Here is a 55,983-nt window from a genome sequence, read left to right on the forward strand (position 1 = left end):
GTGTAGGGTGCGCTCTATTGAGAATACCCGGTTTTTGAGCGAAAAAACCGAGAAAAAAGCGGTTAAAATTGACAAAATCCGTTTTTAGACAATTTTTAAACAAATTTTCACCGAAAAAATTCGTTTTTAGACGATTTTTTCCAGAAAAAATCCATTTTAGACGAATTGTCACTGAAAAAAAATCAATTTTTAGACGAATTTTCTCTGAAAAAATTCATTTTTAGACGAATTTTTAACGAAAAAATCCATTTTAAACGAATTTTCACAGAAGTGAGTGTTGAAAATGCGCTCCATTGAGAATACCCGGGTTTTGAGAGAAAAAAACCATTTTTAAACAAATTTAGACGGGAAAATCCATTTTTAGACGAATTTTCATTGAAAAAATACATTTTCAAACAAATTTTCACTGAAAAATCCTTTTTTAGACGATTTTTAACCGAAAAAATTCGTTTTTACACTAGTTTTCCCGAAAAAAACCCATTTTTAGACGTTTTTTAACCGAAGAAATCAATTTTTAAACACCATTTCACTGAAAAAATCCATTTTTAAATGACTTTTCACAGAAGTGAGTCACAGAAGTGAGTGACAAATGCGCTCTATTGAGAATACCCGGTTTTTTGAGCGAAAAATTGGAAAAAAATCGGTTAAAATTGGGTGAAATTGAGAAAATCCAGTTTTAGACAAATTTTCACCGAAAAAATATATTTTTAGACGATTTTTAACCGAAGAAATCAATTTTAGACCATTTTTCACTGAAAAAATCCATTTTTAGACGGATTTTCACCGAAGGAAACCCATGTTCTCGCAAATGCGCTCTATTGAGAATTCCCGGGTTTTGAGCGAAAAAACCGAAAAAAAAATCGGGTAAAATTGAGAAAATCCAGAAATTTTTACTGAAAAAAACCATTTTAAGACAAATTTTCACAGAAGAAAAAACGGAATTTGGAACTTAAAAATAGCTTCTTTTTTTTTACCCGAACTTAGGTCGATTCCCGGCTCCTTGTGGCAATCACGCTCTACCGAAACTCACAGAAGTTCGGTAGAGCGCGATTACAGGGAATTCTTGGAATTTTTACCCAAAAAATCCGATTTTTATCTTAAAAAGTCCCGGAAAAAACCAAAATTCCACCACATTTCGTTTACAGATCGTACTGTCAAACACTCTGCCTAATCTCTCGAATGTTCCTTGAGAGTAAGACAGTCTTCTACGATACGGAGCCATTTTTCTTCTACGTGGCGACGAAAAACGACGCGCACGGATGCCATTTCACGGGATATTTCAGCAAAGAGAAATACGAACCAGATGTGAATAATCTGTCGTGTATTATGACACTTCCCTGTTATCAAGACATGGGTTACGGTCGTTTTTTGATCGATTTGAGTTATGCGTTGTCGAGAAGAGAGGGATGGAATGGAGGACCGGAGCAGCCACTTTCAGATTTGGGAAAGAAGGCGTACGGTGGATATTGGAAGAATACGATCGCAGTTTCACTTGTCAAAATGAAGGATCGCATCGAATACGGTGGACGCGGGATTTCTATTGGGGGTGAGTTGGATTTGGGAAGTGCGCTCTACCGAAACTTGAAGAATTTTGGAGTTTCCGGTAGAGCGCGGTTGCATTCAATGCAACTTGCATTTCAATTGACACGAAAGTTGGTTGGAATCGATCAGTTTTTAACGGAATTATCGGTAGAGCGCGTTTTGCTGGAGATAACGCAAATGCGCTCTACCGAACTCCTAGAATTTTGAAAATCCGGTAGAGCGCGGTTGCTTCAGAAAGCTTGCTCCGCCGGCATTTGTATTGGGGTGAGAAGGATTTGGGAAGTGCGCTCTATCGAAACTTTAGGAATTTTGGAGTTTCCGGTAGAGCGCGGTTGCATTGACACGAAAGTTGGTTGAAATCGATAAGTTTTTAACGGAATTATCGGTAGAGCGCGTTTTCAGGTGATAATGCAAATGCGCTCTACCGAAATTCCTGCGTTTCGGAATTCCTGTAGAGCGCAATTCGATTTTCACTGGAATTTTTTAATTTTCAGCCCGTTTTCGAGAGGTGAAGCAAACGCGCTCTACCGAAATTTTACGATTTTCAGCCCGTTTTCGAAAAATGAAGCAATCACGCTCTACCGAAATCGTTTTTTTCTGAGAACCCGATTTCGCCCAATGTTCGGTAGAGCGCGCCTACCAAATTCTGAATTTTCATTAGTTTTTTCCAAAAATGATGCAAATGCGCTCCATTGAACTTTCATAGTAAAATCATGAAAAATGGTGGAAGCGCTCTATCGAGATTCTACTTTCGCGGAACTTCACTAGAGCACATTTTCTCGATTTTCTCTCAAAAATTTTACAAAATGCAGCAACCGCGCTCCACCGCTAATCCTTCCCTTTTTTCCAGACATTGCCAACGACACGGGTATCAACAGTCACGACGTTCTATCGGTGGTTTGTTCTCTTGGATGGGCGAAAATAGTGGATCCGAAGAATGGCGGAAAAGTTTGGTAAGTTGAGTGAAAATGCGCTCTATTGAGAATCTCACCGTGTACTCCACGTGGACAAGTCGAGTTAGTTTTTAGCGATTTTTCACGAGGAGTACACGGAATTACACCAGAGTCCAATAGAGCGCATTTACATCCAATTCGAAAATGCGCTCTATTGAGAATCTCACCGTGTACTCCACGTGGACAAGTTGAGGTTTTTCTCGCGAATTTGATCGATTTTGAGCTGAAATTTTCACTTGTCCACACGGAGTACACGGAATTACACAAGAGTCCAATAGAGCGCATTTACATTCAATTTTCAGCACACTCGAATGGGACGTCGACTGGGACGTGTGCCACGCGATCGATGAGCAACGGCGCAAAAGCGGCGGCGGCGGCAAAACACAATTCGACGAGAAGTGTCTCGATGTACGGTTTTGAGATTTTTTATCGCAAACGCGCTCTACCGAAACTCTACGCTAGAGCGTGTTTTCCTTCCCTACCCATCCCGTTGATTTCCATATTTTATAATAAATTATTTTTTGAATGAAATCGGCTCGCTGATTCGTGTACTCCTCGTGGACAAGTTATATTTATCTTGCTTTCAATTTTTTGGTTTTTGCATATTTCACTGATTTCCGGTTTTTCGTTGTGTTATTTTCTAAACGAAAAAAAAAACTGAAAAATCTACGAAAAATTGTCTAAATTGCATAAAAATATAAAATCCCACTTGTCCACGAGGAGTACACGACGCGAATTTAAAAAATGCCGATTTTCAGCCGTTTTTTGTCAAATTTTGAGATTTTTTCGACAAAAAACGATATTTTCAATCAATTTACACAATTTTCCGTATAAAAAATCCCAAAAAATCGGAAAATTTGACGAAAAACGGTTAAAAAATCAATTTTGTGAACATGGGCGTGGTTTACCATAGGCTCCGCCCATTTTCTCAAATGATTCATATTTAGGAAGTGGGCGTGGTTTGGGCATAGACTCCGCCCACTTTCGCAATTTCATAAATTATAGGACCCAGATAAGATCCGCCTACTTTTTAGAATTTTCCCCCTAAAAACTCAAAAATCGACCTTTTTTATTATACAAAAGTGGGCGTGGCCTAATATGCTCCGCCCATTTCTGCACTTTTGGTTTTCTGAAAATGCACTTGGGCAATTTTAAAATTTTTAAGCTCCTCCCATTTTTCACAATAAAAATGTATTTGTGAAAGTGGGCGTGGTCTCATAGGCTCCGCCCACAACTTTTTCGCGGAAAAAATTCGAAAAAATTTCAAATTTCAAACTTTTTGCTCTAAAAATCAGTCAAAAGTCGAATTTTTGGCCCAAAAATGAGTTTTCGCTTTTTTTTTGACTGTGCAGATGCACCATTTCTTAGGCGAAAAAAATTCTGCGGTTTTCAGTGGAAATATTGTTGGGAAACCTTTAAAAAAGTGTTCGGAAACGAGCATATCTTACCAATTTTCGAGTTTTTGGCCAAAAAGAAACTTTTTTTGAGAAAAATTGGCTGAAAATCCAAAAAAAAATCCCAAAAAAATGCGCAAAAACTGTGTTTTTTGCCCGATTTTGACCGGTGGCCTAGAAATCCAAAAATGTAAAAGTTAGGCCACCGCTTAGAAATCGTAGTGAAACCGCGCCGCGGAAATTGCAAAAAGGGGCGGAGCCGCCTAAACTGAATTTTTCCGAAAAACTGCAAAATTCCGCTAAAATTTTTCAAATTTTTTTGTGAAACCGCGCCGCAGAAATTGCGAAAAGGGGTGGGACCTGAAATTGCAAGTTTTTTCGAAATACTACGAAAAACGGCGAAATCGCTGAAAAGTTTTTGCGAAAATTATCGATTTTTGTTTACAGTGGAAACCGCGAAAAATGAAGCCACACATGGACGGATTTCACGAGTTGACGAAAGAGGAGATCGAAGAAGACGAGCAACGACGTCGGAAAAGCCTTCAGAAGACACCGATTCACACGACGGAGGAAATGGAGGCGGCGACGCCGACGAGTTCGAGTTGTCCGATAGGATCCGTGAAAAAAGTTCGTAAGAGAAACGTGCGACCGTTCGGTTATCGACGACGTCATCGATGACGTCACCACTCCACCACCACCTCTGCATGCTTCTTCTGTTCACTCGTTTTTTTCACTTCTTACAACTGCGCTCTACCGAAACCGAGGGAAATATTGTGCGAAACTGAGAGACGCAGAGAAAAAGAGAAATTTTTCAAGGGGATTTCGATGGAGCGCAGTTGTAAGCACAGTGTCGAGCTATTAGCTTAGCAAAGTGCTTACAACTGCGCTCCACCGAAATCCCCTTTGAAAAGTGTCTCTTTTTCTCTGAATCTCTCAATTTCGCACACTATTTTCTTGGGTTTCGATAGAGCGCGGTTGCCGGAAGCGTGTGTTGTGTTGTTTCGTCATTTTCCTTTGTTTTGCACCCGTTTTGCACCCACTTTTGTTTATATTTTGGTAAGCGCGCTCTATGGAGAAAAGTGAGATTTTTGAATGATTTTTGCACTGAAAATAGAGAAAAAAAGTTGAAATTGCGAAAAATGGTGCATTTGGTTGAAAATTAGCAAAAATTCACTGTTTTTCGGTTTTTTTTCGCTCAAAATATCGAAAAAAAAACGCAAAATTATGAATTTGATAGAAAATTTCAGTTTTTGCAAGTGCGCTCTGTGGAAAATTGAAGCATTTTTTTCCAAAAATTGAAAAAAATCGATTTTTAGTCACAAATTTATGGTTTTAGTCAATTTTTGCTATAAAAATAAGCCAAAAATCTAATTCTTGGCCCAAAAATGAGTTTTCCAATGTTCTTGACTTCACAGATGCACCATTTCTTGGCCAAAAAAAATTCTGCGGTTTTCAGTTAATAAAAAACTTGAAAACCTGAAAAAAGTGCTTGGAAACGTATTTTCGTCCTAAAAACCAGAGTTTTCGTGCATTTTTCGACCGATTTTTGACCAGATGCACCATGTGTAACCACTTTTTTGCGAAAATTGCGAAAAAACCGGAAATTTGAAAAAAAAAATCATACCAGATGCACCATTTTTTTCAAAAATCTACACTTTTCTCAAATCACTCAAATTCTACTTTTCTCCGTAGAGCGCACTTGCACACCAATGCTAGCCTCCTCATCAATAGAGCGCACTTGCTCCATTGTATTTTTAAATCCCCCACTAATTTCATAATAATAATAATTCTCTTGGCTCCGCCCATCCATTGCATGTTTTATCCCAACCACCGTGTGTCTTATAAATGGTTTTGAAACCAAGCGAAGAAAAAAAAATAATTGCATGATCAACAAAAAATCGATAATCGATCGGAGAATGGATCGGCGATGGAGACGACTATCGGGAGGTACATATTGTGATTGCTTGCTTTTTTGGTTTTTGCACACTCACTTACACTCACTCACAAATGCAAACGCGCTCCACTGGAATTCGCAAAATTCTGGCGGAAATTTGAATTTTTAGTGATTTTTTTGTTGAATTTCCCGCTCAATCGATAATTATAGGAACTAAGAAGTCGGGGACACAATCGAACGACAGCCGGCCGAAATCTGAAATTAGAATTGACACGAAAAGTGAAAGTGCCGACAGAAGTGAGAGAGATCACAGACGACGATGAGACGCAGAGAGTGGAAGACAAGAAGAGTCATAAGAAGAGGAAGAGTTTCACGCGGTGTGCTGGTAAGTTGATGGAAACGCGCTCTAGTGAGAAAATTCCGGAAAAATCTGTGAAAAAATCGTGAAAAACGGCCTAAAATGAAGCGAATTAGAAAATCGCTCCGTGTACTCCTCGTGGACAAGACGAAAATTGAAAATTGAAATTTTGAGTCGATTTTTTTCCGATTTGGTAGGAAAAACTAGTATCGAACAGTCCGAAATCGATTAAAATGAGATATTTTGAATATTCACGTCGTGTACTACACGTGGACAAGAGGAATTTTCGAATTTGAAATTTTTTGACGTTTTTTTGTGAAAAACTTGTTTCTGAAGTGGTTTTTAGTTTATTTTGAAGTTTTTTTGCTTGTTTTCCTTCAAATTCGACAAAAAACAGAAGAGAATGGGGTATTTTGAAAATTCGCGTCGTGTACTCCTTGAGGACAAGAGGAATTTTTGAATTTAAAATTTTTTGACGATTTTTTTCGATTTGACAGTGTAAACATGTATAGGACAGTCCGAAATCGATTAAAATGAGATATTTTGAAAATGCACGTCGTGTACTCCACGTGGACAAGAGCAATTTTTGAATTTGAAGTTTCGAGTCGGTTTTTTTGTGAAAAACTTGTTTCTGAAGCTGTTTGTGGTCTATTTTTGAGTTTATCCACTTTCTTTCTGAGCGATGGAGCGAAAAACAGATGAGAATGAGCTATTTTGAAAAAATACCTCGTGTACTCCACGTGGACAAGACGAAAATTGCAATTTTAAATTTTGAGTCGATTTTTTCCGGTTTGACGGTAAAAACTAGTGTAAGGCATTCAAAATTCAGTGTAAACAATATATTGTGGAAATTGTCCTCGTGTACTCCACGTGGACAAGAGGAATTTTGGAATTTGAAATTTTGAGTCGATTTTCATCAATTTTCGAGGGTTTTCACGCTCTACCGAAACGTTTCGATGTTGTTTGTTCATTGGAGCGCACTTACTTCTTTATCACTTTCTAAAACTTCATGAATTCTTAATTTCAGACGACGTGCCAGACCCTCAAAAACGCCACGAAGGTACGCCAGATGACGACGATCAACCGGGTCCATCGACGTCGAAATCACTCGGCCGCCGTCCTCGGAGTACACGTGAACAAGTGGAATCCACGGCGTCAGCGTCTTCGGAACAGAAGACACCAAATGGTCGAGGACGATATAGAAGACGTCGTGGCGGGAAAGCGGAGGATTCAGATGATGAGCCGACGGAGGACGAGACGGTGAGCACAGATGAGGAGGCGGAGCTAACGACGCCCCGCCCACATCAAGCACCGGAGAAGGGAAAACCGAGAGGACGGAAACCGGGAAAGAAGAGGAAATCGGTGTCCGGGAAGAAATTTCCACCGAATTTTGGAGTCCGCGAGGACAAGAAGGTGGAGAAGGCGGAAGAATCAGAGGAAGAGAAGGTTGAGAAGAAGCAGGAGGAGGCGGAGCTTGAGAGGACTGCTGGAAGTGAGGCCGAGGAAATTGATCTACTTCATGATGCAATCGATGAGGATATGATGAAGGTTAGTAGTTTGCTTTTTTCCTGAAAAATCTGTGAAAAAATCGGTGAAAAACTGCCTAAAATGAAACAAATTAGAAAATCGCTCCGTGTACTCCTCGTGGACAAGACGAGAATTGCAATTTGAATTTTTCACCATGTTTTTAAAACGTTCAACAAAGAACCTCGTACTGAACAGTCCGAATTCCATTAAAATAATCCATTTTGAAAATCGGCGTCGTGTACTCCTCGTGGACAAGAGGAATTTTCGAATTTGAAATTTCGAATCGATTTTTTTCAAATAACTTGTGTCTGTAGCGATTTTTGGTGTTTTTTGAAAAATTCCACTCTCTTTACAAATAATTTGACGAAAAACAGATGAGAATGAGGTATTTTGAAAATTCACGTCGTGTACTCCTCGTGGACAAGTAGAAATTAGGGATTTGAAAATTTTGTCAATTTTTTGCCGAAAAATGTGTTTTTAGCTATTTAAAGTGTAAAAGACCGAAAAACACATTTGACCAGAAAAAAATTGAAAAAAAAATCAAGAAACCATCTTTTCTAAAAATCGCGTCGTGTACTCCACGAGGACAAGCGGAGATTCGGTTTTTGAATTTTTTTTGTCAATTTTTGAAAAAAAAAGTATTTTCGTGGAAAAAATCTAGAAAAAGTTGAAAAATGAAATCGATTTGTCCACGCGGAGTACAATTTTGAAGTACTTTGAAGTACTTAAGTCTAGGTGATCTGTTTCTGCAACTGCGCTCCACCGAACTATTTCTCAGAAGTCGCTAATTTTCAGTAGAGCGCACTTTCCGAATCTCGGTACCTAGGTAATAAGAAAGCCCCCGTCTCTTAGGTCGGAGGGTGTCAATCCGTAGACCCCGCCCCCTTTTTCCGTTAATTAGTCCGCCCATAAGACACACTCTATTCACCGTGGGATTATAAGGTGTGCGGTGCTAATCCGAAAATGTAAAACGTAATTTCTATAATTCATTGTTTTCACGACTCCCAGGGAGACGGTCGCATGAGAAATGTCATTTTTGTTGGTTATTACTATTCGAGGCACCTCTTACTGTAGTAACGTGTCGATTTACGTGGCGTAAATCGCATCACCTAACAGTTATTTGAAAACTGAACTGTAGAGCGCACTTACACGGACGTAAACTGCGCTTAGCTATAGAGCGCACTTTCTAATCCTTAAATTCTCAATTTTTCCAGAACTACAACATCGGCACTCCCGAATCCTACCACTCCATCTCGCCATCCCCAGCGCCCCCTCCCGAGATGCCACCACCCCAAGAGCCGCCCGTCGAGGAGGATCCGCCCCTTCTCATCTCTGAAGTCAACAATCTTACGGTAGCGGAGCCCGTGGAGCCGATGGATGAAGGACAACCGACGGCGCCACCACCACTGATAGCGGACACTTTTGAGGATGACGACGATGACGACGACGACGACGTACCGCCCAACTTGTCACCGCAATACGAGAAGAATGAGGTGCATGAGGAGGAGGAGGAAATGGCTCAGGTGGCTCCGGCTCCGCCCCCACAACACCAGACACCCAACCAACACTCTCATAACTCCCATAACGGTATCCATCAGGAGGAGCAGTATCACGACCCGATGAGTGTCGCAGGTACCTCATCAATCCACGTCACACCTCAAATGATGCCTGGCGAAATGAGTCACCACTACTCCCAACCCAACTCCCATCAACAAGTCACCACACCCGGCTCCGGCGGTATCCCATCGTGTGGTGGACCGACGACTACAGTACCCCAGAGCACGTACAGTACACCGGAGCAGCAGACGCAGCAGTTCATGAGCCCTCAAATGGCGGGTATGCCGGCGTCGGTGTCGTCGGTACACTCGGTGCATAATAATAATTCGATGGAGATGGTCGGTGGACCGGCGTCGTTGCAACAGCACACACCCCAACAGCAGTATGATATTATGGGACAGGTAAGAGTTGTTTTGACGTATTTTAACTTGTGCGGCATAGGTGCAAAAGGGGCGGAGCCTATAGAAAAGTTAGTGAGAAAATGGTACGAAAAACAGGCAAAAACGCCTAAAACAAAGCAAATTAGAGAATGGCGCCGTGTATTCCTCGTGGACAAGACGAAAATTGCAATCAGAATTTTTCGGCATATTTTTTCTTGATTTGACGGTAAAAACTAGTATCAAACAATCCAAAATCAATAAAAATGAGCCTTTTTTTAATTCGTGTCGTGTAGTCCTCGTGAACAAGACAAATCCACAGATTTTGAAAATTTCGAGGTTTCAAGAGGATTTTTCGTGGTTTTCAATATTTTCTGCATACTTTTGGTTGAAAAAAGCTGCAAAAACTTTAGAAATCGACAAAAATCATCTGAAAGACTAAATTTTTGAGTTTTCAGCGGTTTTTTATCAAATTCTCTAATATGTTGTCATTTTTAACGCGAAAAATTGTATACATTGATAGGAAAATCTTTTTGTTTAACAAAAAAACTCAAAATTTGACAAAAATCGGCATTTTTCAAATTCACGTCGTGTAGTCCTCGTGGACAAGACAAATTCACAGATTTTGAACATTTTTCGAATTTTTAGGCTGATTTTTTGTGGTTCTGATGCATTTTTTTGGTTGAAAATCTGAAACAAAAACACCTTTGACAAAAATCAGCTGAAAAAAGTAGAAAATCCAAATTCATCTTGTCCACGTGGCGCTCTCTTAATGATTATAGTTACGGCTTGAGTGAGAACCTAAATACAAAAAAATCTGGAAAACACGCTACGCGACCGCGCCGCGCCCCAGCACCCCTACACATTTTTCAACTCGAATTTCTTCTAGATGCCACAACAAGACAACAACGGTATGGTCGTCAACAACGTGTCCGCAATGGACCAAATGATGCAGCAACACGGTTTCAACAGTCCACCGATGCCAATGGTGGTTCCCCAACAACCACCTCAACAACCGTCCCAACAACAACTTCCGCCTCAACAACAACAACCACAAGTTCAACAACAACAACAACAACAAGCTCCACAAGTCCCGCCCACAATCCCAGTACCCGCCACAACCAACGGCCGCAGGCGGTCTGAATCTGCGGCGGCTACTGGCGGCGCCCGTAAGCAACGCCAACGCTCGACCGCGACGCCCGCGGTCGCTCCGCCACCGATCGTCCCACAGATGCATTACAACCAGATGATGATGCAACACATGCCGATGGCCGGCTACCCGTTCGGCTATCCCGGCTATCCCACCTACCCGCAGATGACCGCGGAGAACGGCGGGTTCTATCAGTACCCTGGGTATTATGGGTTCAACGCGATGCCACAAATGGACGCGAACAACTATCAGCGGTGGCATCAGATGACGTTCAACCCGCAGCAAATGCAAGATGGAAGTGGAGCGGCGGCCGCCGCGGGTGCGGGCGCGGTCCACTACCCGTTCCCGCCGGGAACTGGACCAACCATGCCATACTTTCAGAATAATACTCGATAATTCTTGAATTCACTTATGTACTGATTCTTCTGATTCTCACTAGTGCCAATCTCTCACACCTCGGTCCCTATTTCCCCGCTTTATGCATATATATATTTTTCCAATTTTTTCGATTCCAAAATTCCAAGATTCCAACCTCACATCAAACATTTCATCTGCTATTATTTTTTTCAATTGTTATATATTAATTGGTCTAATTAAATACAAGGTACTTATAAATTTATTTTACTAACAGGCATCACAGATCGTCCCCTATGAGAGGAGGAGTTGATTACGGTAACTGAGATAACTGAGCCGTCACGATTCTTGAAAACTGGATGGGTTAGGTAGAAGATCCACGGGACGATGACGGTCTCACAATCATTGCCGAATGGCCGGATTATCATCATGTAATAGGTGTAGGCGGGCACTTGTAGGTAGAGGATCTGAAATTAACAAAAGAATCGAATTCTCCACAAAATTTGCGAAATTTTGAGCCCCATATCGACCTATTTTGAAGATTTTTGAGATTTCACCAATGTCGGCGCGCGCGTCGCGGTTATGCGATGCGGTCGAAATTTATGAAGTGGTCGGAATATAGTCAATATAAGACTAGCGTCCCCCGCCTCCCGGCGGGCTCCGCAGTACTCGGCTGCGCCTCGTGCGCGGTGCTTAGCAAGTTTTATATTCAAAAATTAGCTTGCTCGATTTGAAAGAAAATGGAAGAACGTCCAGCTTTTAAATTCAAAACAGCCACACCGACTGATCCTATTTTCCCCGTATTCGATCAGAACATTCGAAATTTTTACAATATTTCCTTTCATATTCATTTAGAAAGTTCATACAAAAAACAAAAAAAGCAAAAACGAATAAGAAGGTTTCGAACCCCTCACCTCACCGATTATCACCCCCGCCCTCTTCCACTGCGCCACTTGTGCACAGAAAAATGCCGTCATGGAGAGAATAGAAAAGAGGGGAGCTCCTCGCAGCTGTACAATGACACATACAATGACAAAATGGTCAGTGTATTCGAAAAAAATGTCAGTGTAGATTCAGGTTTCTCCATAGAATCGTCCGATATCAATATTTTTTGATCGGACTTTTTGGTTCCATTAGATCTCGAAATGTTTAGATCGGTGTCAAAAATTCAGAGCGATTCAGTGAATCCAGTGCTCAGGACAGCGAATGGAAAAAATCCGCCCATGACCGAAAAACCACGAAAATCACAAAATCCGGTTTTCTGAAAGCTTTATCAGCTAAAAGTGTATTGAATTTTACATGGATCGATAGAGATTTTTTTTCTACACATTTCCTTTTTTTCGGATCTTGAAATTTCTCAAAACTGAGCGAGTTACAGCCGGTCAAAGTTTTGGGCAGAAAAAGGGGGATCGATCGATAATTGCTCATTTTTAGACTGTTTTTTGAGTATAACTTGAATGCATCATTTCCAATTTGAAATCTGTTTTTTTAGCCATCTTTCCCATGTCAAGTTACATATCTGTACCAAATTTCAAAGCTCTCGGTTCAATACAACGCAAGATATCGAGAGGAAAGTAAAAAATTCGAGAAAAAAAGTCGTCTCTCTTTTTTTATGGCCATAAATCATAGTTTCACAGATTTCCAGATAATTTTTACATGTCTCGATAGCCTGATGTTCAGAGATTTTAAGTCCAGAATATCCCCCCGAAATGTTCAAAACTGGCGCCGTACGAAGCAGGAAAAGGCAAAAATCGTGAATTTCTCAAGCCATTTTTTTGAGTGAAAAAAGTTGCTCTTACTTTTGTGCTCATAACTCTTCCCCGAATGCTCCAAACCCACCTCCTGGCGGTCGCCACCGGCGCCCCAAGTTTTTGTATCACCACAAAAAAGAATTTTTTGAAAAAGTTGAGAACAAAGAGAGTTATTAAGAAAAATGAGTGCGGACGTTTTTGTGGACATTTTTTTTACCACAAGCTCCGCCCACTCCAAATCGGCACGCCTGTCCATAGGCGATTTAAGAAGAGGGGCCGACTCAAAACTTCGGAAACTATTCGCATAATCCAAAAATTGCGTTTATTTTGAATTTAGAGCTCAATTTCCGAAAAATGAAAAAAAAAAAGACTTAAAGGAGGTACGATTGATTTGCATTTATATTGGTTGTGTAGATCAAAAATAGGTATACATTTTTGTAGTTGACAACTTTCAGATAACTTTGCTAGGTTTCGAGATACAGGCTTCTAAATATTGAAACCTGGCTAAAATTTGAAAAAAAAAGTTACTCAACTTTGACACCCCGTAACTCTCTCACTTTAGATTGGATATTTTTATTATTATATTGGTTGTGTAGATCAAAACTAGTACTACATTTTTGTAGTTGAAAGTTTTTCGATAGCTATCCACCCTACCGAGATACGCGCCGTCTAAGACCAGGGGTGAGGACGAGAGACGCAGAGATAGCAGACGCTCTCGTTTCTCTGCGTCTCCCCTTGTCTTTAAAGACGCATAACTCAAAAGCGTGAATAGCTATCAAAAAACTGTCAACTGCAAAATTAAAGCCCTGGTTTTGATCTACACAACTAATATAATTTCGAAAATTTTAAAGTTTGACAACTCACCGTAAAAATGCAGTAAGTCAAATATGGCATAATCATGGCTACCGTAGTCGCGGTCAGCGAAATTTCCGCTTTTCGACTCCGTGAACTTTTTGATGTTCCCTGAGTGGCGGCGAGGATTGCACTACGTAATTTGAAGAATAAAATGATGTTGACTAGGAGACAAGCCACCATCCAGAATACTGTGTTGATGAGATGAAATATTGAGTTGCGCATCTGAAAAATTATTTTTTTCTGAAAATTGCTCAAAGCCGAAGTCTCGAGGATTCTGAATCCGTTTTCAGAATTTCAATACGTCAAGGTTGGGCCGAGATACGGCTTGTCAAAAGTAAAAAAGGACAAAAAAATTTTTTTGAAATTTTTTCAGATTCCGGATTCAGAATCCCCACGTCTACTTTTTTTTGATTTTCTTTGTTTGGTAGTTTGATCTACAAATATTTCTTAGAATATTTAAGAAAAAACTTAGTCAACCCTACACAACTCATTGAAGCATAACTATGTTCATCAATGTTCAAAAAAACTTTTTTCAGTTTTTTGAAAATTTTGAAAATTTTCAAAAAATTAAAAATTTTCAAAGAACACAACTCACCCCAAAAGCCCCTCCCGAATAATAAATAGAAACGGATCCAAATGGATAAGGACCGCCCAGCTGCCTACAGTAACCCACAGCCGGGATAAGGAAGAATGTGAAGCATATCGGGTAGATCAAAGTGACAGGAACAGAGATAGCGAGGAGGGTGGAGTTTATCTGGAACATCAGGGTAGGTGAAGTGCGCTCTAGTGAGAATGTAGCCGTATAGTCCTCGTGGACAATGTTGGATTGAAACTAAACTTTGCTCGGGTTCTTTATGCTTTTTCCGGAAAAACTAATCAGTAATGAAATTGAGCAATTTATGGCAAATTGAGTTCAAAGTATCAGTCCAGGTGCCCCCTCCCCTTATCAAGAAACGAAAAAAACTCACTTTCGAATGTGTATTCGGAAAAATCATCAGAATCAACCTCAACAAACATAACAAGAAAGGGAATATCATGGCGGAGTAGTTAAAGTAGAAGGTGAAGAAGAATATAAGTTTTAAAGCCTGATTCGGGTATACTGTAGCACAGTAGGCGGTGAAGAGCCCGGTGGCCGGCAGGCGGAGCATCATGTAGTCGGCGATGAAGAACAGGAAGCTCTAAAAACGAAACTTTCTGATAAATTTGCTAGATTTCGAGATATCGGCTTCTCAATATCGACACACAAGTTTGAAAAAATAAAAGTTACTCAACTTTGTCACACCGTAACTTTTTCACTTTTGATTAAATAGCTTTATTTTTATAATGATTGTATAGATCAAAAATAGGGCTACATTTTTGTAGTTGAAAGTTTTTCGATAGCTATTCACCCTACCGAGATACGCGCCTTTAAAAACAGGTGCCTTAGCCGGCGAGAGGGGGAGACGCAGAGAAAGCAGACGCTCTCGTTTCTCTCCGTGTCTCTCTTCCCTCCCTCTCTTTGTCACTGCCGTTAATCTTTAAAGACGCATAACTCAAAATCCTGAATAGCTATCAAAAAACTGTCAACTGCAAAAATGAAGCCCTGGTTTTGATCAACACAACTAATATAATTTAGAAAATTGTCGACAATTCTGAATGACAGTTTTTGGCACTCAAAGAGAGTCAAGTATGGCACAATCATGACTACCGTAGTCTACATGATTCCCGCTAAGATTTTCACCAAAATTTTCAGATTTTTCTCATGACTTGACCCAAAAATGCTCAGTAAGCACTTTTATTGTTCAAAAAATCATTTTCTCACGGTGTGTGGAAGTTGCAAGATCTTGTAGATATCTTGTGATAAATAAAACATCACATTTTTCTATTTTTGTTAAAAGAATCGTGTAAACAAAATTGTAGAGGCATCGAGAACAAATTTCAGAAAAAAAGAAACTTGCAGACCCAATGGCGCAATAAGGAACTAGGAAATAGCAGTATTTTGGATTAAAAAAAGGCTGAAAAATAGAAAATAATATAGAATATGGAAAAGTTAGCGCAAAGATCGCTTTCAAAGATTTTTTCCCTCAAAAAACTTCCTCACTTTGACCGCTTGCCACAGACTCACATCTTAACCCACCGTTTTGAAACAACTATGGTTGTGTAGATCAAATCTAGAACTACATTTTTGTAGTTGAAAGTTTTTTGATAACTATTCACCCGACCGAGATATGAGCGTTCAAAGTTAAGCGCCGAGGAGAGAGCGAGAGAGCGTGTGGAAAGAGGAGTGCGTCGAGCTTCTCTGCGTCTCCTCCTCTCGGCGGCTAAGGTACCTGTCTTTAAACGTGCGTATCTCAAAGGCGTGAATAGCTATCAAAAAGTTGTCAACTGCAAAAATGGAGAGCTAGGTTTGATCTACAAGAAAAATGTAAAAGTGAAGTTTAGAAAAGCTTTTGGAGAGAGTTACACGGCCAGAAAGTTGACACTCGGATTTTGAATTTTTCAGTGATTTTACAGGTTTATTTCACTAGGAAAGGTCAAGGAGTCAGTTTGAAGTTATAGAACGTGGCCTATATCATTGGAAAGCTGAGAAAACGCTGATTTGAAATATATATTAAGTTTTTGCCCTCTAGATCTTATATTCGAGAAAACCAAGGTCAAAGTTTACTTACCAAGATCTGCGCCAATGAGAGCACCAAAAAAATATGCTGATTAATAGGTACATGTTTCGAGGACACCAGCGATTTACAATAGACATAAATAATGCGTATAATAACAAATAACGTCGGGATCATATAAAAAATGGGTACAACTGCAACAATAATTGGCCATGAATTCCAGGAAGGCGAGTATTTTTGATAAGTTTCATTTCCATACACAGCTTGGGGAAATGCGGATGATGAGAGGGATGTGTTGGACATTTTTTGTTACCTAAAGTTGAATTATTTGTGTCACAAACGAAAAAGGGGGGGGGGTGTCAAAATGGGGGCGGGGCTTAGGGTGGAGGGTGTTACGCAAGTGTTTAGTAATTTACACCTAGTTGTTTCCGGGAATTACTCTAACTTCTCGATTAGGCGGTCTCAATGGACTCACTGACACAATAAATAACTTTTTTTTTCTTTTTTCTCAGGTACGACAACATTTTAAAACATTTTTGCAAGGTTTATCAATTTAAAACATTTTTTATTGAAAAAAACACAACTTGTTGAAAAAACGCAACGTGTTGAAAAAAAACACAACTTGTGGTCAAATAACACAACTTGTGGTCAAAAAACACAACTTGTTGAAAAAAACACAACTTGTGGACACGAAAACACAACTTGTTGAAAAAAAAACACAACTTGTTGAAAAAAAACACAACTTGTAGTCAAAAAAACACAACTTGTAGTCAAAAAAACACAACTTGTAGTCAAAAAAACACAACTTGTTAAAAAAAAACACAACTTGTTGAAAAAAAAACACAACTTGTTAAAAAAAAACACAACTTGTTGAAAAAAAAACACAACTTGTTGAAAAAAAACACAACTTGTAGTCAAAAAAACACAACTTGTAGTCAAAAAAACACAACTTGTAGTCAAAAAAACACAACTTGTTGAAAAAAAAACACAACTTGTTGAAAAAAAACACAACTTGTAGTCAAAAAAACACAACTTGTTGAAAAAAAAACACAACTTGTTGAAAAAAACACAACTTGTTAAAAAACACAACTTGTTGAAAAAAAACACAACTTGTTGAAAAAAAACACAACTTGTTGAAAAAAAAACACAACTTGTTGAAAAAAAAACACAACTTGTTGAAAAAAAAACACAACTTGTAGTCAAAAAAACACAACTTGTTGAAAAAAAACACAACTTGTTAAAAAAAAACACAACTTGTTGAAAAAAAAACACAACTTGTTGAAAAAAAAACACAACTTGTTGAAAAAAAAACACAACTTGTAGTCAAAAAAACACAACTTGTAGTCAAAAAAACACAACTTGTTAAAAAAAAACACAACTTGTTGAAAAAAAACACAACTTGTTGAAAAAAAAACACAACTTGTTGAAAAAAAAACACAACTTGTTGAAAAAAAACACAACTTGTAGTCAAAAAAACACAACTTGTAGTCAAAAAAACACAACTTGTAGTCAAAAAAACACAACTTGTTGAAAAAAAACACAACTTGTTAAAAAAAAACACAACTTGTTGAAAAAAACACAACTTGTTGAAAAAAAACACAAATTGTTGAAAAAAAACACAACTTGTAGTCAAAAAAACACAACTTGTAGTCAAAAAAACACAACTTGTTGAAAAAAAACACAACTTGTTAAAAAAAAACACAACTTGTTGAAAAAAACACAACTTGTTGAAAAAAACACAACTTGTTGAAAAAAAACACAACTTGTAGTCAAAAAAACACAACTTGTAGTCAAAAAAACACAACTTGTAGTCAAAAAAACACAACTTGTTGAAAAAAAACACAACTTGTTAAAAAAAAAACAACTTGTTAAAAAAAACCACAACTTGTTGAAAAAAAAAACACAACTTGTGGTCAAAAAACACAACTTGTTGAAAAAAACGCAACTTGTTGAAAAAAAAACACAACTTGTTGAAAAAAAAACAACTTGTGGTCAAAAGCACAACTTGTTGAAAAAAACACAACTTGTTGAAAAGGACACAACTTGTTAAACACACGCACACAAACACACTTGCACACACACACACACATCGAAAATTCCAAAAAACACAACTTGTTGAAAAAAACACAACTTATTGAAAGAAAAAAACACAACTTGTTGAAAAAACTTATTTTTTTTAACTAAAAAGCTGGTCAGACCAATTCCATTTTTTTTTGTCAATGCATTATATTATTTTGGAAATTAGTGGAATTCTCTAGAATAACTTTTTTCTGAGTACCTAGTCTGGGTGGTTTTTTCTTCTTTTTTTTTCAAAAAATTTGTGTTTTTTCGATTCCTGTGAAACTATGAACCGGAAATAGTGAGAAAATTGGTTTTTTTTGTGAAAATCTGAAAAAAAAACGGAAAAATGGCCTAAAACGAAGCAAATTAGAAAATCGCTCCGTGTACTCCTCGTGGACAAGACGAAAACTGCAATTTGAAATGTTCAGCTTATTTAAATAAATTTCACCTACAGAATTGAGAGAAAACGTGTTTTTCAACAAGTTGTGTTTTTGACCACAAGTTGTGTGTTTTTTCTACAAGTTGTGTTTTTTTTTTCAACAAGTTGTGTTTTTTTTCAACAAGTTGTGTATTTTTTCAACAAGTTGTATTTTTTTCAACAAGTTGTGTTTTTTTAGTCATTTCCACAGCTTTTACCCACCTCTTTCACCCCAAAATCGGCGAACTCGTCCCCCTTATCGCTGACACCGCCGATGACTGACTGACAGTCCGTTTTTTCCGGAACATCGGATGAGTGAAATACAGTATCCATGGCATCATAACAGTCTCACAGTCGTTTCCAAACGGGCGGAATATCATCAGATAGTAGACACAGCTAAGTACGGTTAGGTAGACTATCTGAAAAATTTTTTGGCTGAAAAAAATGTTCACAATTTTTTCTTACCGTTAAAATAGTGTTATTAATAAACGGTATGATAAAAGATATCATAGTTATAGATAGTGAAGTTTCAGCTCTTTGGGATTGTTGCTTAGTTCGGGCGGATCTGAAAATTGTAGATCACAAATATTGTAGTCCTCGTGGACAACTAACGAGTTGTTAAATACGGACTGTCTTAGCTTAAAAACCATCAGAACTGAACAAATTATAGTTAATGTGCACATAACCACTGACATTACCAAATGGATGTAGGAATTACGCCACTGTAAAAATTATTTACGTGTGTGTCGATTTACGAGCGTGAACTGTAAACTGTAAACTGTAAACCCACACCAAACCAGCCGCCACTGTAATAGATATACGTGGCGCCGTACTGTAACGGAGGTCCCATTTGTCTACAGTAACCCAGTGCCGGAATCATGAAGGCGGTGCAGAGGAATGGGATGAGGAAGAGGATCGGCAGAGAGATGATCATGATTTTGGAGCAGATCTGGAAAAATTGTCAGTGGAGCGCACCGACATCCTGGTAGAGATAAGACTTACCATCGGATGGTCCCGTGGATAAAACAGGATCACTAGTCTTATTAAACATAGAAGAAATGGAAGGATAAGAATACAGTAGTTGAAATAGAAGGTGCAGAAAAAGATGAGTTTGAAGAAGTGATTTGGTTGGATATTGGCACACCAGGCTGTGAGGAGACCGGTGGCTGGAAGGGAGAAGCGGAGGAAGTCGGAGATGAAGAAAAGGGTGTTCTGGAAAGTATGTTTAGTTATAGTAAACACAATCAGGTCCAAAATTTGACATGTATCAAGGTTTTTAAGACATTGAAACTCGTTTTTTTTTAAATTTAGTTTTATCTTGGCACTAGGGAAGGTCATGGAGTCCGTTTGGAGTTATGGCACGTGACCTACCACTGGAAAGCTGAGAAAACGCCGAATCCAAATATATATTCAGTTTTCGCCCGGTCAAAGTTTCTACACACTAACACGTCATTACTCTCTTACCGTGCAAAACATGGGGTGTGGGGGCGCAACCACTTGTTGGTTCAATTTCGCTTTTCTCGGATACCAGGACTCGAGGGCAAAAAATGAATATATATTTGGAATCAGCGTTTTCTTAGCTTTCCAGTGATATAAGTCATATCCCATATCTCCAAACTGGCTCGGTGGCCTTCCCTAATGAGATCCAGCAATAAAAACTTCTAGCTACCTGCTGCTGGCCATGAGCTGTTCGCCCTACAATTTTTATACAGATACGTAGCGGTTTGCAAGTGAGTCCCCCCTGGAACCTCCAACTCTTTCCAGACCCCCAACACGTCCCCTTCTTCACGGACGGTTACTTCTACTATTGGCTCGCTCTTATTTTGTCACTTGACCCTTTATACAATTCCTACAGAATTGTATCTTTTTCCTCGGTGTACGAGTCATAGTTACAATTTCTTTGTTTTGACCCTTTCATCTTTCCGCTCTTTGATTCTTTTCTATTGTTTGTAAACTCCGCCTCTATCCTTTGTATAAAAGCCCAATGGTGAGCATCTAATTTTATTTTCCAATAAATGATATCTTAACCTCCAACCGCACTACAGAATCGTTTTTACCATCCCTGGTAAGTTAGGTAGTTTTACATTCTGAGGTGAGTTATTTGGCAGCAATCAGACTTACTATGCTCTTCTACTTTTCTGATTAATTTTAAAGTGTGTCTAAGCTTAATTTTCATTTTCTGGTGCAAACTTGAAAGCATACTTAATTAACACATAGTAGTTCCTAAAAAATAAATAAAAACTCACGAACAAAAAATATAACATAATAATCGCATAGATGTGATGATTCATCGAGTGAGCAGTGTTCCAATGACTCGGTGCCCGACATGACTTGAAGATTTTCAGCATGATGACGACGGTTGGCGTCATGTAGATCAGTGGAATAACAGCGAGAGGGGTGGAGAAGGTGAAGGTGTATTGGAAGTTTTGATATTCCGGGAGGCCATGAATGTATTCTTCCATTTTTCTGAAAAGTAGGCGACTTTTAGAAATTAAAATATAAATGTGGTAAAGGAAAGTGGAAAAATCTAATCTATTGCGGAGTGGGAGGGTTGAGAAAAGTCGTTTAGGTAATAAAAAAGAGAAAAATGTACATAAAAGTGTTAATCAAATGTTCTTAGATCAGAGCGACTAGTGGAATACGTGGAATTAAAATCAACACAAATTATTGCTGGAATTTGAAGAAATGAACTAATTGTCTCAAGGGGGACACCAGACACATCTGTTAAATTGGTCAGACAGGAGGATTAGATGAGAACTGGAAATGTGGCTAGACTTAATGAGTGTTTTTGATGTGATTCATAGTACGTACCAATTCTAGGTTTGTAGGGAATGGTGGTAACAAGCAATTTTGAATGGAAGGTATGTGGAATCGGTAAATCTGAGAGCGCGAAGGAAGTCTTTGTAGACGCGGCTTTCAAACGATCTATAAATATGGTAATAGGTACTTTCGACTAGGGTGAGTCCATTTCTGAAGTTGAAACCGGCTAAATGTTTTTGCGATCTGAGTTATAAGCTCTCAAACTTTTCGAATGGTTAAGCACAGGTCAACCGCTCGGTGTCGTATATGCGGCGGATTCGTAATTCCATGTGAAAAGCCTCGAAGAGCTCATAACTCGGCTTGCAGAGCCATTTTGCAGGATTTGACTGCAGAAATGGATTCCCCGAAGTCAAAAGTACCTATGACCAAATTTATAAATCGTTTGGAAGCAGAGTCTTCGAAGACTTTCCCAGTTAGAACCACCGACGAAATTAAAAAATGAATTCCGCATTCTCACGTCTTCAGTTTTCCATTCGTATAAAATCCTTACAGACAAAGAATGAAAAACGCGCTCTACTGGAGTAAAGTTCGGGGCACAAAACATTCGAGTGACACACTCAAAATTGAAAAAAAGTGAAAACATATTAGATTCCTCGAGTTTAAAGTTTTTTTGGTAAAAGTTAAAAAGTACATTCAGAATGCTCACATTTTTAGTTTTCGATTCGTATAAAATCCTTACAGATAAAGAATTGAAAACGCGCTCTACTGAACTCACAATGAACAAAAAACTCAATTAACTAAAACCTCTATATTTCGATCCATATCAATCACATTCAAATTTAAAAACCAGATTCAGAATCCTCAGCTTTTCAGAATTCTTGTAATCGTAAAAGTGAAAATCCGGTCTATCAAACTCAAGTTCCAAATATTGGAAAATTTGACGCACTATCTTAACACAAATGTGAAGGAGCACTTTAAAGAAGGGACATTTCAAAACTGGGTCATTTTGAAACAAGACATTTTTTTTAAACTGGGACGCCTCGAATATTCCAAATCCTAACGTTTTCAAACCGAAGACATCAAATTTTTATAATATATTTCCAAGCCGGAAAAAATGTTTTATCACTACTCTCTACTTCTTTTTCTTTTCCTACTTATCCTTTTAGACTGATTACATTTTGATTGGAATCAGAATGTGACACATTCTCTGATAGACACACCACGTGTGCCATGCAATCAGTATGAAAATTATAACAAATTTATCCATACATACATACAAATAGATTTCAGGAAACAACAGTTAACACTGTCAAATTGGGACCAGCAGGCGGGCTGTAATAATCGTTTATCCGTATTCTTCAATCTTCCTTCAGATCAAAGTAAAATGGCTCGTTTCGAGACGGAAACATTTGAAACTGACATCACGGATACCACTTTCTCTTGAGTTGTCAGCACTTTTCCACAACATAACTGTTTGATGAACGCGTTACGGTAGTCGGTACTCCGCCAGTAATATACATAGAAATTGCATGAATATGAAATAAGACCTGGAATAAGAGAGGAAAGGGTTGGTGATTGTCATGATTGTCCAAACATATTAGCCCGGCACAGTATTTACAACTGCGCTCCACCGAAACACCCTTGAATAATGTCTCTTTTTCCCTAACTTTCCCTAAGTCTCTCATTTTCACACACAATTTTTTTCGGTTATGGTAGAGCGTGGTTGTAAGAAGCGTGTACCAATTTTCGAAGCGGGTCAACACGGGCCGGCTCGTAACTCACTTCAAACTCAATATTATGAGCAGAAAAATATACCAAAATGTAGATCTCGGCGAGTTCTATGTTACTGACCTATTAAGGACCGGATGGCTATTTGTTAATGTACTGTTTTGCCCATTTTCGTCTTTGCTGCACACTGAAAACAAATTATCCAGGCCGTAGCAGGCCATAGGCACCAGAGTTGTGCGTAAGTCATTTTTTTTCTAAAAAGTCGGAAGTAAATTTTGAAAACGGATTTCGAAAGTCGGAAGTCGGAATTCCGCACAACTCTGATAGGCATATATTCTAGGGCGCTATATACAAACCATTAAAAAAAAAAGTTCTGCCACTTATCTCTATGGAATTTTGCGCCAAAAAGGGGTTTTGGAGTCTTTGATCAAGTTTTTTATCAAGATCTCATAACTCTATTTATAATTATAATATTGAAGGGAAAAATATTCCAAAATGAGGATCTCGGCGAGATCTACGTTGCTGGTAAACTTCGAGGCAAAACAACAAAGAATTTATATGCCGCTAGACAAAATCCCAGTGGACGGCATATAAATTATCCGTTATTCAGCCCAGAATGTACCAGCTACATAGAAAGAATTCCGCCTTCCGCCTTCCGCCATTTTAAAAATTACATTCCGCTCAACAAAGACTCGGATTACAGTTCTCACAAGCGTATCACTAGAAGAAAGGCCCAATTCCTCAATTGTTGAATAATTCTCTGTTCACTGTTTGAATTTTATAAAGAAAACTATCTTCACTTCCAAAAAACCTTACCCGGAATCACTGCATAAGTGTTAATTGTATCCGGATCCACTGGCGGATCCTCGATATTACCCATCACTGCGATCAACAAGGCGGATAGAACTGAAGACCCACAAAATACCACTGCTCCAACTATCACCGTGTTTAAAATTGCTTTTTGAATCATAATGTTCTTTTCGGTCTTGTTCTTGAATGCTGGAATTGGATTGTAAGTGATCAACTTTGATCGCAGAGATCTAGACCAAGAATGAAAAAATCAAATTCAGATGTGGAGTAAAAAAAGGGGGTTTCCTAGAATATGTGGTGGTGGTGGATTAATCAGTGAAAGGAGCAAAGTGTGCCTGGTCATTGGGGACTACATTGTATACAAAATTAATATGACAAGAAAGTTGAAGATTTGCGGATTCTGAAATTGCTATCAAAATCTTCAGAAAGCTACACGGAACTGATTGTGAGATATTAGCTAGACACAGTTCTTACAACTGCGCTAAACCGAAATCCCCAATGTCTTTTTTCTCTGAGTCTCTCAATTTTGCACACAATTTCCTTTGGTTTCGGTAGAGCGCGGTTGTAAGAGCTCTGAACTAGCTCAAACTTCAAAGCCGCGTATCTCAGCTCGTTTCAATGCTAGTCAAAATCTAAAAACGGATTCAGAATCCTTGTGACTTTAGCTTTTTAGTCATGTTGCTTTGTAGCAACATTTTTCAATTGTTGCCCCTCTAAAACTCACTACAGCAATACACAACCATATACGTATAAAGATAGACCAGTAGTGTCACAACTGCGCCCCACAGGTTATATTGGTTCCAGACGATGAATACCTGAAAACAAGAATATCAGTGACAGTCGAGTTATAGGACGTGACCTATATCATCAGAAAGCTGAAAAAATGCTGATTCCAAATAAATATTCAGTTTTTGCCCTCGATGCCCGGTATTCGAGAAAAACGAGGTCAAATTTTTGGACCCCTGGAAAGTCAATGTTATAGGTCACGTCCGACGTTTAGGAACCGATGATAAAAACGGTTTCAAAACGTCCCCAATTTTGTCACTTACCGCCACCGGCATAGCATTTGGCAAGATGCATGGCTCCACTTCCGACGCATCCAGTTTTATGAAACTCATTAGCTGAAAATCTCTCAACGTCATCTGGCTAAAACTAATTAAAATTCCACTCACCAAAAACAGAAATCCAATCAAAACTCCAGGTGTTACCAGAACCAGTAGATACTTATTGCGGTTCACTGTTCGGTATAAGACCACAAAGTTGAGCGCGATCAGGCGATCGATAGCTAGCGCGAATATCATATACACTTCGAATGGCTCGATGAAGACGTAGGAGGCATTTGCCCAGAAGCAACTTCTACAAGGAAACAATCTATATGAATTCAAAGCGAAACCGAAAGTCTAGTGAAGCGCGTTTGCACACGACTTGGCAGGTTGAGTCGCTACTCAGCCAAATTTTGTGCAGCTAAATTTGTCGCGCAGTTGCTTCATATGGACTTGCCATGGCCTTGCACAAATGTTACCTCAAAGTAGTACCACCTAATTTCAGCGTCATCCGTAAGAAGGACTGAAATTCATTGAGAAGACAAAGAGAGTCACAACAAGCTAACACTGCTAGCATCACTCCTGGAATCAAAAAACAAATTGAGGTAATTGCAAATACGCTCCACCGGACTCACCGCACTTATGCTGCAACGCTTTGTTCTGCCACGTTGCGCAGATAATATTCGCGTTACCAAATAAACCAATTAATGCGAAAATTAAAAGAGATGTACGGATTATTTCAATGTCAGTGTCGGTAGTCATTTGGGGGAAAAAAATTTAAAAAAAAAGGGAATATGCACAGAAATATATTATTTCTAAAAGTGATCAGTTCTAAGAAACGAATTACGCATTCACTCTTTCTAATCGAATTTGTTGGAATTTAATTTAGTTTTTTTTCTTTCGCAGAGAGAGCACAACACATAAAAGGGGCGGAGTGAGGTGTTCAAGACATCGTTTTGCACTTGTGACGAGATTTTTGTAATTGGATTGCTTTATTGATTGTTTTTTGTTCTGATTGATGTAAGATTAATACATCAACACCTATTTTTAGAGAGGGATCATTTTAAATTAGTTGATTTTAGATTTTTTTTGGCTCAGCTCAATTCTTATACAGTACCGGACAAAAAGGTATCAACTTTGGCTGCTTTCAGTGGAAAATGACCAACTTTGAGAGTGTTCCATAGTAATTCTGAATGTCATATCAAGAAAACTTTTAATAGATCATATAGATCAAGGGTAGAACTTTATTTTTGTAGTTGACAACTTTTTCGTACGGACACTCCCTAGCAAGTTGCATATCGACAAAGTAATTTCTCCCTCAAATCGACCAATTTCAGTGCAAATTAGTGCTATTTTTAAGCTGTCGTCTTAAAATGACCATAACACTCTAGGGAGTGTCCGTACAAAAAAGTTGTCAACTACAAAAATGGAGCTCTACGTTCAATCTATATGATTCATTAAAAATTTTCATGGTGTGACATGCAGAATTACTATGGCACACTCTCAAAGCTGATCATTTTCCACTGAAAACAGCCAAAGTTGATACCTTTTTGTCCGGTACTGTTGTTTTGCACTTATGACGAGATTTTGGTAATTGGATTGCTTTGTTGATTGTTTTTTGCCCTTTTGACTCCAAATGAGCAAGATTTTTGTTCAATTCCTTGTTTCCTCGGTTTCTACAACAAATTATCGTAGTTTTTTTTTCAATTATATCGCAAAAAGTTAGAACTTCCCGCCAGTTATACAAAAGTCTGAAATCATGCGCGTTCTAATGGTACACTGACAAAAATAATACAGTCTACACTGACCATATTCAATGTTTGGTCTGTGTAACCAAATTTCCGTGTTTTTTTTCAATTAATACCGAGAAAAACATAGAAAAAACTAAGAAAATTTATTGGAAATCTTGTTCGAGAGGACTACACGGCCGCATTGAAAATCTCTTCCACCAAAGCTGAGTCAGGAGACAGGAATTATTGCTCCAATGACGACACACAGGGTCATATGTAGAAATTCCATATGTAGCAACTGCGCTCCAAAAACATTTGTGTAAAATTAGAACGAAATTCAAAAAAAATTATTCAAAAATTGTTTTCCTGTGTTGAAAATTTGTATTTTTCCTATTTTTGATGAATTCGATATATTTTGCGCGAATTTAACTCCCTATCGTTCGTCCACGTTATAAGCACGAAATTTGACTGAGTAGTGACTCAATAGGCAACCTACAAAGTCGTATGCAAACGCGCTTCACTGAACTTCCGGTTTCGCGGGAAAATAATTTGAATTCATATGGACAAAATATGACTCTATGTGACAGTTTCTTAGAATGGTCTGAAGTATCATAGTCTGAAAAATATAACTTCATTCCTCTTTTAATAATGAGAAAAAATCGGGAAAAAAGTTTATATAAAAATCTGTGTTACCAGCTTCTGTTATCCGAAAATTTGGCTACCGTTACCATTTTCTCGAGAGAAATTCTACATTTCGATTTTAACTGCTTTATGCTAACAGCGTTTTTTTTGTTGCTTCCACCAACTTATTGCATTTTGATGTAACAAAAACAACTTTATTCGCTGTGGATAAGAAGATCACACCAAAAGAACTCCAATCAAACACTACTAACTTTCTGCTGATTCACAACTGAGACACTCGATGTCTCACTAGACGGTATTCCCATCTTCTTGAACATTGGGTGAGTTAAATACAGTATCCACGGTAAGATGCAAGTCTCGATGTCGTTTCCAAACGGGCGGATTATAATGAAGTAGTATACATATTCAGGCAGGGTTAGGTAGATTATCTGGATATTATTTCGAAATTCGGGGCGGAGCTTGTGTGAGCTTACCGTCAACGCTGTGTTGTTAATAAACGGTATCATTGATGCAATTATAGTTATAGTTAATGACCGTTCAGCTCTGGTGGAGCTCTTTTTAGTAAAGGATGAGCTGAAACATTAATTATATGATCTGTCTGCAATCTGTCGTGAAGGTGTACATATTACTATCCGCCGTAGTAGCCCGTAACTTATAGAGCATCAATCCAGTACACGACAAAGTTAAAATACACATCACCACTGACATTATCAGATGGATGTAGGAGTTTCGCCACTGAAAGTTTTTGCGATATTTGGTGTAATTTTGTGTTTCCCGCGCCTCTGGCTTACCCCAGACCACTCCCCGTAATAGTAGATATAAACAGCACCAAACTTAAATGGGTGTTTCATCGTTCTACAGTAACCCAGAGCTGGAATCATGAATGCGGTGCAACCCAACGGAATGATTAGAAGAAGTGGGAGACATATCATCATGAGTTTTGGTATGATCTGAAAAAAATCTGAAAATCATGATAGCTTTTGTAAACTCTTACATGAACATGATCCTGTGGTCGAAACAAAATAACTACTCTGATTAGGGATAAGAGGAATGGAAGGATGAGGATACAGTAGTTGAAGAAGAATGAGAGGAGGTAGATCACTTTGAAGTAGTGGTTAGGGGCAATAGTAGCACACCAGGATGTGAGGAGACCGGTGGATGGCAGGGAGATACGGAGATAGTCGGAGAGGAAGAATAGGAGGCTCTGGAAAATAGAATTATAGGAGGGATTGTGGTAAACGGGGGCTCCTGGTTGGGTTGGTAGAAAATAATGATTTTCCCTGATTGTTCACCGAACTTCCACCTGGCTCAAAGGTCATAAGCACCCAGCTTCAAACTTTGTTGAGTCGTATCTCGGCTCAACCTTTTCCTATAAAAAATTTGAAAACTGATTCAGAATCCTAACATCTTTATCTTTCCAGTCATATAACTTTTACATAAAATTTCGACAGTGTGCACACAGCAGTGCAAGGCGTAAGGCGTAAGATCGCGGAAACGAAATTCGTCGCAACGGTTGGCACGGCGCCAAAAAAGAGATGGCTGAGTGCCAAATTCAATTTTAGGTTTTTTAATCGTAGTTTGCGATACAAACCGCGACGCGCACGCAAAGCAACTCGAAAAACACATTCACATCTGTCTGTTGCGAGCCTTATGCCTCGCACCGTTTCTAAAACCGGACCTTGGCTGGTCGGCCTCGGTTTAGGTGGCATTATAAAAAAATCCTGGTGATCTATTCAAAAATGATTTCGGCAACAAAGAAAACCCCCAGGACCTAAAAACTGATAGCTTTGCTGCAAAAAAACCTCAAAAATATCAGTAAATTCGAGTAGGCGAACAAATTTTTCAAGCTGATATCCTATAGACGTAAGACGGTAGGCGGAATCCCGCGGTTGGTACTCACTAGGGTCTCATTGTCAAATCTTTTTGCAAAAGATGTGAGGATTCTGAATTAGTTCTCAAAATTTCGATAGGAGCCGAGATATGGCTCGTCAAAGTTTGACACCGTGCGCTTAGAATATTTTTGAGCCAGGTGGAAATTTAGTGACTAGAAAGCTGAGGATTCTGAATCTATTTTCAAATTTTGGATTTCGTCAATAAGGTCTTGAAGGTCAAGCAGATATCCTCTAGGCGGAAGGCCGAAGCGGACATCCGCTTAACCCTGGTAGATTTTACTCATAAAACAATCAACTCACACAAATAAAATTCAACACGATGCACGCAAAAATGTGGCGATCCATTGGTGGTGTCTTCAATCCCCAGTAAGTTCTTATTATCATCCACATAACCAAAATCGTTGGTGTCATATAGATAAATGGGATTATTGCGAGAATAGTAGCGAAATTGAAGGAATAGCGGAAGTTTAAATATTCGGGGAGGTTGTAGATTGGGTCTTCCATATTTTGGATCGCTTCTTCGATGATGTTGAGCAAGAATTGAGTAAGCACGAGGTGTATGTAGGTGTGCAATGATTTTTGAAGTAAAATTTGATTACTTTAGGATTTGATCTCTGCAACATATTAGATTGATGCATAATTGACCTCCGCTATCTGCTCAATCTCAGCCGTTACCACGTCAAAACACATAAGGAACCCTTTTTTGGTAATATTCTTCGAGAAAAACAAAATGTTGACGAGAATGGGTGAACTATTCAAAACTAGAACAAGCAACAAAAGTTATGTATAGAAAGCAAATAAAGTCATTCGAACAAAACAACGATAGTTTAGTGCTGGTCGGTGAAAAAAAGTGAGGATCAGAAATTTAGAAATGCGCCAATAATCTCGATGTTTCTTTGACGCTAGATAAGAAATTTGGTGTTTTTTTATCACAACCCGAGCGCCGGAAAATTTGGTCAATGAAATGGCCGAAGAAGATTGGGGGCCGTGGCCTAGAAATTCGACTACGAAAAAAAAATGACTTATGAGTGTTTTTCAGTATGCTGCTATTTCTAACGTGATTTTGGGTAGTTTTTGGTGTTTTTCTAGGCGCTCGCTTTCAGCGGGTTGTGCACCAAATCAAAAAATTCTTAAAGTATGAAAATTAACTCGCCGAAACGCATACATTATGATATGAAAACATCATAACTGACCACAATACGCCTTTAAACATTTTGCCTTTTTTCGCATCAACTCGGAGACCGAAGTAAAACCAAAATAAGAAACCTCAAAAAGAGACCGGCCCGGATTATAATTATAGGGTTATTCATATGTACCTTTGCAAAAAAATAATTGTCGTCAGTGAACATCTAAAAATAAAATATTCATTCGGTTTTTCAAAAAGAAGTCAATATATGATTATGAGTATTTGAACCACTTGCACCTCTCCCTCCTCCTGCAAACGAGTCTATTCCGTAACCCACGGCTATCTGATTTTTCTTCCTGCGACAAGTCAATAAATCAATACATCCTCTTCGATAGCTTTTGATAATTAGAATAGTTGGAAACGGGTCGATAACAGGATAAATTGCAATTGTGACCCCAATAAATGGATATTTCAGATCCAAATCAATATTGAGCATGGGACATGTGAATATCATTGCAGCGGGGAGATACATTAGCAAACAGGGGATCGCTGCTTGTATTAGGAGAGCGTAGAACAGTTGGACCTGCAGGGATTTAGCAGCTTGAGATACGTTTTCCATGTTTCCAAGTTTACGGGAAATCCAACGGTAGCAATTGATGCCGAAATAGATGACACAGAAGAAGGTCGCGCCCTGATAGTAAAAAATGTGAGGACTCTGAATGAGGTTTTAATATTTTTCTAGCGCTAGTACGATCCGAGATACAGCGATTTTAGTCAAGCCTGCTCTCAAATGCATACTTGCAAACCGGTCCTGCGCGTAACTCACTTAAAACTCAATGTTATGATCTGAAATATATATCAAAATGTAGATCTCAGCGAGTTCTATGTCTGTGACCTACTACGGGCCGGATGGCTATTCGTTAAGAAGCCGCGGGTCGAAAAAAAGTGCCAAAATGTCAAAAAACCATTCAATCCCTGCCCGCGGCACGCTAACAATTATCCATCCGGCTCTTAGTAAGGCATATGCATAGAACTCGTCGAGATCTACATTTTGGTATATTTTTCAGCTCATAAGATTGAGTTTTATGCGAGTTCCGGTTGACCAGTATGCTTGTACTCATACTTGACCAAATTAAAACGCTTGTATCTCAGTTTTTGTTGAACTTGGCCAAAATCTGAGAACAGATTCAGAATCCCAATGACGTCAACTTTTAAGTTATGCCAACAATTAACAAAAATTGCACATGTACGCACAAATTATTGCTCATTTTCGCGTTTTTTGGCATTCTTCCTCATATTTAACTTTTTCGTAGGTCACGTTACATGTTATACGTCAAAACGTGCGGGTTGAAAAAATAAAAATCCATAGTGTCCAATTACAAGTTACTACCGTACCCATAGTACATCTAGAAAATCCATTGAGTCAATACTTGCAAATAGGTCCGAAACAGGTCCGACACCGGCGCGCAAAGTTTTATGAGCTGAAAAATATATCATAATGTAGATCTCAGTGAGTTCTATGACTGTGACCTACTATGGGCCGGATGGTTATTTGTTAACAAACCGGGCGACAAGAAAAAGTGGGAAAACCCCCAAAAATTGCCAAAAACCATTCTATCCCTGCCCGCGGCACGTTAACAATTATCCATCCGGTTCTTAGTAAGTCATATGCATAGAACTCGTCGAGATCTACATTTTGGTATAATTTTCAGCTTATAAGATTGAGTTTAATGCGAGTTCCGGTTGCGTGTAAGCATACTTGGTCAAATTAAAACGCTTGTATCTCTGTTTTTGTTGAACTTGGCAAAAATCTGAGAACAGATTCAGAATCCCAATGACGTCAACTTTTCAGTCATTACACTAGTCATAACAATAATTAACAAAAATTGCATATGTACGCACAAATTATTTCCTGGTAAGTGGCGATTTTTAAAAATAATAAGAATCTAGCATCAGATGCAGCGTCATCATGAAAACTACTTTGAATTTGAGTCAGTTTTTCGAAATGGCACGTGATTTGGTACCGGTCTGTTAAAGGTTATACGGTATAAAGGCGCGAGTTTTCAAATATGACCTATAATATTGGACACCTCAGGTTGCATGTCCGTTGTAAATTCACAGAGTTTGCCAGCGACTAACAATTATGCCAAACTGTCAGAGGTTCACGGACCCTAAATTGGCTGCAATTTGGACAAAAGTGATGTTATTATGGTGGCCTGAACATTTCGATGGTGACCGAGTTCTCGCAAGATTGCCTAGGTACTGTATTTAAAGCTGAAACTTAGCCTTCTACCCGGGAATTTCAAAAGTGTTCGGAATTCGTCAAAATTGATGAAACGGTTGATGAGTCATACTGAAACTCCTGCATCCACATATCTTGACTTTTTCGACTTACCAAAACAATATACATTATCACAACTCCTATAAACGACATTTGCTCCGGATAGACATTTCCTGACTTATCAACTGGCCAAAAGTACAGAGCGATATATGCGCATTCCTCGATTTTCAGCCCAAACTTTTGCATCATGTGATCCCTACCAATTAGAAAGTTCTTGATTTCTAGGTTATACTATACATACCTTAAATAATCCGTTGTCACTTGAGATTCTGACATGAAATACCAAACAGTGAGTCCCCAGAATACTCCACAAGCTATCGGAGAGATGTAGAGGAACACTTGTTTCGCACCAGATAAATATTTTTGGCGGAAATCCCTAAACAGTTAAAAAAAGAGAGGATCAATAGCCAAATTAAGGTAAAACTTACAAATTGACTGCTCCGTATCGATATATAAAATGAACCGCGAAGATTGCAATGGAAGATCCGAAGAAGGAACAGTAGACTACTGGAAAGTTATGGATGTGAAAAAGAAAAAAGTTAGGCCATATCCAATACTCACCAACTAGAAACTCAGCGACGCCATGACCAAACCAAACCTTGTTCATGTCTTGAAAAACCATACAAACTGAGTTATAGTTATGCATACTCTAAAATAAATTTGGGTTCTGGAAAACAAAATCCAGACTTACCGGTCCTACAAAAATGTTCAAACACGCATAAACCCACTCGAATAAATAAGTATACAGCATTAACCACTTGTAGCCGCCTAGTTTCGGCGGGGACTTTGCAAGAATTAGGTAGATCAAAAACAAATTTAGGGTAATTGAAATGACACCACAAACTTTTTGAGTGGTTGACTCGATTTCCAGCCAGACGACGCTTCGCATTATGGTGGAGTGAAGGGAGTGATGGAAATCGTAGACGAGTGGCTCCCAAGTGGCTCTTTGTGTAATTATAGAGTAAATGGATCAGACTAAATAAGAGAGCAGAAAGCGGGGGGACTATGAGCTAATAGGTTTGAGCTGAACGCACTTAATTCAAAAAGTTCACTTTTTAGTCATTGATTGTCTCGAAATGTTGATTGGTGCACTATATACAATGCGCGAAATAACACTAGAGTGCCGCGGGCCGGGCTAGAATGGCTTTTTGGCCATTTTTGCGTTTTTTGGCACTTTTTCCCGGCCCGCGGCACAATAACAAATAGCCACCGGGCCCGTTGTGGGTCACGGAGATAGAACGCGTCAAGATCTACATTTTGGTATATTTTTAAGCTCATTAGATTGCGATTTGAAGCGAGTTACGCGGCGGCCCGTGTCGGCCCGTGTCGGACCGGTTTGCAAGTATGGTATAAATGGCTCCGCGACATTTCGCAACTGGGACGTTTCGAAACCGTAAAACTAGCAATAGTTTAATCTGGTTTTGCCAAAAAATGGGTCAGATTACTTTTTCGACTATTCAAAATATGTTCCCAGTCCCTTTGGTACACTCAACATTTTCAGCTATGTATTATGAATTCATTTTTATCTGTGCATGGGAAGACCGCGCCGCACTCGCGCGGCGGCCACGCCCATTTCTTGCGGCAGTGTTCAAAAATGGAACGCAGCGTTAAAATGGGAGTGGGCGTGGCCGCCGCGCGAGTGCGGCGCGGTCTTCCCATGCACAGATAAAAATGAATTCATAATAAATGCGCTGTGGTTGCGAAACGTCGTAGTTGCGAAACCAACGTGAGTTTCGAAATGTCGCGGAGCCCATTTTCAGGGTTTCTGGAAAAACAAGAAGAGATATCAAAAAACTGTGAATACCAATCGATTTCCAATCCAAAACACTTTTCACACCCTCGAACCGCCAAAAAGCAACATTTTAGCCGCGAAATATCTTGGCGACCGCCTAGAAATTGTAATTTTCAGATGAGATATAATAAATTGTTTTTTTTTTGGAAAACTGTTTTATGTGGTCGAAACATACTGTTTTTGTTGTTTTTAAGGTATTTTATTTCTCATTGCGTATTTTTCAAACCTGAAATTGGATGTTTGAAAGAAAAGTTCATTATGCTGAATTTTGCATTACGTTTTCATTTTGTAGTTCCCTAGAGAGTTAGTTAGATTCTTTGAACACCCATAACCCGTGTCTATACAAATAAATGTTCGGAGTTTTCAGATAGTGGAGTTTGAGATATTCAATTTGAATTTAGAGACAGATAGAAAAGTGCTTTAAGCTGGTCGAATGGTCAAACTCAATAAAGAAAAATCTGAAACAAATAACAACTTGAATTTGGTTTGGTTGTGTAGATCAAAGATAGCTCAGTATATTGGTAGTTGACAACTTTTTGATAGCTATTCACGCTTTAAAGATACGCGCCTTTGAAGATAGGGAGGTGAGAGAGTAAGTGAGAGAAGTCAGACGCTCTAGCTTCTCTGCGTCTCTTCGTTTTTCATATTTGTTATTTTTGTGTAGCTTTCATCCTTGTTGACAACTTTTTCATAGTTTATTGATATCTTTTCAGACTTTTGAGCTACAAATGCTCCTTTAAAGATGAGAGTAGGTGCGTAGATCTCTAGCTACTTAGTACCCAAACTTTAAAGCTTCATATCTAAAAACCTAGAGTAGCTGTTAAAAACCTGTAAATTACAAAAATGTAGCTCTAAATGTGATCTACACTTTTGTAGTTGACAACTTTTTAATAGCTCTTCACGTTTTAAAGATACGCGTCTTTAAAGATTAGGAGGTGAGAGAGTAAGTGAGAGAAGTCAGATGCGCTAGCTTCTCTGCGTCTCTATCTCTACCCCTGCTTATTAAAGCATGAGTAAATACAAAAACTCAGGTCTTGATCTACTCAGCTAAATGACACATTTTCTTAAAACGCAGCACAGAATGATTTTCAGATTTAAATTCTTCGGCTAAGAACACCAAGAACTCTGCCAGGATAATCGAGAAAATCAGCGAATCATCTTTTAATCGGTAGTTTTTCACATTTTATATCTTCTTCTGCTTTTCTTCAAAGCTGCTATATGTGTGGGTAGTTGATTCACGTCTGTTTCCGACATGAAGAACTTCAACTTCCGGTTTTTAGAAAACAATTTTAAAGCTAAAATTTCATTAAACCATGATGAACACATATTGAGGGTACACGTTTTGGGCAGGAATGAGCGGCGGAGGGGGACAAAAAATGAAAAGATAAAATGGGGGAGTATTGGGGAAAAACATTCGGGTAAGGACGAAGAGGAACCGGTTTTGACTTGAGTGAGTTTAGAAGCGGTGCCACTGCGTTAGAAACTGTGAGAGGGTTTTGAAACTATAATGGTTGTGTAGATCAAAAATCGGGCTTCATTTTTGTAGTTGGAATTTTTTTGATAGCTATTCAAACTTGCGAGATATGTGCATTTGAAGATGAGAGCGAGAAAGGCGAGACGCAGACAGGCAGACACTCTCGCTTCTCTGCGTCTTCTCCTCTCTCGATCTCTCACTGTCAACTTTTAAAGGCGCATATCTCAGTAGGGTGAGTAGCTATCAAAAAGTTGTCAACTAACGAAATGTGTTAAATTTTATAACGATTATTTTTGTAGTTGACAACTTTTTGATAGCTCTTCACACTTTTGAGATACGGGTCTTGAAAGTTACACTGGGCAGAGAGAGACGCAGACAGGCAAACACTATCGCTTCTCTGTGTCTCCCCTCCTCTCATTCTCACTCCTTCTCTCCGCTACTCTGTCTTTAAAGGTGCATATCTCAAAAGCGTGGATAGCTATCAAAAAACTGTCAACTACAAAAATGTAGCCCTAGATTTGATCTACACAGCCAACACAAATTTTATAAAGGAACCGACAATCTAGCATTAGTAACGGAGACTTTTTTGCAAATCGAAGTATTACAAGAGTTTGTGGACACCTTTTGATAGTCCCCTTTCGACGAAGATCCCTCTCCTCTCGGAGATTTCCTCTCCGTACTCGCGCTCGTCCCGATTTCAGATTTCGCACTTCTCGCCGAACTTTTCGATGCTCGAGAGGCCTTCGATCCTTTGGAAGATCGATCCGATCGATTATCGACAGAGACATTGTGTCGACTTCTCATCGACATCCGCTCCTCTTCTATCCAATACATGAAATCAGCTCGTAACTTTTTGGTGTCGGAATGAGCGAGACAAGTGATTATAGCCCAGAGACCGTAGGCAATAAGGAAGCCAACGCCAACGTACATATTTCGAAGTTGCAGTTTCGTTGTTTCTTTTTCAGTGATGGAACCGAGAGTGTTGAGACGCCAGTACATGAATAGGGAGAAGAAGACGAAAAGGAGCAGGAAGATCTGGAAAATTGAACCTTATTTAGTTGTAAAGAGCCCATAAAATGGTTAAATTTCGTTTTTTTTTGGTAAAAATCCATGCAAAAAACCTCAAAAAATGTTGTCATCAAATTCCAGCGGGCGAACCAATTTTTAAGGTGATATCCTCTAGACAGAAAGTGGAAGCCGGAATTCCTCTGGTTGGCACTCACTAGAGTCGAAATTTTTTGCGCGAAATTTAGATGACTGGAAAGCTAAAGATGTGAGGATTCTGAATCTGTTTTCAAAATTTCGATAGGGGAAGATTCAGCCGAGATATAGCTCGTCAAAGTTTGCGCTTAAAACCTGGATAATTTTTTGAGCCAGGTGGAAGTTTAGTGACTAAGAATTATGAATCTATTTTCAGATTTTGGCTTTCGTTAAAGAATGAGTAGAGATATAAGGTCTAGGCGGAAGGCGGAAGACGGAATTCCACTTGACCCTAATGAATTTTGTGTGCGGTAGGGCGTGATTGCTGAAAACTCACCGAACTCGTTATAATATCCACTATCAGCGGTTTCATGAATTTGGCGCGACACGAGTAGATCCCATACAACGATAGGCATGTGAACATGACGTGTAGGAGGGTAATCAGGATGACTGGAAACAATTTTTTGAGGAAAAAGTTTTCGAAAAATGTTTTCACACGGCTTAACTCGAGTCTTTGGAGACGCGACTTTCTATAAATTTGGTCATTGGTACTTTCGACTACGGGGAGTTCATTTCTGTCGTCAAAACCGGGTAAATGTGTCTGTGAGCCGAGTTATAAGCTCTTAAACTTTTCATATGGTTAAGGATTTCCAAATCGGACGAGCACAGGTGAACCGTTGGGGAACACATATGGAACCATGCGGTGGTGAAAACTTAACCATATGAAAAGTTTGAGAGCTCATAACTCGGCTCGCAGAGAAATTCAGCAGGTTTTGATGGCAAAAATGAATTCCCCGTAGTCGAAACTACCTATGACAAAATTTATAGACGGTTTGAGAGCCGTAATGTATCAAAACCACAAAAACCAACTCACCGCATCCATAAACGTAAGCTTTTATCCGGTGATCCGTCGATTTGAGATGAGAAACGAGCATGTCGATAGCGAGGAATCGAAGATGGTCTGGCAGTTGAGAATTCATGTGTAGGAACGCCTCCATTTGCGAGATCACGTTCACTATCATTGTCGGGTTGATGAAGGTGAAGAGCACTGCGAAGAATGCCGACAGAATGCGCATCTCACTTCATAGCTGAGTAGAATTGAATGGGGGGAAGGAGGGCGGGGCTGGAAATGAGAAAGAGAGTGTGAGAAATTGAGAGACGGAGAGAAGAAAAAATGGAGCGAGGAGGTGGAAGAGGAAAATCTAGGTCATTAGTGGCCGAAAATTTTTTATCGAGGCCTTTCTTAGGCCACGGCCAACAAATTATCGGTTTCAAAAAAGAACATCAAAAAAGAATATCAGAAAAGGAGTTTGAAATTTCGAAAAAAAAAACTTTTTAGCACGGCACGCTTCTTACAACCGCGCTCTACTGAAAACGAAGAAAATTGTGTGCGAAATTGAGAGACTCAGAGAAAAATAGACATTTTTCAAAGGCATTTCGGTGGAGCGCGTTTGTTAGAACTGTGCAGAGCTAATAAGTTTTGAGGCAATAAATTTTTGGATGTGACCGAGAAATCCTGTGAGGAATTTCTAGGCCACACGGTCACCGATATTCAGAAAACACGAAATATCATTAAAAACAATGTTTAGACAGTGAGAAAACGGCCACGGTTTTTTGAAATATTTTTGACATTTTTTCAATTTTTCATCGAAAATGTGAATATTTTTGGTGATTTTTCAGAATTTCTTCCAATTCTGAATCATAGTTGGAAGTTTGACAGTTTTGGGAAAAAAATTCGAAAAAATGTTGAATTTTGAATTTTGGCGCCAATTATCCGTCAGAGAAAATTAATTAATTAATTAATTAGTTAAAGAGAAATTGATGAATTCCGGGCAGTGAAAACTATAAAAAAGGAGGAAACTTTCAAAAAAAAAGTTTTTTTGGGTCAAAAACACAAAATGGCAAAAACAGAATTCGCTGAGTAGCGACTCAAATTTTCGATACTCAGGCTAATAAAGGAACAAAGTCTGAAAACAATACACTACGTATCTATAACCAAAACGGAATTCGGTGAGTAGCGACTCAAAATCAAAAAGACAATTTTTTCTCTTTTTCCAGATCATTCTTCTCCTCCGGATCCACGCAAAAGGTTGCCTCCTCCTCCTCGTCAAAAATCTTGGGGGGATACTGGGAGGGGCGGAGCTTCGTGGCGGGGGGAAAACGACGACGACGACGATGAAAGGGGGGGGACTGGAAGGATTATAATCAAATCTTCGTGTCCACTACGAAGTGCGTCATAAAGCGGTGAGGAGAGAGAGAGAGAGGCGGACGGCTTATGTCCATATTAGACACCTTCCCGAAAAGATTGCAGAGCATGTTTTGTTTTGGGGTGTGTGTGACGTGACATTTTTTGGGAGAACATGATTCGGGAGACATGACTTTTGAAAATTTCCACAAAATATGAGTCAGATAAGCTTTTGAGAGCGAGGGGGATCATTTTCCAAACTTTAAGACTTTTTGATATGAATCGATTCAGGAAGTCAGGGAAAAGATAAAATCCTCTTGGAGCTGGGTCTGAAAATTCATTTGAAGCGGGTATAAGACCTCAGAGTGTCAAAAATCGCTCATTTAGCACGGTACGCTTCTTACAACCGCGCTCTACCGAAACCGAAGGGAATTGTGAAAGTGAGAGACTCAGAGAAAAATTGAAAGGGGTTTCGGTGGAGAACTGTGTCGAGCTAATAAAACAACATTTTTTTAATTTTTGAAGGAAATATTCGAAAAATGAACACAGGAAATTTTCTATGAAAATGAGCAATTTTTGGCACTTTTAGGGTATAACTCGCTTCAAACGGATTTTCTTTTTCCCTGAATTTCAAAATCGATTCATATCAAAAAATCTCTTATTTAGGAATAGTTGTACCCCCCTTTTATTGGACTAAACTTAAAAAGAGAACGAGCACAAAATGCTACTTAGACGGACTAGACAAAACCATCAAAGGGATTCTCATAGTGGGTGCAAAATTGGAGAATTCAGAAATGGGAGACACCTGCAAGAGTCTTAGTGTTCCCCACGTAAATTTGGTTAGCTTGCACTTGTTAGCGGAATATCAAATTAAAGCAAAAAGTGTGTCGAAAAACTAAAATCTGTAGAGAATAGAGCACAACTCTGGCACAATCCGACAGCAAGAGTAAATTTAGAGCTTGAGTCACAGATGATCTCAAACCATCACAGTTTTAAATTTGTGATTTTTGGGTGGATCAAACTTAGAGCTTCGTTTCTATAGTTGACAACTCCCTGATATCATCTCACGCCTTTGAGATACGCGGCTGTAAAGTTAGCTTTGTCGGAGGTAGGAGATTTAGAGGGCGCAGAGAAGCTAGAGCGTCTGACAGTCTGCGTCTCGATGTCAGAGTTTATCGAAACAATTTGAAATTATAACATTCAAGTAGATCTCAAATAGTACTTTATTTTTGTAGTTGAAAACTTTTTGATGGCTATTCACGCTTTTGAGATACAACGTTTTAAAGGTTACACAGAGAGACGCAGACAGGCAGACGCTCTCGCTTCTCTGCGCCCTCTCTCATCTCTCTATCTTTAAAGGAGCATATCTCAAAAGCGTGAATAGCTATCAAAAAGTTGTCAACTACAAAAATGGAGGTCTAGGTTTGATCTACATAATGAGTATAGATTTAATGTTTTGGGACAATATATTGGGTCGTGACGTGATGTCAAAGTTGGGTTTTTTATGTCAAAAATCGCATTTTTCGAACATAAGAACTGCTATTCCTGTGTTGGGAACTATGGTGAATAGACATTTTTTAACAAAAAAAAATTTGCACCTGGTCACTTTGCAACTAAGAGTTGAAATTGGGGTTACAAACAATAGCACAAAATAGTTCTAGTTGCATCAACAATTAATGCGTTGACTGGAAAAAATAGATGCGGTATTCTGTGAGCCAGGGGATCCAAAATCACAAGTGAATCTTTCCAGACCTGATATGTATGAGAGCCCAAAGACCTCGTTCCCCCTTAAATATGCCAATATTTTGAACAACAAATGGATTAGTTCTGAAATGTTGTCTAGTGGGACACCAAGTCAATTCCACCGTCATCCACTACTCCGTGTGACATTCATTGAAACCTCCTATCTGTGTGAACTTTAATATCCACCACGTGTTTCACAGAGAAAAGAGATCCACCTTCTATCACAATGCCAAACAAACAACAACTAATCCTCGAGAATAATTGTTTCGTTCATAGCAGTATGACGAACTTTTAGAAGAGCTTTCGAAAAAAAAAACGGCGTTTGTGACGCGCGCGGAAATCTGAAACTAACAAAAATGTTAATGTCATTCTGAAGAAGATTGGTGTGTTGGGGGAGGAGAAGAGGTGTAAACAAAATTGAAAAGAGGAGATGGATGTAGAGTAGACACTGGATATGATCGGATGGAGATGATGGAGATTAGTTAAGAGAAGAAGAAGGAGAAGAAGCGAGTACATGGAGAACGGGAGAAGGAGGAGGTGGATATATCATTGAAATCTTTCATGTGGTTATTCATGACATGTAAAATGTGTCGAGAAATTACTTTTTACAAATCTCAGTTAAGCCTTGGTGTAAAAAAATTTTTACCTGTTTTTTACATTTTTCGACATGGTTAGGTATGTATGAGCGCAGCACGGTTTTTACCATACTTGCAAACCGGGCCGAAACGGGCCGACAAAAATATACCGAAGTATAGATCTCGATGAGCTCTACGTCTTTGATATAATACGGGTCGGATGGCTATTCGTTAATGTGAAGCGGGCCGGGAAAAAGTGCCAAAAAACGCGAAAATGGCCAAAAAATCTTTCTATCATGGCCCGCGGCACATTAACAAATAGCCATCCGGCCCGTATTATATCAAAGACGTAGAGCTCATCGAGATCTACATTTTGATTTATTTTTGAGCTGATAATATTGAGTTTGACGCGAGTTACGCGCCGGCCCGTGTTGGCCCGGTTTACAAGTATGGTTTTTACAACTGCGCTCTAATGAAACTAAGAGGCGCAGAGACAAATCGACAATGTTTAAGGTGATTTCGGTGGAGCGCAGTTGTCAGAGTCCGAAATATGTGAAAAATATTTTTTTTAACCGTTGGTCAATAAGAAAAAATATGTATAATACCCCATTATAACATTGTTTTTAATGAAATTAGTACAAAATCAATTGGGGTGTCTGAAAATAGCTTCCAGACACTGTCCCAATGTACAATTTTCATTATAGAGAATTTTTCAAAAAATAATTATGATTTGGACGCTTCCGAATAGGTTCTTGAGAATTTGGAATGGGTAAGTTTGACAAAATGTCTTGGCGTAATTAGGAATTACGAATTTTAATAATTTATGTTTATCTTATAAATCAAATCTAGCCTAAGTTTTTGTAGTTGAAAACTTTTTGATAGCTCTTCACGCTTTCGAGATATGCGGCTTTGAAGATAAGCAGTGAGAGAGCGAGAGAAGGAGACGCAGACTGTCAGACACTCTAGCTTCTCTGCGTCTCTCCCTCTCTCTGCTACTCAATCTTTAAAGCCATGTATCTTTAAGGGTTAAATAGCTGTCAAAAAGTTGTCAACTGAAAAAATGAAGCACTATTTTTGATCTACACAAAAATCATAAATTTGACTTGCCGGGCGCCCTAAAAATTGGCTTCATGACAAGTTATCGAAACTAGAAAATAATTAAAAACTCCATTTTTAAAGGAATTTAAGTGGAAAAGTTGAAATAAAAAAGTAAAATGTTTTCCCCAGTAATCTGACCGCAGAAAAATGACGTCTCCCTCTCATCTCATTTTCAAACGAAAAAAAAAGAATTGACGTGGTGAATCTGACACTTTCCGTCTCTAATGTGCACTATTTCTGAAAAAGATATATATGAAAAATAGAAAAAAAGGGGGGAAATGCAAAGGAAATTGGAAGGGATGCACTTGAAGAAGATTCCGTCCGAATTTACATTTTTTGTGAGCTTTTACCTTTCAATAATATATTGAGTGGAGACGAAGAGGAAAAGAATTGATATTGATGAAGAAGTGAAGGGGGGATTATGCAAAATCTGAAAATCTAAGCTTTGAGAGGGGAAGAGAGGAGCGAAAAGCCTCCCATCGCGATTATTTTTAGTAGATTGGTGGGGAGAGGATAATCTAGTTGGCTTCTCCTCCCATGTACACATATTTTGGAACACTTTTTGGATTAGAAGGTTCTGGATAACGTAAAAAAGACAATACTCGGTATTCAACAAAAAAAGATCATCGAGACCATGTATTGTCCAACTTTGACATCGCGTCAAGACCCAATATGTTGTTCGAGAACATTAAAATTAGGGCTTGAAATGGGACGCGGTGGGACGTCCCGCGTCCCCGTCCCGCGCGTCCCGAATCGTCATAAAACGGTTAAAAATGAACCTATATTCTTGAAACTTTGGAAATCGCATCCTCAACTATGTCTTCAGGCTCTGTGAAAGTTTGACTACTCCCCGACAAAAATTGACTGTTTTCCAAAATGACCTGAAAAAATCTGGGACGCCCCGTTTCGAGCGCTAATTAAAATTTATGTTTGTTGTGTAGATCAAATCCAGGGCTACATTTTTGTAGTTGACAACTTTTTGATAGCTATTCACGCTTTTGAGATACACACCTTTAAAGATCAGAAGCGAGAGTGTCTGCATGTCTGCGTCTCTCTTCGACCGGTGTAACTTTCAAAGCAGCGTATCTCAAACGGATGACTAGCTATCAAAAAGTTGTCAACTACAAAAATGTGTAGAATTTTGTGAAGATTGATTTTGTAGTTGATAACTTTTTGATATCTATTCACGCTTTTGAGATATGAAGGTTCAAAGCTGGAGGCTGAGAGAGCGCGCGCAGACAGACAGACACTCTCGCTTCTCTGCGTCTATCATTTCCCTTCTCTGCTACTCTATCTTTAAAGGCGCATATCTCAAAAATGTGGATAGCTATCAAAAAGTTTTCAACTACAAAAATGGAGGTCTAGGTTTGATCTACACAACGAATATAAATTTAATGTTTATGGACAACACAGTGGGTCGTGACGGGATGCCAAAGTTGGACAATTTTTTTTTGACAAAAATCACATTTTTTGAGACGTTTTGTAGCAGTTTCTTATAGATTTCAAATTGATGGAAATTTTTTTCCATTTTCAAAAAGTTATAATCGCTCAAACATCACAGATCACACAGTACGATTGCCAAACGTCCCAGTTTCATAACGTCCCTTGTTCACTCATTGGAAAATTGACTGTCCTAGAGATTAAGGGGGAAGTCAGCGTCTTACCTACATGCCTAGAGTTGCAGAACGTCCTGGTAACAAAACATCCATATCAGTTGCAAAATGTCCCAAGTTCACATATTCCCATGCTTCAAACCACCCAAATTATCCGTAGATTTTCCGGTATTTTCCCCTTTAGGCTATCTAGAGTTGCAGAATGTCCTGGAAAGAAAATGTTTGGCTACAAAACGTCCCAGTTTCAAAACATCTATATCAGTTGCGAAACGTCCCCCCAGGAAATTCAGGTGAGCTTCTTCAAGCTATCTGTAGTTGCAAGACGTCCCAGTAGTCTAACAAGGGAACTACTTTTTAAAAAAGTTTGAGAATTTGGAGTAAATTGGTTCATAGGTAATTTGGACCATCCTGAATACGTTGTTCACAAAAATCTTGTGCTCATTCCTTCTCCGGAGCTCAAAAAATGAGCTCAAAACTTTCTCCTGGCAGTATTTTTCGTAGCATCAACGGCCATTTCGGTCTATTTTAACCAATTTTCAGCAAATTCTAGTAGTTCCCTTGTAAAATTTTGGTTTTATAACAAAAACTGTTCCATCTCAAACATCTCCCGAACACCTTCTCCCCACACAAACCACATGTTTTTGACTCACAAATTATGTCCCCCCAAATCAAATTGTCTCAAATACATAACATACCTAGTGGTCACCTTGTTTATTGGTGTCCTGCGCTGGTAACCCAAAGCCATAAATCACTCGCTTTGCTACTAAATCAGGTTATTCATATATGAATAGCCTGGAAATTGGTGGCCACTATATACATATATTTCTGCTAGTCGCTCACTATACTCAAGTATGTCAGTATATGGATTTCGCCCTATTGATAATCTTCCAGAGTACTATAACTTCGAATACACTTTCAATGTCCTGTCGGTTTTTACTATTGTCACGGCGACATATAGTTCATTTTGTTTTGCCATCACTATCAAAATGTGCATTTTTTATTTGAAAAATCGAAATTCCGATGCGATGAAAAACGGGCTGCGTGCAGATGTGTTCCGACTATTCCTCCTTATGCAACTATGGAATGATTTTCATGTTCTTTTGGATTTCTTGGTTGTTCGTATCCCCCTGACATCAATCTTCACCGCGTACTGCTCCCTGTCAAAACCGGAACTCTCTCTGAAAATCCTGTCGTTGGTGTTCACGGGATGCGTTTACACGTCTCATTTGTTGACTTTGGCGTTTTGTGTCCAACGAGTTTTGCTGTTGTATTCTATTGAATATCAGAAAGATGTGAGTTCAATAGAATCTAGTTGGTTTTTAGTAAATTTTGAATCATTGTAAAACGTTTTTATTAAAAACTGATCAAACAAATCAGAATGTGAGTTTTGAAACAAGTACTGATTTTCAAAATATTCGATTTTTGAGAAAAAATATTATTGTCCAACTTTGACATCATGTCACGACCCAATATGTGGTCTCAGTAGGTTAAAGTTTATATTTATTGTGTAGATCAAAACGAGATCTTTATTTTTGTAGTTAACTGTTTTTTGATAACTATTCGCGTTCTTGAGATATACGCCTTCAAAGCTGGAGGCTGAGAAAGCGCGCGCAGACAGACAGACACTCTCGCTTCTTTGCGTCTCCCATTACCCCCTCTCTGCTACTCTATCTTTAAAGGCGCATATCTCAAAGGCGTGAATAGCTATCAAAAAGTTGTCAACTACAAAAATGGAGAGCTAGAGTTGATCTACACAATGAATATAAATTTGTTGTTAGGGAATAACAGATTGGGTCGTGACGGAATGTCAAAGCTACTGGTTTTCAAAATACTCGATTTTTGAGAAAAAAAATTGTCCAACTTTGACATCATGTCACGATCCTATATGTGGTCTCAGAACATCAAATTTATATTCATTGCGTAGATCAATTCAAGCTCTCCATTTTTGGTGTTGACAACTTTTTGATAGCTATTCACGCTTTTGAGATATGCGCCTTTGAAGATTGGCAGTGAAAGAGCGAGAGAGAAGAAGACGCAGAGAAGCTAGAGTGTCTGTCTCTCTGCGTCTCTCTCCGACGTGTAATTTTCAAAGCGGTGTATCTCGAAATTGTGAGTAGCTATCAAAAAGTGGTCAACTAACAAAATGTGTAGAATTTTGTGAAGATTGATTTTGCAGTTGACAACTTTTTGATAGCTACTCATGCTTTTGAGATATGCGCTTTAAAGATAGAGTAGCAGCGAGAAGGAATGAAGAGTGAGACGCAGAGAAGCTAGAGTGTCTGTCTCTCTGCGTCTCTATGCGAACAAGCGGTCTATTTTGCAAGCGTGAATATCAGAAAGATGTGTGTTCAATAGAATAAAAGATCAAGAAGATTATTTTTGTTTTATGATGAATCAAGTTGGTCTTTAGTGAAATTAGACTTAGAGTCCATTATGAGACGTTTTTTATTATTATTAAAAACTGATCTAACGTTATGAAACAAAAATGGGAGGTTTTGATGTGTCTGGTGGTGGTTTTGTTGATTTTTTTCATGCAGGTCAAAAAATTGGAAAAAAATTGTCCTTAGAGGGGGGATTTAGGGATAGATGTCTAAATGTCTAGAAAAAAATATAGACATTTCTATAATAGTACTTAAAAACCCGCAACTTCTTCTCATTTATTTCGCTATTACAAAAATCAGGAAAAAAGTTAAGAATAATATCTCGAGGACTAGAAACTCAAAAACAAAAAAAATCGGCCAGCACTTCGGCATTTCAAGCATAACGGTATCCTCAACCTTCCACTCGTATCGTTTTTTTCAGATCATCTCCAAAATCTTCGACATCATCTGCCCACTTCTCATAATCATCGGCCATTCACTCGGAATCCCCCACTTCCTTGCAACAAGTTCGTGTTTTCAAATGGGGGAACCATTTCCATTTGGTAGTATTGTGATTACTGCGAGCAGGAGGGATATGGTAAGTGTTTTTTAAACAAAATGGCTGTATAGATCAAAACTAGGGCTACGTTTTTGTAGTTGACAGTTTTTTAATAGCTCCGCCCACTTTTGAGATACAACGCTTTGAAAGTTACACTGGTCGGAGAGAGACGCAGACAGGCAGACCCTCTCGTTTCTCTGCGTCTCCCCTGTCTCGTTCTTTCACTGTCGTTCTTCAAAGGTGCGTATCTCAAAAGCGTGAAGTGCTATCAAAAAGTTGTCAATTACAAAAATAAAGATTAAAACTAGAGCTATATTTTTATAGTTGACAATTATTTGATAACTCCGCCCACTTTTGAGATATGCGCCTTTAAACGTGGGTAGTGAGAAGGCAAGAAAGGAGACGCAGAGAAGCTAGAGTGTCTGCCTTTCTGCTTCTTTCTCATGTTACTTTCAAAGTGTTGTATCTCGCAAGCGTGAGTAGCTATCAAAAAATTTCCAACTACAAAAATGAAGAACTCGTTGTGATCTACATAGTCCAATAATTCAATTTTCAATTTTCCAGCCAACCTACGCAATAATCTATGTGGTATGCACCAATGCTATGATCATCCTCATCCTAATCACCACAATTCTGATGTTTGCAAAATTACAGCAAAAACGGAAAATGTATGTGGTTTTCTCATAAAAATATACTTAAAAATATATAATTTTTAATGTTTTGTTTCAGGAGCTCGGATCTCCACCAAAAGTACAATTCGAAAGCTGAAAAAACGTTGACAGCCACCATGATTCTGATTCTTCTTCCAGTCGTCATGCCAGCTGTTTTATCGATTGTCGATATATTTTCATATGACTTGTATCCATATCTCTTCCTTTTGAGATGTGTTTGTCTGGACGCCCGTGCTCATTTCGTGTCTTGTTACTTTTATTTTACTCATCCGATTTTTAAGAAATCTGTGGCAGGGAAATGTGACAGTAACAATAAATGATCATGAATATGAAAACTGAAAATCGATCAACTTTGCAAGTGTGCCCTACTGCCAAAAATTGTAAAAAGTCTCACAAATTATATTGATTGTGTAGATCAAAAATAGGCCAACATTTTTGTAGTTGACAACTTTTTGATAGCGCTTCTAGGTTTTGAGATATGACCTCTCAAAGATTGTGGATTGGAGGTGAGAGAAGACGAGAGACGCAGAGAAGCTAGAGTGCCTGTCTTCTCTGCGCGCTCTTCTTCTGTCGCTTCGAACTGTAAGGCGCATATCTCAGCAGGGTGAATTGCTACCAAAAAGTTGTCAACTACAAAATTAATCTTCACAAAATTCTACACATTTTTGTTGTTGGAAGATTTTTAATAGCTCTTCCCACTTTTGAGATACACTGCTTTGAAAGTCACACCGGTCGGAGAGAGACGCAGATATGCGGACACTCTCGCTTCTCTGCGTCTTCTCTCTCTCGCTTCTGATCTTTAAAGGTGCGTATCTCAAAAGCGTGAATAGCTATCAAAAAGTTGTCAACTACAAAAGTGTAGCTCTGGATATGGTCTACACATTAAGTGTAAAATTAATGTTCTGGGACAACATATTGGGTTGTGACGTGATGTCAAAGGTGGACAGTATTTTTGATTCACGTGGTCTCGATCATTTGTTTTTCTAGAGATATCTTTTTTTAATTTCCGTTATAAAGCACAAAAAATTGGTTAGAAAAACACAAAGTTGGAACTGGTGTACTGACCTCAAGTACTGGAGAAAACGGATTGCGGTGGAGCGTGGTTGCAACATCTCAGCCTAAAATGGGTTACGGTGTCAATAATAGTGCTATGACATCAATGTATACATCAGTAACATTTGTTATGAGCAGAAATCTAAAAGTGCGTCATTTATTTTAAAAAAAAAACTTAAAATCAGCCAGGTGTGAAAATGATACATGCGACTTTGTGTAAGATATTGCTCATTGATGTCTATCTGATGAGTAGTAACCGTTGGAAACGCGCTCTACCGAACTATTTGGAAATTACGGTAGAGCGCAGAAGCACAGGTTTTTGAAACATGTTGCAATCACGCTCCACCGCAATCCGTTTTCCCTGGTACTTGAGTTCAGTCCACCGGTTCCAATTTCAGACTTTGTGTTTTTCTAATCTTGTGTTTTACAACGGAAATTAACAAAGACATTTCTAGAAAAGCAGATGATCGAGACCATGTGACTCAAAAATATTGTCCAACTTTGACATCCCGTCACGATCCAATATGTTGTCCCAGAACATCGATTTTATACTTAATGTGTAGATCAAATCTAGGGCTACATTTTTGCAGTAGACAACTTTTTGATAGCTATTCACGCTTTTGAGATACGCACCTTTAAAGATCAGAAGCGAGAGGGAAGACGGTGTAACTTTCAAAGCAGCGTATCTCAAAAGGATGACTAGCTATCAAAAAGTGGTCAACTACAAAAATGTGTAGAATTTTGTGAAGATTATTTTTGCAGTTGGAAACTTTTTGATATCTATTCACGCTTTTGAGATATGACGGTTTGAAGTTGGGGGCGGAGAGTGAGCGCGCAGAGAAGACATACACTCTAGCTTCTCTGTGTCTCTCTTACAAAAATGAAGCCCAATTTTTGATCTACAAAACTAATATAGTTTTGTGATAGTTTTTACAATTTTTAGCGTTGGGGCGCACTTGCAAAGCTGACAGATTTTCAGTAAACCAACGAAGCAGCGTTTTCTTTGTTTTTCAGGTTATCGCATGTTTGGTGTCTTTACACTTGGCTGAATTTTTTAAAAGTTTTTATAAATGACGCACCTAGATCTTCAGATTTCTGATCACCCATTACAATCTTGAACAACTAAAATAAAACTTCATTTCACTGCGTAGCGACTCAAATTTTCTCTTCAATCTGAAAGCAGTTTGTGGCATAGACTCCGCAATTTTTCAGAAGATCATTGTATTCTCAGAATCTCATTATATTGTGTAATTTCCGTTCTGAAAAGTGAAAAGAAGACAACTTGTCCCCTCGTCCAAGTCAGAGCTCCCTCCCCCTTGTCTTGGCTATCTGAAGCGTGAACATGACATATTTTATATGAAGTTTTATGATATATTGACTCATTTCTGAAGCAATGTCCTCCGCTACCTACCACAACCCTCACGCCTATCAAAACCTGCTAAATTTTCCGGAATTCAAACAGTTTCAGTATAGTTTCGACTTCTATACAGTAATCACTGTAGTCACAGCTATCTACTTTTTCCCATCCCTTTATTGTACTATCAAAATGCTCATATTCTATAAAAATGAGACAAGTAACTCATCCCCACATGGTATACATCCATTCGTGTTCAAGTCCTTCCTTCTTATGCAATGCTGGAACACTGCGAATACTGTAGCCGATTTTTTGTTGGTTCGAGTACCCGGGACGTCTATTTTAACCTCGTTTTGTGTTTCTTTGGAGCCTGGAAATTTTGCGCCCTTTGTAGTCTCTTCCCTATATTTTACATTCTATACGTCTCAACTTTTCACTGTATTATTCTGCTTCATGCGGGTACTTATCCTGTTCAACCCACGCAACCATAATCAGGTACTAATCACAACCAACACTTTAATTATGTTTTCTATTTTAACCTATCTATAAGCTTTACCAGTTATGCACCGTCTCATTTTTGTTTTGGACACCCGCTGCCTACGTCCTCAGCTCGGTTGCGTCATTTCCACATGTTGTTAGTAATGTGGTGTGTATGCAGTTTGATGTGCCGTTACAAGAGGGCGCCATTTCCATTTCGTCGAGTTTTGTTTATCAGAATGTGAGTTTTGAAACGAGACGCAGAGAAGCTAGAGTGTATGTCTTCTCTGCTCGCTCTCCCTCTCTCACTCCCTAACTTTAAAGGCGCAAATATCACTAGGGTGAAGAGCTAACAAAAAACTGTCAACTACAAAAATGTAGATGAGATCTAGAGCTACATTTTTCAAATTGACAGTTTTTTGATAGCTCTTCACGTTTTGGAGATATGCACTTTCAAAGATTACCTGCTGAGGAGGAGACGCAGAGAAGCTAGAGTGCCTGTCTTCTCTGCGTCTCTCGCTCTCCCACTGCCAACCTTTGGAGCGTTGTATCTCAAAAGCCTGAATAGCTATCAAAAAGTTGTCAACTACAAAAATGTAGCCCTATTTAAGATCTACTGGAAAATCATAATTTTAATTTGTTTCGATAATTTCTAACTGTTAGAAAATCAGCAATATCATAAAATGTCCAATCAATTCTATCTTTGTGTTTTCTTTCCGTGGCCTAGAAATGCAAACTAAAAAAGTTTGGCCACCAAAAAGTTTTTGAGCGATTTTCACAGATTTTCATTGGAATTTTTGATTTTAAAAAACTGTGATTTTTAATATTAAATCGAGTTTCCTTATCAATTTTCGCCCAAAAAAATGCAATTTCGAACAATTTTGAGAGCTCTTTTTGTAAAACTAAAGGACTAGATTCTATCTACACTTTGTAGTTTTTCGTTTTTCGATAAAACTAATATCCTTTTAGATACATCGCTTTTTAGATGAGCAACTGGGATAAATACCTCCTAAATTTAAAGGCGCATATCTCAAAAGTGGTCGGAGCCATTAAAAAATTGTCAACTACTAAAATGAAGAGCCATTTTTAATCTACATTTTTGTAGTTGACAACTTTTTTATAACTCTACTGAATTTTGAGATACCAAGCTTTGAAGACTGTAGATGAAAAAAGTAGAAAAGAGAGAGGAGAGACGCAGAGAAGTCAGACGCTCTTGTTCCTCTGCGTCCCCACTTCTCTCGGTTAGTCTTTAAAGGCGCATATCTCGAAAGCGTGAATAACTATCAAAAAGCTGTCAACTACAAAAATGTAGCCCTATTTTTGATCTACACAGCCATCCCAAAAAATTCCCATTTTCATTTTATTACTTTCAGAAAAAACTCAACCTCGCCCACTTGATATTCTCTACATTAATTGTGTTTTCAATCGTCTCTTCTACAGTATTAATGATGGCAAAGTTGAGGAGACGCAAATTGTTGTAAGTTTTGTTCCCGTGTCGATTTACGCCCGTAAATCCACTTCATTTCCAGAAGCACCAGTTCCCGCCCATTCCACCGTACGAAAGCGGAAACCACGCTGACAGTTACCATGTTTATAATTATGATCCCGGCGTTTTTTGCGCAGATTTTGTCGGTGGGCTAGAAATTTGAAAAATTTTAATAAAAATTGATAATTTTCAGGCGGCAAGTCTTATCGGTTGGCAATATTACTCATACATCCTTATCGCCCGACCGCTTCTTTTGGATTGTCGAGTCAACGTCGTCTCGTGCTATTTCTATTTGACGCATCCGATTTTTAAGAAGAACAAAAATATGATTCCGCCGATTACTTCTGTGAGATCAATGAATACTACTACCACTTGCTGATTTTTTCTTTAAATTTTAATAAATTATTGGTTTTTTGAAGTCTCGTTGGGGTCTCGTGGAGGTCTCGAGGCCCGTCTAGTCTCGTCTAGTCTCGTCTAGTCTCGTTGTGGCCTCGAATCTCATAAAAACTCAAGTCTCGTCCTGTCTCGTTTAGTCTCGAGTCTAGCCTAGTCCTGGTCTCGCTGAGGTCTCGAGTTTCGAGTCCTGTCTAGTTTTGTTGTGGTCTCGTCTAGTCTCGTTTAGTCTCGAGCCTCATCTAGTTTCGTTGAGGTCTCGTTTAGGTCTCGTCTAGTCTCGTTCAGTCTCGAGTCTAGCCTAGTCCTGGTCTCGCTGAGGTCTTGAATCACGAGTCTCGTCTAGTCTCGTATAACCTCAAATCTCGTTCAGTCTCGTTGAGGTCTCGAGGTACTAGTCTCGTCTAGTCTCGTCTTCGTTGCGCAACACCAAAACTTACATCTTTCTCATTAGTTTTTGGAGGGTTGTCTCCGTTTTTGGTCATTAATTTTGTTTTTTTTTGCTCATTTTTTTCTTCAAAAATCATGAAAACAAGGAACTGGTTTTCCCACACACGCACAGACACCAAAATTCTTCTTTCGAATTTTCTTTTCTCAGTAACCCTCTGCAGACAATTGCAGCTGTCCTCTGTTGTCTTACTCACGAGATTTCTTATTATTTCAGATTGAAATCAAAAATTTCTAATTTATTTCTGACTAACCGAGACAAAATTCCATTTTTTTAATTTCTACGCTGAGCAATCTCACGGAGAGCCCAAAAATCACGTTCCAGACATTATGAACGTGTCCAACTCAATTCACGGTCTGCCGCAATACCTAGACTTCAAATTCGAGCTCAACTATTGTCTGCTCATTCCAATTGTCCCATTTATCTATATAATTCCTACTGTAGTTGTTATGTGGAAAGTGTTTAGAGGGTATATGTCACAACCTTCGAATCTTACAAAGCTTACACTCGACATGCATTTGTTTACTCTGTTGATGCTTTATTTTTTGGCGGTAAGTTGGAAGGGTAGATCAAACACTGGTGACATTTACTTTTAGCACCCCCCCCCCCTTAATTGAAGAAGCACCCCCCAAAAAGCACCTTAGAATAGCCCCCCATCGCGAATATCAGAAAATATGACCTCAGCATAGAATAATAAGCCCCCACCATTGAACAATTGACCCCCACCATAGAATAACGGACCCCCACCATTGAACATGAGCCCCCCCTCCATTTTATTTCTGCAAAAACTGATTCACCATCCTCCAAATCTTCAGGCTTAGGTAAAAATACAGGAGAGATGCGTTCTGGGGGCCTGTCATTCTATGGTGGGGGCCTGTTGTTCAATGAGTGGGGGACGGATGTTTAATATTGGGGGACGGATGTTCAATAGTGGGGGGCTGATGTTTAACAGTTCAATGATTACAGTTAAATGATTTCCTCACGTGGTGGGGGGCTCTAGGGGGGTGGGGGCTATAAGTAAAGAATACCAAGTTCTTGAACAATCGTCCCCCACTTAGTACTGGTGGGGGCTTATTGTTCAACGTACAAATTTAAGTAGAACCCCCCGCCGTGAGGAAGAAGCCCCCACCTGTTTTGTACTGGGTGGGGGGCTCTTCTTAGGTTGATTTCAACGTGGGGGGCGATACGTAAATAATACCCAAACACTTTATTTTTGTAGTTGGAAATTTTTTGATAGCTATTTAGGGTTTCGAGATATGCGCCTTTAAAGATAAAAGCGAGAGTGTCTGCATGCCTGTCATTTTCAAAGCTCCGTATCTCAAAACTGTGAAGAGCTATCAAAAAGTTGTCAATTACAAAAATATAGCACTAGATTGGATCTCCACTTTTGTAGTTGACATGTTTTTGATAGCACTTCACCTTTTTGAGTTACAAGTCGTCAAAGATTGACGTTTAGGATAAGGAGGAAAGACGCAGAGAAAACAGGCACTCACGCTTCTCGCTTCTTTTAAGGCGCATATCTTAAAACCTAGTTTTACTATCAAAAAGTTCTCAACTACAAAAATGTACATCAAATCTCGAGCTACATTTTTGCAGTTGACAGCTTTTTGATAGCTATTCACGCTTTTAAGATACATGCCTTCAAAGCAAAGTACCCACCGCGGTGACAGGAGGAGATGCAGACATCGAGACACTCTCGCTTCTCTGCGTCTCCCTTTTCTCGCTCTTATCTTCAAAGGCGCATATCTCGAATGGGTGAATAGCTATCAAAAAGTTGGTAACTAATGAAATATGTAGAATTTCATAAAGATTGATTTTGTAGTTCACAACTTTTTGATAGCTATTCACGTTCTTGAGATACGCCGCTTTTAAAGTTACACTAGTCGGATAGAGACGCAGAGAAGTCAGAGACGCAGAAGCACGACTTCAGAAATCATCAAAACAGATTAAAATTATGATATTCCAGTAGATTTTTGAACGCGGCGAGAGAAAGAGACGCAGAGAAGTCAGACACTCTCGCTTCTCTGCGTCTCCCTTTTCTCGCTCTTATCTTCAAAGGCGCATATCTCAAAAGCTAAAAGAGCTATCAAAAAATTGTCAACTACAAAAATAAAGAGCTCGATTTGTTCTACCCAATCATTCATTTTTCTTTAAACCTTCGTTTCCAGAACATCACCTTCTTCTCCCTCGATTTCCTCCGTTTCAACATCCCATCATCCGGTTTGATAACTTCTTGGTGTGCGAGTATTTCCCCAAATCGAGGTCTTCTCATTCTTGTTATTCTGTCGGATTACATGAACTATTCGATTCTATTGCTTCCTTGTTTGGTGTCATTGATAAGGTTGATAGTGATATTGTTTGCGTATAATCAGAAAAAGGTACAGTTTTTTTAAATATGGGAATTACTCGGATAAGAAGCTGGGTATGAATCAGAACTGCCTAAATGATGAGCCTAGATTTAGCGCTTCAAATTCGTACCGGTTCTAGACCGGCTGGTTTTGTTACGTACGGGTGTTCAAATGGTTCCAATTCGTACCAAATCTAATCCATCCGGTTTGTTTCGTACCAGTTTTAAAACGGTCGATAATTCTTTGGGTGGTTATAATTCGTACCAATTCTAGTCCGGTTACACTTCGGGTAGTTAT

The 55,983-nt window shown here is 38.8% G+C and overlaps 7 protein-coding genes across 7 annotated transcripts; 2 read left to right on the plus strand and 5 right to left on the minus strand.

Annotated features, from left to right (window-relative positions):
- Nucleotides 1–19,012: 19,012 nt before the first annotated feature.
- On the minus strand, nucleotides 19,013–21,247 carry GCK72_016923 (uncharacterized protein; the record flags this gene model as incomplete). Its single annotated transcript, XM_053731776.1, has 6 exons — nucleotides 19,013–19,204; nucleotides 19,251–19,350; nucleotides 19,398–19,507; nucleotides 19,576–19,734; nucleotides 19,788–19,997; nucleotides 21,032–21,247. 6 exons carry the CDS (start codon nucleotides 21,245–21,247, stop codon nucleotides 19,013–19,015), a joined length of 987 nt encoding a protein of 328 aa, XP_053580689.1.
- Nucleotides 21,248–22,919: 1,672 nt separating this feature from the next.
- On the minus strand, nucleotides 22,920–25,888 carry GCK72_016924 (uncharacterized protein; the record flags this gene model as incomplete). The annotated part of the gene is made up of 7 exons (XM_003104374.2): nucleotides 22,920–23,092; nucleotides 24,090–24,272; nucleotides 24,808–24,898; nucleotides 25,133–25,204; nucleotides 25,256–25,439; nucleotides 25,606–25,708; nucleotides 25,762–25,888. 7 exons carry the CDS (start codon nucleotides 25,886–25,888, stop codon nucleotides 22,920–22,922), a joined length of 933 nt encoding a protein of 310 aa, XP_003104422.2.
- A 1,846-nt stretch (nucleotides 25,889–27,734) lies between these two features.
- Nucleotides 27,735–29,894, minus strand: GCK72_016925 (uncharacterized protein; the record flags this gene model as incomplete). The annotated part of the gene is made up of 6 exons (XM_003104330.2): nucleotides 27,735–27,926; nucleotides 27,972–28,071; nucleotides 28,121–28,233; nucleotides 28,290–28,448; nucleotides 28,493–28,702; nucleotides 29,691–29,894. 6 exons carry the CDS (start codon nucleotides 29,892–29,894, stop codon nucleotides 27,735–27,737), a joined length of 978 nt encoding a protein of 325 aa, XP_003104378.2.
- An 872-nt stretch (nucleotides 29,895–30,766) lies between these two features.
- On the minus strand, nucleotides 30,767–33,746 carry GCK72_016926 (uncharacterized protein; the record flags this gene model as incomplete). Its single annotated transcript, XM_003104328.2, has 6 exons — nucleotides 30,767–31,207; nucleotides 32,912–33,053; nucleotides 33,099–33,233; nucleotides 33,286–33,364; nucleotides 33,419–33,506; nucleotides 33,549–33,746. 6 exons carry the CDS (start codon nucleotides 33,744–33,746, stop codon nucleotides 30,767–30,769), a joined length of 1,083 nt encoding a protein of 360 aa, XP_003104376.2.
- Nucleotides 33,747–36,666: 2,920 nt separating this feature from the next.
- On the minus strand, nucleotides 36,667–38,399 carry GCK72_016927 (uncharacterized protein; the record flags this gene model as incomplete). The annotated part of the gene is made up of 3 exons (XM_003104403.2): nucleotides 36,667–37,158; nucleotides 37,661–37,773; nucleotides 38,198–38,399. 3 exons carry the CDS (start codon nucleotides 38,397–38,399, stop codon nucleotides 36,667–36,669), a joined length of 807 nt encoding a protein of 268 aa, XP_003104451.1.
- A 7,163-nt stretch (nucleotides 38,400–45,562) lies between these two features.
- GCK72_016928 (uncharacterized protein) lies at nucleotides 45,563–48,447 on the plus strand (the record flags this gene model as incomplete). Its single annotated transcript, XM_053731777.1, has 4 exons — nucleotides 45,563–45,829; nucleotides 47,340–47,495; nucleotides 48,021–48,124; nucleotides 48,186–48,447. The coding sequence occupies 4 exons, from the start codon at nucleotides 45,563–45,565 to the stop codon at nucleotides 48,445–48,447; spliced, it is 789 nt and encodes a 262-aa protein (XP_053580690.1).
- A 2,540-nt stretch (nucleotides 48,448–50,987) lies between these two features.
- Nucleotides 50,988–52,876, plus strand: GCK72_016929 (uncharacterized protein; the record flags this gene model as incomplete). The annotated part of the gene is made up of 4 exons (XM_053731778.1): nucleotides 50,988–51,029; nucleotides 52,385–52,488; nucleotides 52,541–52,643; nucleotides 52,691–52,876. 4 exons carry the CDS (start codon nucleotides 50,988–50,990, stop codon nucleotides 52,874–52,876), a joined length of 435 nt encoding a protein of 144 aa, XP_053580691.1.
- Nucleotides 52,877–55,983: the final 3,107 nt, after the last annotated feature.

The sequence above is a fragment of the Caenorhabditis remanei genome, chromosome V (genome assembly GCF_010183535.1).
Source record: "Caenorhabditis remanei strain PX506 chromosome V, whole genome shotgun sequence".
NCBI classification, from domain to species: Eukaryota; Metazoa; Nematoda; class Chromadorea; order Rhabditida; family Rhabditidae; genus Caenorhabditis; species Caenorhabditis remanei.